General features: G+C 46.6%; 1 protein-coding gene across 1 annotated transcript; it reads left to right on the top strand.

Moving 5' to 3' along the window:
* Positions 1–24,339: 24,339 nt before the first annotated feature.
* On the top strand, positions 24,340–64,803 carry LOC306940275 (apical junction component 1 homolog; the record flags this gene model as incomplete). The annotated part of the gene is made up of 19 exons (XM_079525297.1): positions 24,340–24,536; positions 26,610–26,773; positions 27,147–27,557; positions 27,652–27,869; positions 29,778–29,982; positions 31,675–31,895; positions 32,677–32,850; positions 33,268–33,422; positions 34,925–34,997; positions 36,434–36,904; positions 43,850–44,131; positions 45,451–45,774; positions 46,095–46,252; positions 47,197–47,436; positions 59,395–59,611; positions 60,315–60,433; positions 62,192–62,378; positions 63,344–63,499; positions 64,561–64,803. 19 exons carry the CDS (start codon positions 24,340–24,342, stop codon positions 64,801–64,803), a joined length of 4,215 nt encoding a protein of 1,404 aa, XP_079381423.1.
* Between the last annotated feature and the right edge of the window lie 7,286 nt (positions 64,804–72,089).

The following is a 72,089-nucleotide window of genomic DNA, read 5'->3' as shown; positions in this document are numbered from 1 at the left end:
ATGGACAAATGCGTATGTGGTACCACAGCTTGTGTTCAGTCTCTTCTCATCCAGAGTGTTCAGAGAATGAAGCTGACTTGTGGACATCATGTGTTTGCAGGAATCCACCATGGGGTCTCTTAGGAATCGTATCTTGACGGCTCTGAATGATCTGCGTCGTGAGGAGTTGAAGCGCTTCAAGTGGCGGCTGGGCGAGCCTGAAAATGTTGCCGGTTGCGATGCGCTGACGAAGAGAGCGCTGGAGGATGCTGACACCAACGAGAAGGTCGTCAACCTGATCGCAGAAAACTTTCCCGGTAAAGAATGTGAAATCATGACCACCATCCTGTCGATGGTCAGCAGGAGAGACCTCGCGAAGATGTTTGGAAACACTCCACCAGGTAAGGAGAGAGGTTAGGTCATGTTTACAACCTAAAGGACCACTTCACCACTTTTCAACCTACCTTCATATAGCCTACATTTTGTTCATGATAAAATAGCAAAAAACATCTACTCGGTCTGTGTCTCATAGGAGGGCTGTGGGCGTTTCAGAAACCAGTCTGTGTCTCAAAGGGAGGGCTGTGGGCGGTTCAGAAACCAGTCTGTGTCTCATAGGAGGGCTGTGGGCAGTTCAGAAACCCGCCTGTGTCTCATAGGAGGGCTGTGGGCAGTTCAGAAACCAGTCTGTGTCTCATAGGGCAGTTCAGAAACCAGTCAATGTCTCATAGGAGGGCTGTGGGCAGTTCAGAAACCAGTCTGTGTCTCATAGGAGGGCTGTGGGCAGTTCAGAAACCAGTCTGTGGCTGTGGGCAGTTCAGAAACCAGTCTGTGTCGGCTGTGGTCGGTTCAGAAACCAGTCTGTGGCTGTGGGCGGTTCAGAAACCAGTCTGTGTCTCATAGGAGGGCTGTGGGCGGTTCAGAAACCAGTCTGTGTCTCAAAGGCGGGCTGTGGACGTTTCAGAAATCAGTCTGTGTCTCATAGGAGGGCTGTGGGCGGTTCAGAAACCAGTCTGTGTCTCATAGGAGGGCTGTGGGCGGTTCAGAAACCAGTCTGTGTCTCATAGGAGGGCTGTGGGCGGTTCAGAAACCAGTCTGAGGGCTGTTGGTAGTTCAAAAACCAGTCTGTGTCTCATAGGAGGGCTGTGGGCAGTTCAGTAACCAGTCTGTGTCTCATAGGAGGGCTGTGGGCGGTTCAGAAACCAGTCTGTGTCTCATAGGAGGGCTGTGGGCGGTTCAGAAACCAGTCTGTGTCTCATAGGAGGGCTGTGGGCGGTTCAGAAACCAGTCTGAGGGCTGTTGGTAGTTCAAAAACCAGTCTGTGTCTCATAGGAGGGCTGTGGCCGGTTCAGAAATCAGTCTGTATCTCATAGGAGGGCTGTGGGCGGTTCAGAAACCAGTCTGTGTCTCATAGGAGGGCTGTGGGCAGTTCAGTAACCAGTCTGTGTCTCATAGGAGGGCTGTGGGCAGTTCAGAAACCAGTCTGTGTCGGCTGTGGGCGGTTCAGAAACCAGTCTGTGTCTAGGAGGGCTGTGGGCGGTTCAGAAACCAGTCTGGAGGGCTGTGGGCGGTTCAGAAACCAGTCTGTAGGGCTGTGGGCGGTTCAGAAACCAGTCTGTGTCTGGAGGGCTGTGGGCGGTTCAGAAACCAGTCTGTGTCTCATAGGAGGGCTGTGGGCGGTTCCGAAACCAGTCTGTGTCTCAGCTGTGGGCGGTTCAGAAACCAGTCTGTGTCTCATAGGAGGGCTGTGGGCGGTTCAGAAACCAGTCTGTGTCTCATAGGAGGGCTGTGGGCGGTTCAGAAACCAGTCTGTGTCTCAAAGGCGGGCTGTGGGCTCTATGCTCGTTGGGTAGTGTCATGGCCGCCCCAATGCATTTCCAATGGAGGTCACATGGTTTGACACAACATTGTGTTGTGTGAGGGGGAGGGGCGCAGTCGAAACACAGCTGAAAGCCATACAACAGACCATGTGACCTCCATTGGAAATGCATTGGGGGCGGCCATGACACTCACAACAAAAATCAGTGTTGCGTCCGTGTGAGCTCAGCCTTGAGCTCACACGGTTAATGCAGTGTGAGCATAGAGCATTGCATTAACCGTGTGAGCTCAGCCAGAGAGAGAGAGAGAGAGAGAGAGAGAGAGAGAGAGAGAGAGAGAGAGAGAGAGTGTGTCTATTTTAGAGTGTCTATTTTAAAGTGTCTATTTTATGCAGATGACCTAGTCATACTGTCCCCAACTAGAGAAGGTCTTCAGCAAAGACTGGACATTCTTCATCAGTACTGTCAGACCTGGGCCCTAACAGTAAATATGACCAAAGTTATGACCTTCCAAAAGCGATCACGGTTACAGAGGAATCAACCAGTGTTCAAAATAGGTGGGACCCAAATAGAACGGACAAATACCTATACATACCTAGGTTTACAAATTACTTCCACTGGGAATTTCTGTCCAGCTGTGAAGGAACTCAAAGACAAGGCAAAAAGGGCTTTTTATGCCATCAAGCGTTCAATTCAAATCCAAATTCCAATTAGGACATGGCTCAAAATATTTAAATCAGTTTTAGAATCCATTGCATTGTATGGCAGTGAGGTATGGGGTCCCTTATTACAAAGTGATTGGGCAAAATGGGACAAAAATCCAGTTGAGATCCTGCATGCAGAGTTCTGCAAAACTATTATCAGGGTACAAAGAAAATGCCCAAACTCAGCATGCAGGGCTGAATTAGGCCAATATCCTTTACTTCTAAATATACAGAAAAGATCTATTAAATTCTGGAGCCATATTAAAAAGAGTGACCCTGCCTGTTACCATTATAAAGTCCTTGCCTGCCAAGAGTTGAACATCCAAAGGAGCCCCCTCGGTCAGCTGGTTCTGAAACTAGCTGACCTCTCACCTTCTGACATCACAACTAGCTGACCTCTCACCTTCTGACATCACAAACCCCAGACAGCCTCAGTGCAGCTACACTATCACTCAGAAGATTAGACCTAACCAAATTATAACTAAAGAAAAAGATAAATACATCACATATTGGAACGAACTCACACAATCACAACACAAACTAGAAACATATTTGGCTCTAAACAGACAGTATACTGTGGCAGACTACCTAACCACAGTAACTGATAAAAACCTGAGAAAGACTTTGACAATGTACAGACTGAGTGATCATAGTCTGGCAATAGAAGGGCAGACACAGACAGACAGGCTGCCCAGAGAGGAGAGGCTGTGCTGTCACTGTGATGACGGAGCTATAGAGAAAGAGTTACACTTCTTAACACAATGTAAAAACTACACAAATATTAGAGAGGCGTTCTTCCCAAAATTTGAAACAAATTTCCCAGAATTCCGAAGTATGACAGAAAGGGAAAATTACCACTCCTTCTGGGGGAACAGAAAGAATGTGCAGTTTTGGCTGCAAAATATGTAAATTCCTGTCACAAGAAAAGGGACAACCAGTAGGACACACATACAGTATGCCATGTTTTATTTTCTGCACCACCTGCTTTATTTTATTTGTATTTATTTTTTCATGTCATTGATATTATGTTGTTATGTTGTTGTTTGTCATATCTGTGATTGTGCTTTGGCAACACTTGTAAAATGTCAGGCCAATAAAGCCTGTTGAATTGAATTGAGAGAGAGAGAGAGAGAGAGAGAGAGAGAGAGAGAGAGAGAGAGAGAGAGAGAGAGAGAGAGAGAGAGAGAGAGAGAGAGAGAGAGAGAGAGAGAGTACTATGGGTTTACTCTATAGAGTACTAAGGGTTTACTCTATAGAGTACTATGGGTCGAGACAGAGAGAGAGAGAGAGAGAGAGAGAGAGAGAGAGAGAGAGAGAGAGAGAGAGAGTACTATGGGTTTACTCTATAGAGTACTATGGGTTTACTCTATAGAGTACTATGGGTCGAGACAGAGAGAGAGAGAGAGAGAGAGAGAGAGACAGACAGACAGACAGACAGACAGACAGACAGACAGACAGACAGACAGACAGACAGACAGACAGACAGACAGACAGACAGAGAGAGAGAGAGAGAGACAGACAGACAGACAGACAGACAGACAGACAGACAGACAGACAGAGAGAGAGACGTAAACAAGCAGACATACAACCTACTGCCGCTACACACACACAAACACACACACACACACCGAACGGATAACGGCGCGGTCTTGATACCGGAAAGTTCCTAGTTCGAATCAGCCGTCCGACACGTTAAAATTACCACCGCTGAAGTGCCCTTGAACAAGGCATTGAACCACTACGATGAAATGTGTTCTATGAGCAGGGCCTGGCTGGAAACAAGTTCTTGAGCTTAGCCCAGATACCCTGGGTAAATATAGATTTAATTTCATTTCATTTCATTTCATTTCATTTCATTTCACACACGCGCGCTGGCGTGTGTGCTGAGACGAGAGACGAGAGACTGTAAAGTTTTGTTGTGACGTAGAAACGTGCGCGCGCGTGTCAGTCCATTTCATCATGTGTGTTTTACTGTGTTTCCTCCAACAGATTCCTCTCCTCTGTCGTTGGATCCAAACACAGCGAACAGAAGACTCCTCCTGTCAGAGAACAACAGGAAGGTGACTTGGACAGCTGTAGACCAACATTATGCAGATCATCCTCTAAGATTCACCCGTAGGTCTAATGTGTTGAGTAAAGAATGTATATCTGAACGGAGTTACTATGAAGTGGAATGTAGTGGAGAGGGTGTTGGTATAGCAGTCTGTCAGGATGACGTCAACAGAAAGGATGAGGATCTATCATGCTTTGGACGGACTCCTCAGTCATGGATGTTACTGTACTCTGATAGTTATAAACGCTACCTGTTCGTTCACAACAACATTCCGACTGCAGTGTCAGGACCTGTTTCCTCCACAGGGGGGAGCCACAGGGTGGGGGTGTATGTAGATCCCCCAGCAGGTGTTCTGTGTTTCTTTGATGTGTGTGGAAACACAGTGGCCACAGTTACATGCACAAAATGTATTCAGAATGAATGACTTCATTCCGAACAGAGATTCATACTCAACTGTTTACATGGAACTTGAATAAAGGTATTCCTCATTCCTCATGTGTTTACATGCATGCTCATTCCGAATAACTTTGGACATGCGCAGTAAGTGGTTTGGGGTGTAACCTGCTCAAGACAAGTTTGACATTTGAGTTGACAGGGAAGTGAAGTGAATGTAGATGGACGCACGACAGCGTATCCTGGCTACTGCCATTTGTATTGACATTTTGTTTTTAGTTAAGCAGCAATTTGAACAGCAATTTTTTTTACTTCAGGCTAAAAAAAAGAGTCGGGTGAAACGTCACCAGTTATTGCGTTTAGCCGCGACAAACTTTCCCCGGCAAGTTGCGCCTCTTCCCCCACCGCCAAGAAAGAGCAGGAGAGAATGGATGAAAGTCCGAAGCCAAGACTGGTGGGAGCGTATAGTTCTTTTAGAATATACAGACGCCGAATGGAAAAATGACTTTCGGATGAAACGTGCGTCTTTTGTCAGACTCTGCACACTAATGGAGAGATATATGGCCCCTGACGAGGTTACGGTCAGAGCGCCCATTCCTCTAATGATGCGAGTGGCCACTGGCCATAGTGCTTTATAAATTAGGGAGCTGTGGGGAATACAGGCTAGTAGCAAATCAATTCGGCATACACAAAAGCACAGTCCATAAATTCACATACATGTTTTGCAAGGGGATTGGGTGGGCCGATTCGACAACTTGTCCGTGTCCCAAATGAGGAGGAGGCCATGGCAATAGCGGAGCGGTTCCAGGCAGCACACCGCATTCCCCAAATTATGGGGATTATAGATGGGACACACATCCCTATCCTCCCTCCCTCAGATGGGTACAAGCTGTGGTTGATGACAGGTGCTGGTAGGTAACCTCTCATAATCATTTAATAGGCTATAGGCCCAAAATAATTTGGAATGAAACTAACTATATACTGTATGTACCATGACGTTACACACAATAGCCTATAGGCTCTAAATATAACCAATGATATAATAGCCTATACATTTCCATCCCAACAACACATTCCCATATAGCCTAACATTTACAGCAGCAGTCAGTTGTCACAGCGGCCTGGCCGTCAGAACACTAAAATACATTAGCAGCATTTGGAAAATAAAATATAACTGCGGTGACCGCAGTCCATCTCAGAACATACAGATAGCTGTCACCCTCGTAATCTTCCTCCTCCTCAACAACCTCGTCAACGCTATAGTAGCCTAGGCTAGGCCTACTACTAAATGATGTAGGCTGGCCTATTCTTTTTATTTTATTTGATTTGTGCCCACCAAAGAAATGAGATATTCGTTTCTGCTATAAACAACCTGCAGTTGACAGAATCGAATGGGCATTGCTCCCCGTGCGTAATTCGCGCTCCGCAGCACCCTTATTTCCCGCAAACACGCATATAAATTAGATGTGTGTGTGTGTGTGTGTGTGTGTGTGTGTGTGTGTGTGTGTGTGTGTGTGCACGTGCGTGCGCGCGTGCGTGCGTGCATAGTAAGCAAGCGTGTGTGTGTGTGTGCGTCCGTCCGTCCGTCTGTTACCAGCTATGATTAATGCTATGATGTTAAAGCAGGACAATGTAACTTTCCTCTTCTACCCCGGATTTGAACCTGGTTTCCTGCGCAAGTGCAGAAATGTTACTAGTTATGTGTCCACACACATTTTGTTTAAACTAAACATTATTCTGGAAATTTGGATTGAACAATGAGAATTGTCCTCTCTGTTCGATCCTCCAGTGCTCCAGTCCAGTGTCAGCTTGTATTATTGTGCCCATGTGCTGCTGTTTCTCTTCCTGTTTATGTTTAACGTCACAGCATGGACATGCGCAAAATAATTCATGTATTCCAAACGGGGAAGCGTTCGGAATAAGGTGTTTATATTTTAGTTTAGTTTAGTTTATTTGATCATCTTCACAGTAACAAAACAACTTATTCGTTAACACACGGTTACATAACCAAAAAGAACTGGAGGTGATCAAAAGGAATAGGCTGAAGCTGAAAGCTTATAAATGCCTATCCTACGAACATCAAAATAAAATAAAAATCCTCACGTATCCTCACATACCCCACCCACCCCCGTGTCACCATAGAGATTATATATATGGTAGCTCTATACCGATGCAAACGGTATATACCACCCCTTCAGACCCGAATGAAAATTCATTCGGAATGGGATATTCTATTCCAATTGAGGTGTTTACATGAGCATTTTTATTCTCATGACTGGAATGAATCCATTCATTCCGAATGAATGTCTGCATGTAAATGTGGCCAATGAGTCTCCTTCACACAGTGAGGACGACCTTCACACGCCCTCTGTATCACCGTCTCCACACCATAGCGCAAAACTTTCTTAAGCTGCGCACTTCTTAAGCTGCGCGCAGCTTAAAGCTTGAGTTTTTAGACAGCTGGTGGATGGAAATTAAGCTCCACCTCCGCGGAAGACTTGAGCGGAGGAGAGCGTTTCCGGGAATCTGGCCGTCGCGCAAGTATTCGGCGGAGGTGGAGCTTAATTTCCATCCACCAGCTGTCTAAAAACTCAAGCTTTAAGCTACGCGCAGCCGAGAACGTGCGCAGCTCTTTTGATGGTGTGGCAGCGGCTTATCACCGTCTCCACACCTGAGCGCAAAACTTTCTTAAGCTGCGCACTTCTTAAGCTGCGCGCAGCTTAAATTCCGAGTTTTTAGACAGCTGGTGGATGGAAATTAAGCTCCACCTCCGCCGAAGACTTGAGCGGAGGAGAGCGTTTCCGGGAATCTGGCCGTCGCGCAAGTATTCGGCGGAGGTGGAGCTTAATTTCCATCCACCAGCTGTCTAAAAACTCAGAATTTAAGCTGCGCGCAGCTTAAGAAGTGCGCAGCTTAAGAATGTTTTGCGCTATGGTGTGGAGACGGTGTATGCAGGGATACGGGTTTATGAAGCTACTACAGCAGAGGTCTGTGAGATCTGGTGAACATTAACCTGTTAAACCCTCTATACAGCTGACCCCCCCCCCCCCCCTTCTCTACACCAATTAATCTCTTCACCAGAAATAACACCTTATTTCACTGAGGAAAACAGACTAAAAACTATATGATGACTAAAACTACGACTAAATTAAATATGTTGACATCAACAAATACAAACTAGACTAAAACGTCAGGGAGGCACTAGGAGATCAGAGATCTAAAAGAGAAGTCATTATGTTTAGCTGCAGTGCAACGCATTGTGAGCTTGTAGATCTGCTATTTTCAGAGTGCAGCCAAGTGTTAAATTAGGCATTAAGACGCCATGAAGGCAACGCCAGAATACATTTTAGTCGACTAAATCAGCTGTAGAATCAGTCTATTCAAATGATATTATAGTCGATACTTTATGAATCAATGTGTTTATGAATACATAACTTCAATAGATTAACTTCATTAATTACTTCTCATTATAAACACCAGCAGATAAATAGTTCAAATATTAATAACTGTCATTTTGTTCTGCAAGTAAATCACTGTTGATGTTCTGTGTGATTGTCCGTTGTCACCACAAGGTGGCAGCAAAGCCTACATGAAGTCTATTCTGTCCACAGTTCCATGATGTATTGATGTTGGTGATGTGTTTACAATACATTATATTATTTACTTGAATCAATGTGTTTACAATACATATTAGATTATATATTATATAGGAATAAAAAATCGGTTGTAGAATTAATTCAGATTAGTTTTTTGTTTTTATTAGTTTCAGATTGTTTTTATTTTATTTTATTATACATTTAGTAATGTCTCAGGTATGAGATTCAACAAGCATAAATAAATAAATAAAATAATTAAATGAAATGTCAGATCAGCCTCGTTTGACATCTTTTCTTCTGTGTGCTTAAATGTTGAAACATAAATAATGTATTTAAGGTTTAGCATTATTAACTGATTTTTATAACAACATATAGGCTAGGCTACTATTGTTATTACTATCATCAGTTTCGTTATCGTTATCATTGTCGTTGTTGTTGTTATTATTATCATAATCATGATTCATCATAATGTATATTATTCATTATTCATTGATTTATCATGAAGATAAAACAATAGATACTCAAGCTTATATAATAGCTTGAGATCAGGATACAGTTAAACCCAGTAAACTTGGTACTGGGCTTAGATTCTGATTCTGAATGAAGGAATAGCCCGACACGACGCACGGCTTACAATCCTACAATAATGAATATAATGAATGAATTGCATTTTTATAGCGCTTTTCCAAGTGCTCAAAGCGCTTTACAATGGTTCATTCATTCATACATTGGGAACAATAATGTTTAGATGAGGAATAGGACCCCCTGACATGAACAATAATGTTTAGATGAGGAATAGGACCCCCTGACATGAACAATAATGTTTAGATGAGGAATAGGACCCCCTGACATGAACAATAATGTTTAGATGAGGAATAGGAACCCCTGACATGAACAATAATGTTTAGATGAGGAATAGGAACCCCTGACATGAACAATAATGTTTAGATGAGGAATAGGACCCCCTGACATGAACAATAATGTTTAGATGAGGAATAGGACCCCCTGACATGAACAATAATGTTTAGATGAGGAATAGGAACCCCTGACATGAACAATAATGTTTAGATGAGGAATAGGACCCCCTGACATGAACAATAATGTTTAGATGAGGAATAGGACCCCCTGACATGAACAATAATGTTTAGATGAGGAATAGGAACCCCTGACATGAACAATAATGTTTAGATGAGGAATAGGAACCCCTGACATGAACAATAATGTTTAGATGAGGAATAGGAACCCCTGACATGAACAATAATGTTTAGATGAGGAATAGGAACCCCTGACATGAACAATAATGTTTAGATGAGGAATAGGACCCCCTGACATGAACAATAATGTTTAGATGAGGAATAGGAACCCCTGACATGAACAATAATGTTTAGATGAGGAATAGGAACCCCTGACATGAACAATAATGTTTAGATGAGGAATAGGAACCCCTGACATGAACAATAATGTTTAGATGAGGAATAGGACCCCCTGACATGAACAATAATGTTTAGATGAGGAATAGGACCCCCTGACATGAAATGATAGTATGAAAAACTCATGTCAATTCTGCCAATGGGGAGAATATGATGATTACTATATTTACCCAGGGTATCTGGGCTAAGCTCAAGAACTTGTTTCCAGCCAGGCCCTGCTCATAGAACACATTTCATTGTAGTGGTTCAATGCCTTGTTCAAGGGCACTTCAGCGGTGGTAATTTTAACGTGTCGGACAGCTGATTCGAACTGGCGACCTTCCGGTATCAAGACCGCTCCGCTATCCGTTCGGCCACCGCTGCCACAGAGGTTAAGAGGTCCTCTAGCTGACTTTGTTAGAGATTGGTTTTTGATTGATTGATTGATTGATTGAAATATTTATTAACAGTTTGCAGAATTACAGTACATTTCAAGCACAAACTCAATACAAAGACTGTTAACTGTGAGTGGACGACCCAATTAAGCATTACACTTGTTTACAAGAGGGTCCACCTTGTTCAATTCATCAAAAAATGAATCACCTATGGTCACCTATGGCAGGGGTTCTCAACGTTTTTGGCCGGGGACCCCCGGAAATGCTTTGGCAATGTCTCGGGACCCCCGCCCCGCCCCCTCCCGACCCCCAATATAAATTGACTGCTACAATAACCTTAAACCATTTTGGGCGGGAACCCCTTTTGGTGTTTTAAGCATTGTTATAATTTAGCTATTGAAAAATAGCAGATCTACAAGCTCATAGCGCGCCACCGAGTGGCGCGCTACGAGCTTGTAGGTCTGCTATTTTTGAAAAATCGTGAAAATAAAATTTAAAAAAATATATTATTATTATTTATTTTTTTTAAATAATTTGGGGACCCCCTAAAATAATTTGGCGACCCCCCGAGGGGTCGCGACCCACGGGTTGAGAACCCCTGACCTATGGCAAGATATTAAAAAGAAGAATGGAAAAGAGTAATGCGTATGGGTGTGACAACTGTATGAGAATAAGTTAAACTGTATGATGGGAGTAGAACACGTGACTGTTATACTTTTTCTGTATTACTATTTGATGGCATGTTGTTATTTTTTGTCTTTTTTTTCCTTTTCTTTTTTTTGTACGTCTTTTTTGTACGTTTTTGTACGTTTTGCATGTTTATAATTTTGTGAAAAAAACAATACAAATATTGAAAGAGGAGAATATAATAGCTTGTAGATCGGCTATTTTGTGAGCTTGTAGATCGAGCATAGCTGCAGTGATGTCTGTAAGCTCATATTAGCTCAGAGAAGAGGTTCCGTATCAGGACTTCCCTGCATCGCTATAGAACGGAGGTTGATCGGTCCACATACAGTGGATTAAACCCTTTTCTCAGTATCGTTTCCCAAAAGTAAAGGTATCAGAACCGAGATACAGTTGATAAACTTAACACGGGAACGTAACATTTTAAGACGGGGGTGAAACAACCGCTTACAAAGCTTATGAAGACAGACAGTACCATGTTTTCACAATGCAATCTTACGGAAGAAGCACTGCGCATGCGGACGAGAGGTTGACTGGACTACACTTTTATTTATGTCTGATTTAAGCGCTTGTTTCACCCCTTACTTAATATTTTACATTCCTGTGTGAGGTTTATCAACTCTATCTCTGTTCTGATATGTTTTCTTTTAGATAACGATAGGGTTTAATCCACTGTTTTAGGACCGCTCAACGGAGCCTCTTCTGAGCTAAAGCATATAGGTTCCAAACGATGCTAGCACGCACACACACACACACACACACACACACACACACACACACACACACACACACACACACACACACACACACACACACACACACACACACACGCACACGCGCACGCACACACGCACGCCGGCTCTGCTGCTGCAGAGTTGCACCACCACGTACGTCATGACGATACATGCTGAAGTGCGCGCGGCACCGCGGTACGCGCGCCCGCAACGCCGTATGATGACGTCATAGTAGGAACTCGTCTCATTGCTGCTGCTGCTGCTGCGCGCGCACGCGCACGCACGCACCGAGGCAGCAATATGGATGCTGAGAGCCTGTATCGGTCATGGAGGAGATAGGAGGGATGCGGTAAGTAGACACATCTATATAACATATATCTATACATATCTATATCCATATATATACCTATATATCTATATATCTTTATATCTATATATCTATATGTCTATATATATATAGTCTGGCTGGCAGGGAGGAGATAGGAGGGATGCAGTAAGTAGCCTATACACACATCTATATAATAGCTATACATATTTATACATATCTATATCCATCTATACATCTATATATATATAGCCTATATCTACTCTATGGCTGGTATAGGAGATATAGGAGATATAGGAGATAGCAGTGATGCAGTAAGTAGCTCCATACATCCCTACACATATTATATATCTATATTATATTATATATCTATATCATCTATCTAACCTATATCTATGGCTGCAAGGGAGATATAGGAACGATGCACTATAGCTCCATACATACTAATGTATATATCTATGTAGTCTCTCTCTCTCTCTCTCTCTCTCTCTCTCTCTCTCTCTCTCTCTCTCTCTCTCTCTCTCTCTCTCTCTCTCTCTCTCTCTCTCTCTCTCTCTCTCTCTCTCTCTCTCTTTCTCTCTATATATATATATATACGGTATATATTCTATCTATCTATCTATCTATCTATCCATCTATCCATCTATCCATCCATCCATCCATCCATCCATCCATCCATCCATCCATCCATCCATCCATCCATCCATCTCTGACCTGTCCTCCTTTATTTCGCCTCTGTGTGTGTGTGTGCGTGTGTGCGTGCATGCGTGCGTGCGTGCGTGCGTGCGTGCGTGCGTGCGTGCGTGCGTGCGTATATGTATGTATGGCATTACAATCTGCTTGCTTTAACCTATACGGTTGGAGACTATAATTAACTGCTTGATGAGAATTATAGTAGACTATAGGTCATTAATTATAGTAGACTATAGGTCATTAATTGGTAATCAATATACTCTTTAGATGATGAGGTAATGTATTGAACACCCAGTATCATATTATAGACTATAGACCGAAGTCTGATGTCAATATCGCTAGAGGGCGCTAAACAGAATCCAGTTGTAATGAAGTGTACTGGGATACAGATCGCTGCAATGTGAAAGCATTGAATACAGTTGAATGAAGTGTACTAGGATATGGATCGATGCAATGTGGAAGCATTGAATACAGTTGAATGAAGTGTACTAGGATATGGATCACTGCAATGTGAAAGCATTGAATACAGTTGAATGAAGTGTACTAGGATATGGATCACTGCAATGTGAAAGCATTGAATACAGTAGAATGAAGTGTACTAGGATATGGATCACTGCAATGTGAAAGCACTGAATACAGTTGTAATGAAGTGTACTGGGATAAGGATCGATGCAATGTGAACGCATTGAATACAGTTGAATGAAGTGTACTAGGATATGGATCGATGCAATGTGAAAGCATTGAATCCAGTTGTAATGAAGTGTACTGGGATACGGATCGATGCAATGTGAAAGCATTGAATACAGTTGAATGAAGTGTACTAGGTGTACTGACCAGTACAACCACAGTCTGATAATGTTGTACTGACCGGTACAACCACAGTCTGATAATGTTGTACTGACCGGTACAACCACAGTCTGATAATGTTGTACTGACCAGTACAACCACAGTCTGATACTGTTGTACTGACCAGTACAACCACAGTCTGATACTGTTGGCCACTAAGCAGCTCCACTGGAGCAGTTGGGGGTTCAGTGCCTTGCTCAAGGGCACTTCAGCGGTGTTGGGTGAGTTATGACCAATCACTTCCCCACCCAGATTTTCCCTGCCCGTCCGGGTAATCGAACCGGCAACCTTTCGGCAATAAGGGCGATCCTCTAACCCTTAGGCTGAGCTCACACCTTTAATGCAATGCTCTGTGCTCGTTGGATCAATGCTGTGTTGTGTCATGGCCGCCCAATGCATTTCCAATGGAGGTCACATGGTTTGACACAACATTGTGTTGTATGAGGGGGAGGGGCGCAGTCGAATGCGCCCCAATGGCCGCCCCAATGCATTTCCAATGGGAGTCACATGGTTTGACACAACATTGTGTTGTGTGAGGGGGAGGGGCACAGTCGAAACACAGCTGAAAGCCATACAACAGACCATGTGACCTCCATTGGAAATGCATTGGGGGCGGCCATGACACTCACAACAAAAATCACTGCATTAACCGTGTGAGTTCAGCCTTAGGCCACCGCTGCCCCACAAAATGAATGAATGAATGAATGAATGAATGAGAGCTGACTGTCCAGGACAACACCAAGGTTCCTGGCTGTTGGGACAGACGTTACCAGGGCGTTGTCTACGGAGATAGTTAGCTCCCGCATAGGGCAGGACTTAGCTGGGAAGAAGAGAAGCTCAGACTTGTCTATATAGGTCTAGGAGAATCAGGACTGCAGAGTGGGAAGCAGCCTGGGCAGCATGTAGTGCTCTGTGACTTCCAGCAGGGCAGTTTCCGTGGAGTGGGCCTTCTTGAATCCTGACTGGTTGGGATCCAGCAGGTTGTTCTGTGAGAGATGGAGACAGAGCTGGTTGGAGACAACACGTTCAAGACTTTTAGAAAGAAAGGAAAGGAGTGTAGTTCTTGACATCATGAGGGATCCAGGGTTGGTTTCTTGAGGAGTGGCGTTACTCTGGCTGGGACGCAGCCTGAGGTTACCGAGGTGTTGATGATGGAGGTGGTAAAGGGGAGCAGATTGCTATTATTTGAATTGAAATCCTGATTGTTGTTGTTGTTGAAAGTAACTTAATTTCAAATGCATTTAGTTATAGGTTACTTATGTTATGATCTTGAATGCAAATACATTGGACATGTAAACCTACCCTAATAATAGTTACCAGGTATTTGTATGCTATGTTTGTCCTGTATGTCAGTCCTGTTTGTATTGTTTGATGTTTGATGTCTGGGGACTGCAGATGGAAATTAGCATGTTTTGCTAAATCTGGTATATTTACACTGCATTCTTAATGTAATGTTCATCAATATACACTGTCCCGACTAAATAAACGAATAAAGTAAAAGACAATAACATTTTAATACTCATTCAGCTGCTAAAATAGACTGAAGTACTTAAAGCTGGTCATGTTTGCATGTTTGGAATTGTAACAGCTATACTATAGTTCCACCCTCACTCCAGAGGACCACTATAGTTCCACACTCACTCCAGATGACCACTAGAGTCCAGGGGCCACTAGAGTTCCACACTCACTCCAGAGAGCCACTATAGTTCCACCCTCACTCCAGAGGGCCACTATAGTTCCACACTCACTCCAGAGGACCACTATAGTTCCACACTCACTCCAGAGGACCACTATAGTTCCACACTCACTCCAGAGAGCCTCTATAGTTCCACACTCACTCCAGAGAGCCACTATAGTTCCACACTCACTCCAGAGGACCACTATAGTTCCACCCTCACTCCAGAGGGCCACTATAGTTCCACCCTCACTCCAGAGGACCACTATAGTTCCACACTCACTCCAGAGGGCCACTATAGTTCCACGCTCACTCCAGAGGGCCACTATAGTTCCACGCTCACTCCAGAGGGCCACTATAGTTCCACACTCACTCCAGAGGGCCACTATAGTTCCACCCTCACTCCAGAGGACCACTATAGAGCACCGAAGTCTGACGTCACTTTCAGTAGAGGGCGCCAGTACACAGGTTCATGTATTTAAAAAAATAAAATAAACCGACCACCCCGGCCTTTCTGTCAGGGGAGTGGCTGTGCGTCGTTAATGATGTCCATTCATATTTGATAGAGCCAGTTTCTGGAGAAAATGGAATTAATGTGGCCGCAAAAGCCTTGAAACTACATATGAAGGCAATGTCGCTGCTAATATACGTCATGCCCAGCTGTCAACACATTGCGTTCCTGAGATTCCTCGTTGACGTAAGCTCAACTGGTGGTGACTCGACTCGTACTAACCACGAAACATTAAATATCAATAAAATTAAAATTAAAATAAATAACATTCGGTTTCTGTTGTGCGACGGGCAGATGCAGCCATCCTGCCTACCCGGAAATGTAGTCTCTGGGTTGTTTCACTCGTTTCTAACGCGTATTTTGTTACTCTTTGGGTATATTTGTACAGTTCCACCTTCAGTCGATGCTTCATATCCATATGAGTGAAAAGGCCGGGGTGATCGGTTTATTTTTCAAACACAGTTCTTATATGAGGCGATCTAAAATCCCCCTATGGAGATTACAATGCAAATAAAAAGTACACAAACCTGGGGACTGACGCCCTCTACTGACAGTGACGTCAGGACTTTGGTGCTCTATAGTTCCACACTCACTCCAGGGGCCACTATAGTTCCACACTCACTCCAGAGGGCCACTATAGTTCCACACTCACTCCAGAGGGCCACTATAGTTCCACACTCACTCCAGAGGGCCACTATAGTTCCACACTCACTCCAGAGGGCCACTATAGTTCCACACTCACTCCAGAGGGCCACTAGAGTTCCACCCTCACTTCAGAGGGCCACTAGAGTTCCACCCTCACTTCAGAGGGCCACTATAGTTCCACACTCACTCCAGAGGGCCACTATAGTTCCACACTCACTCCAGAGGGCCACTATAGTTCCACACTCACTCCAGAGGGCCACAATACTGTCGTATCTAAAATAGCACATCTGATTGACGCGTATTTTAACTTTATGAGCTAAATACAAATACATTGGACCTAAAAAAAAGTAATTAAAGCGGCTCATGTTTGCATGTTTAGAATAATGTAAACAGCTGAAATCAATACTATATCAGTATTCCGATAATAACTTGTGACCCGCATTAAGTGAAGGTGGGGGCCACATGCAGCCCGGGGGCCTCATGCAGCCCGGGGGCCACATGTGGCCCCCGGGCTGCCAGTGGCCCATGTATGATCGCGTGTGTGCGTGCGATCTAGTGTTTAAGAGTGTGTGTGTGTGTGTGTGTGTGTGTGTGTGTGTGTGTGTGTGTGTGTGTGTGTGTGTGTGTGTGTGTGTGTGTGTGCTCAGTAGAGCGTGAGAAAACAGTGAGTTGCTGCATCACCGCAAATGCATCTTCTGTCTTTTCTCTCTGAATGTGCATCACACACACACACACACACACACACACACACACACACACACACACACACACAGACACACAGACACACAGACACACACACACACACACACACACACACACACACACACACACACAAGAGGCCGGAGTGAACATTCACAGTTCGCTGCACGTGGACAACAGCCGCGCTGCGCCGCGCTGCGCCGCGCTGCGCCGCGGGCCGTTTCTTTTCACGCTGCGCGACAAAGACTGAAAGGAGGCTCTGGTGCGTCCCGAGATCGGCCCTCAACCGCTTCTGACAGACAGTCCATACGAGGGGTTAATAAGCCTACATACGAGGGGTTAATAGGCCCGCATGCCTCCAGCAAGCCCAACCCAGTAGTCACACTGAGTAGCACCGCACGAAGCCATGGGTGGACATCATCACACTGAGTAGCACCGCACGAAGCCACGGGTGGACATCATCACACTGGGTAGCACCGCACGACGCCACGGGTGGACATCATGTACTTGTATGTCAGACATATACTATTACTAACCCTGACCTGTCTTAACCCATTCTGGGCGGAAACCCCTTTTGGTACTTTAGCTATTGAAAAATAGCAGATCTAGTGCCGCGCTACGAGCTTGTAGATCTGCTATTTTTTTAAATCGTGAAAATGTGGCACATCAATCTTTGAATATATATCTTTTCAAAGCAACGTTTGTAACTCTGGAGAAGCCTTGCTTCTGGAGGGTCCCTGGAACAACATATTTTCAGATGTGGGTCGCCAGCCAATTACAGATATTTTTTGGGGGTCTTTGACATGAAAATGTTTGAGAAACACTGACATAGAAACATGGGTTTTTCAGAAAACTGTCAGGATTTAGACGGTATTTGTAGAATCTTTCCCAGATCAAAATGGGTTAACCGGCCATGTATGTCAGACTCCATCGTATCATTCATTAGAAGGACAATATCAGCCACCAGAAGCAGAGACGTGTGTTTTCAACCAGTCTAACGTTCATTAGAAGGACAATATCAGCCACCAGAAGCAGAGACGTGTGTTTTCAACCAGTCTAACGTTCATTAGAAGGACAATATCAGCCACCAGAAGCAGAGACGTGTGTTTTCAACCAGTCTAACGTTCATTAGAAGGACAATATCAGCCACCAGAAGCAGAGACGTGTGTTTTCAACCAGTCTAACATTCATTAGAAGGACAATATCAGCCACCAGAAGCAGAGACGTGTGTTTTCAACCAGTCTAACATTCATTAGAAGGACAATATCAGCCACCAGAAGCAGAGACGTGTGTTTTCAACCAGTCTAACATTCATTAGAAGGACAATATCAGCCACCAGAAGCAGAGACGTGTGTTTTCAACCAGTCTAACATTCATTAGAAGGACAATATCAGCCACCAGAAGCAGAGACGTGTGTTTTCAACCAGTCTAACATTCATTAGAAGGACAATATCAGTCACCAGAAGCAGAGACGTGTGTTTTCAACCAGTCTAACATTCATTAGAAGGACAATATCAGCCACCAGAAGCAGAGACGTGTGTTTTCAACCAGTCTAACGTTCATTAGAAGGACAATATCAGCCACCAGAAGCAGAGACGTGTGTTTTCAACCAGTCTAACATTCATTAGAAGGACAATATCAGCCACCAGAAGCAGAGACGTGTGTTTTCAACCAGTCTAACGTTCATTAGAAGGACAATATCAGCCACCAGAAGCAGAGACGTGTGTTTTCAACCAGTCTAACATTCATTAGAAGGACAATATCAGCCACCAGAAGCAGAGACGTGTGTTTTCAACCAGTCTAACATTCATTAGAAGGACAATATCAGCCACCAGAAGCAGAGACGTGTGTTTTCAACCAGTCTAACGTTCATTAGAAGGACAATATCAGCCACCAGAAGCAGAGACGTGTGTTTTCAACCAGTCTAACGTTCATTAGAAGGACAATATCAGCCACCAGAAGCAGAGACGTGTGTTTTCAACCAGTCTAACATTCATTAGAAGGACAATATAAGTCCCCAGAAGCAGAGACGTGTGTTTTCAACCAGTCTAACATTCATTAGAAGGACAATATCAGTCTCCAGAAGCAGAGACGTGTGTTTTCAACCAGTCTAACATTCATTAGAAGGACAATATCAGCCACCAGAAGCAGAGACGTGTGTTTTCAACCAGTCTAACATTCATTAGAAGGACAATATCAGCCACCAGAAGCAGAGACGTGTGTTTTCAACCAGTCTAACATTCATTAGAAGGACAATATCAGTCACCAGAAGCAGAGACGTGTGTTTTCAACCAGTCTAACGTTCATTAGAAGGACAATATCAGTCACCAGAAGCAGAGACGTGTGTTTTCAACCAGTCTAACGTTCATTAGAAGGACAATATCAGCCACCAGAAGCAGAGACGTGTGTTTTCAACCAGTCTAACATTCATTAGAAGGACAATATCAGTCACCAGAAGCAGAGACGTGTGTTTTCAACCAGTCTAACATTCATTAGAAGGACAATATCAGTCACCAGAAGCAGAGACGTGTGTTTTCAACAAGTCTAACATTCATTAGAAGGACAATATGTGACCAGATTTGACTGAGAGACTGCCATCGCGCAAATTCCAGCTTTTCACCAGAGAAGAAAATCTTTTTTTCTTTTTTTTTCAAAATGAGTTTATAGCACAGGCAGACTCTTCACATACTAGAGCATGTTTGAAATAAGTTTCAGAGCTGAAATCGACATCTAAATATGAAATAAATGCTTAAACATGTAAGTAGGTGTAATGTTAGAGACCACAGAAGTGAACCTTTCAAGCCTGTTTTCTCAACTCGCAGTTTTCTGCAAGTCATCACTCTATAAGCCATATCTCCAAAACTGGTGGGCCAAACTGAACAACCAATATGTCAATTTGAAGCTATGATTCCCTGCTTTCATATGACATGAACAAATGAAAATTCAAAAAAATCCAATGGCAGTCCCTCAGTCAAATTTAGTCACATATCAGTCACCAGAAGCAGAGACGTGTGTTTTCAACCAGTCTAACGTTCATTAGAAGGACAATATCAGTCACCAGAAGCAGAGACGTGTGTTTTCAACCAGTCTAACATTCATTAGAAGGACAATATCAGCCACCAGAAGCAGAGACGTGTGTTTTCAACCAGTCTAACATTCATTAGAAGGACAATATCAGTCACCAGAAGCAGAGACGTGTGTTTTCAACCAGTCTAACATTCATTAGAAGGACAATATCAGCCACCAGAAGCAGAGACGTGTGTTTTCAACCAGTCTAACGTTCATTAGAAGGACAATATCAGTCACCAGAAGCAGAGACGTGTGTTTTCAACCAGTCTAACATTCATTAGAAGGACAATATCAGCCACCAGAAGCAGAGACGTGTGTTTTCAACCAGTCTAACATTCATTAGAAGGACAATATCAGTCACCAGAAGCAGAGACGTGTGTTTTCAACCAGTCTAACATTCATTAGAAGGACAATATCAGTCACCTGAAGCAGAGACGTGTGTTTTCAACCAGTCTAACATTCATTAGAAGGACAATATCAGCCACCAGAAGCAGAGACGTGTGTTTTCAACCAGTCTAACATTCATTAGAAGGACAATATCAGTCACCAGAAGCAGAGACGTGTGTTTTCAACCAGTCTAACGTTCATTAGAAGGACAATATCAGTCACCAGAAGCAGAGACGTGTGTTTTCAACCAGTCTAACGTTCATTAGAAGGACAATATCAGTCTCCAGAAGCAGAGACGTGTGTTCCACTTCCTTCCTGGACTACATGTTGTCTCAGTAAGACAGCCGGCCCCCTCTCCACAAGGAGGGGAAGTGCAGCAAAGCATTCTGGTCATTGTAGTAATCCAGCAATCCAGTCAAACCCTATAGTCAAACACACAAACACACTACATAGCTGGCTATAGAGTGCACATTTCAAATTGTTCTACTGTTGTCTACTACAAATACTATTAAAGGGAATGTGACATTTAAAAAAAGGTTTTTGTAACTTTCTTTCGGTTTTCTGAGCTCATGAATTGCACTAAAGAAAACGTGAACTTTTAACGTTCTGTGGTCTGGGGGTTTAACATTCAGTAGATGTTCTGTGGTCTGGGGGTTTTAACATCCAGTAGATGTTCTGTGGTCTGGGGGTTTTAACATTCAGTAGATTGATTGATTGATTGAAAAATGTATTAACAGTTTGCAGAATTACAGTACATTTCAAGCACAAACTCAATACAAAGGCTGTTAACTGTGAGTGGACGACCCAATTAAGCATTACACTTGTTTCCAATAGGGTCCACAATGTTCAATTCATATGTTCTGTGGTCTGGGGGTTTTAACATTCAGTAGATGTTCTGTGGTCTGGGGGGTTTAACATTCAGTAGATGTTCTGTGGTCTGGGGGTTTAACATTCAGTAGATGTTCTGTGGTCTGGGGGGTTTAACATTCAGTAGATGTTCTGTGGTCTGGGGGGTTTAACATTCAGTAGATGTTCTGTGGTCTGGGGTTTTAACATTCAGTAGATGTTCTGTGGTCTGGGGGTTTAACATTCAGTAGATGTTCTGTGGTCTGGGGGTTTAACATTCAGTAGATGTTCTGTGGTCTGGGGGTTTAACATTCAGTAGATGTTCTGTGGTCTGGGGGTTTAACATTCAGTAGATGTTCTGTGGTCTGGGGGTTTTAACATTCAGTAGATGTTCTGTGGTCTGGGGGTTTAACATTCAGTAGATGTTCTGTGGTCTGCGGGTTTAACATTCAGTAGATGTTCTGTAGTCTGGGGGGTTTAACATTCAGTAGATGTTCTGTAGTCTGGGGGGTTTAACATTCAGTAGATGTTCTGTGGTCTGGGGGTTTAACATTCAGTAGATGTTCTGTGGTCTGCGGGTTTAACATTCAGTAGATGTTCTGTAGTCTGGGGGGTTTAACATTCAGTAGATGTTCTGTAGTCTGGGGGGTTTAACATTCAGTAGATGTTCTGTAGTCTGGGGGGTTTAACATTCAGTAGATGTTCTGTAGTCTGGGGGGTTTAACATTCAGTAGATGTTCTGTGGTCTGCGGGTTTAACATTCAGTAGATGTTCTGTAGTCTGGGGGGTTTAACATTCAGTAGATGTTCTGTGGTCTGGGGGTTTAACATTCAGTAGATGTTCTGTAGTCTGGGGGTTTTAACATTCAGTAGATGTTCTGTGGTCTGGGGGTTTAACATTCAGTAGATGTGCTGTGGTCTGGGGGTTTAACATTCAGTAGATGTTCTGTAGTCTGGGGGGTTTAACATTCAGTAGATGTTCTGTGGTCTGGGGTTTTAACATTCAGTAGATGTTCTGTGGTCTGGGGGTTTAACATTCAGTAGATGTTCTGTGGTCTGGGGGTTTAACATTCAGTAGATGTTCTGTAGTCTGGGGGGTTTAACATTCAGTAGATGTTCTGTGGTCTGGGGTTTTAACATTCAGTAGATGTTCTGCGGTCTGGGGGGTTTAACATTCAGTAGATGTTCTGTGGTCTGGGGGTTTAACATTCAGTAGATGTTCTGTGGTCTGGGGGGTTTAACATTCAGTAGATGTTCTGAGGTCTGGGGGTTTTAACATTCAGTAGATGTTCTGTGGTCTGGGGGTTTTAACATTCAGTAGATGTTCTGTGGTCTGGGGGGTTTAACATTCAGTAGATGTTCTGAGGTCTGGGGGTTTTAACATTCAGTAGATGTTCTGTGGTCTGGGGGTTTTAACATTCAGTAGATGTTCTGTGGTCTGGGGGGTTTAACATTCAGTAGATGTTCTGTGGTCTGGGGGTTTAACATTCAGTAGATGTTCTGTAGTCTGGGGGGTTTAACATTCAGTAGATGTTCTGTGGTCTGGGGGTTTAACATTCAGTAGATGTTCTGTGGTCTGGGGGTTTAACATTCAGTAGATGTTCTGTGGTCTGGGGGTTTTAACATTCAGTAGATGTTCTGTGGTCTGGGGGTTTAACATTCAGTAGATGTTCTGAGGTCTGGGGGTTTTAACATTCAGTAGATGTTCTGTGGTCTGGGGGGTTTAACATTCAGTAGATGTTCTGTGGTCTGGGGGTTTTAACATTCAGTAGATGTTCTGTGGTCTGGGGGTTTAACATTCAGTAGATGTTCTGTGGTCTGGGGGTTTAACATTCAGTAGATGTTCTGTGGTCTGGGGGTTTAACATTCAGTAGATGTTCTGTGGTCTGGGGGGGTTTAACATTCAGTAGATGTTCTGTGGTCTGGGGGGTTTAACATTCAGTAGATGTTCTCTGGTCTGGGGGTTTAACATTCAGTAGATGTTCTGTAGTCTGGGGGTTTAACATTCAGTAGATGTTCTGTGGTCTGGGGTTTTAACATTCAGTAGATGTTCTGTGGTCTGGGGGTTTTAACATTCAGTAGATGTTCTGTAGTCTGGGGGTTTAACATTCAGTAGATGTTCTGTGGTCTGGGGGTTTAACATTCAGTAGATGTTCTGTGGTCTGGGGGGTTTTCTGGCTCAAACAAGTGCTCTGATTTTCCTGCTGATTGTGATGTCACAGCCTGCAAATCCCATTATATGTCAACGGCACTTGCCAGCAGATGTCACTGTTTTCACTGTTCTGCCTGCTTTCATTGCAGCTCAAAAAGGCTTCCACACCCCAGAGAAAACCCCCAGACCACAGTTTATTGGGGGGTGTAATTGAGGTCATGAAACCTAAAATAAAAAATAATAAAATTAAAATAAATGAAAATTAATGTCATGAAACCTACCCATTCTGGACGGGAACCCCTTCTGGTGTTTTAAGCATTATGTTATACTTTAGCTGTTGAAATATAGCAGATCTACAAGCTTGTAGATCTGCTATTTTTGAAAAATCGTAAAAAATCTTTAAATACATCTTCTATCAGAGCGAACGTTTTTAACTTCTGAGGGGTTCCTGGAATAACATATTTTCAGATGGGGGTCGGTGGCCAATCACATATCATTTTTGGGGGTCCTTGACATGACATATTGAGCACCACTGATACAGAAACATGAGTTATTTCAGAAAACTATCAGCATTTAGAAGACTTTTTTTTTTAAATTTCGACATCAGGCCAAAATGGTCTAACATTGAGTGACTGCAGTTTCTTCCAGCAGGTGAAATGGCCCTTTAAGATGACACGTACGCGCCCGTCGTCCCTTTAAGATGACACGTACGCGCCCGTCGTCCCTTTAAGATGACACGTACAAACCTGCCGGACTTACTGCGATCGACCGTGACCCACGACGACCTCATCTCCTCCGCCGGCCAATCAGCTCCCTTCAAAGAGGCCCCGCCCCGCCGCGGACCATGTGACCCCGCCCCCCCGCCGCAGGAGGATCAACCGACGAGGAAGAACTGCCGCCCGGAGAACATGGAGGGCTCCCCCTACAGGTTAGGAGCAGGGCTGTTTTATGGAGGGCTCCCCCTACAGGTTAGGAGCAGGGTTGTTTTATGGAGGGCTCCCCCTACAGGTTAGGAGCAGGGTTGTTTTATGGAGGGCTCCCCCTACAGGTTAGGAGCAGGGCTGTTTTATGGAGGGCTCCCCCTACAGGTTAGGAGGAGGGTTGTTTTATGGAGGGCTCCCCCTACAGGTTAGGAGGAGGGTTGTTTTATAGAGGGCTCCCCCTACAGGTTAGGAACAGGGTTGTTTTATGGAGGGCTCCCCCTACAGGTTAGGAACAGGGTTGTTTTATGGATGGCTCCCCCTACAGGTTAGGAGGAGGGTTGTTTTATGGAGGGCTCCCCCTACAGGTTAGGAGCAGGGTTGTTTTATGGAGGGCTCCCCCTACAGGTTAGGAGCAGGGCTGTTTTATGGAGGGCTCCCCCTACAGGTTAGGAGGAGGGCTGTTTTATGGATGGCTCCCCCTACAGGTTAGGAGGAGGGTTGTTTTATGGAGGGCTCCCCCTACAGGTTAGGAGCAGGGCTGTTTTATGGATGGCTCCCCCTACAGGTTAGGAGCAGGGTTGTTTTATGGAGGGCTCCCCCTACAGGTTAGGAGGAGGGTTGTTTTATGGAGGGCTCCCCCTACAGGTTAGGAGCAGGGCTGTTTTATGGATGGCTCCCCCTACAGGTTAGGAGCAGGGTTGTTTTATGGAGGGCTCCCCCTACAGGTTAGGAGGAGGGTTGTTTTATGGAGGGCTCCCCCTACAGGTTAGGAGGAGGGTTGTTTTATGGAGGGCTCCCCCTACAGGTTAGGAGGAGGGTTGTTTTATGGAGGGCTCCCCCTACAGGTTAGGAGGAGGGTTGTTTTATGGAGGGCTCCCCCTACAGGTTAGGAGGAGGGTTGTTTTATGGAGGGCTCCCCCTACAGGTTAGGAGGAGGGTTGTTTTATGGAGGGCTCCCCCTACAGGTTAGGAGGAGGGTTGTTTTATGGAGGGCTCCCCCTACAGGTTAGGAGGAGGGTTGTTTTATGGATGGCTCCCCCTACAGGTTAGGAGCAGGGTTGTTTTATGGAGGGCTCCCCCTACAGGTTAGGAGGAGGGTTTTTTATGGAGGGCTCCCCCTACAGGTTAGGAGGAGGGTTGTTTTATGGAGGGCTCCCCCTACAGGTTAGGAGGAGGGTTGTTTTATGGAGGGCTCCCCCTACAGGTTAGGAGCAGGGTTGTTTTATGGAGGGCTCCCCCTACAGGTTAGGAGCAGGGTTGTTTTAGCTCCCCCTACAGGTTAGGAGCAGGGTTGTTTTAGCTCCCCCTACAGGTTAGGAGGAGGGTTGTTTTAGCTCCCCCTCAGGTTAGGAGGAGGGTTGTTTTAGCTCCCCCTACAGGTTAGGAGCAGGGTTGTTTTAGCTCCCCCTACAGGTTAGGAGCAGGGTTGTTTTAGCTCCCCCTACAGGTTAGGAGTAGGGTTGTTTTTGTCGACTGAGACTATGACGAAAAAAAATTCAACTGACGAAAACTAAATGGAAAAAAAACTAAATAAAAACTAAGCTATGGAAATTGGCAATTTCGTCAACAAATAAAAACTAGACTAAAATGTTAGGAAGGGACTAGTGGATAAGACATCCAGTATGAGTCATTTTACACTTGGTTGCATGCTGAAAATAGCCGAGCTACAAGCTCACAAGGCGTCGCGTTGCGACGCCTTGTGAGCTTGTAGATCGGCTATTTTCAGCAAGTGTAAATTCAGTCATTACGACGCCAAAATATTTTTAGTATTCTGTACTAACTGTAATGACCGTGTTCATCGTTATGTCGTCAGTATTCTGTACTAACTGTAATGACCGTATCGTTATGTCGTCAGTATTCTGTACAAACTGTAATGACCGTGTTCATCGTTATGTCGTCAGTATTCTGTACAAACTGTAATGACCGTGTTCATCGTTATGTCGTCAGTATTCTGTACTAACTGTAATGACCGTGTTCATCGTTATGTCATCAGTATTCTGTACAAACTGTAATGACCGTGTTCATCGTTATGTCATCAGTATTCTGTACAAACTGTAATGACCATGTTCGTCCTGTAGGCGGCAGGCCGATGTGCCGTGGAACTCGCCGGGCCGCCAGGCGAGACAACGCTTCTCGGCGCCCGACATCTTCAGCCAGCGACTGATGAGCGCTCAGCCGCTGGCCGCCAGTGACCTGCTGGTGGGTATTGGTACTGCACCTTATGACCTGGTGGTGGGTATGGGTACTGCACCCTTACGACCTGGTGGTGGGTATGGGTACTGCACCTCACCATATAGACCTGGTGGTGGGTATGGGTACTGCACCCTTACGACCTGGTGGTGGGTATGGGTACTGCACCTTATGACCTGGTGGTGGGTATGGGTACTGCACCCTTACGACCTGGTGGTGGGTATGGGTACTGCACCCTTACGACCTGGTGGTGGGTATGGGTACTGCACCTTATGACCTGGTGGTGGGTGTGGGTACTGCACCTTATGACCTGGTGGTGGGTATGGGTACTGCACCTCACCATATAGACCTGGTGGTGGGTATGGGTACTGCACCTCACCATATAGACCTGGTGGTGGGTGTGGGTACTGCACCTCACCATATAGACCTGGTGGTGGGTATGGGTACTGCACCTCACCATATAGACCTGGTGGTGGGTATGGGTACTGCACCTTATGACCTGGTGGTGGGTATGGGTACTGCACCTCACCATATAGACCTGGTGGTGGGTATTGGTACTGCACCTTATGACCTGGTGGTGGGTATGGGTACTGCACCTCACCATATAGACCTGGTGGTGGGTATGGGTACTGCACCTTATGACCTGGTGGTGGGTATGGGTACTGCACCTCACCATATAGACCTGGTGGTGGGTATTGGTACTGCACCTCACCATATAGACCTGGTGGTGGGTATGGGTACTGCACCTTATGACCTGGTGGTGGGTATGGGTACTGCACCTTATGACCTGGTGGTGGGTATGGGTACTGCACCTTACGACCTGGTGGTGGGTATGGGTACTGCACCTCACCATATAGACCTGGTGGTGGGTATTGGTACTGCACCCTTACGACCTGGTGGTGGGTATGGGTACTGCACCTCACCATATAGACCTGGTGGTGGGTATGGGTACTGCACCTTATGACCTGGTGGTGGGTATGGGTACTGCACCTCACCATATAGACCTGGTGGTGGGTATTGGTACTGCACCTCACCATATAGACCTGGTGGTGGGTATGGGTACTGCACCTTATGACCTGGTGGTGGGTATGGGTACTGCACCTTATGACCTGGTGGTGGGTATGGGTACTGCACCTTACGACCTGGTGGTGGGTATGGGTACTGCACCTCACCATATAGACCTGGTGGTGGGTATTGGTACTGCACCCTTACGACCTGGTGGTGGGTATGGGTACTGCACCTCACCATATAGACCTGGTGGTGGGTGTGGGTACTGCACCCTCATCATACATTAGAGCCCAAAGTGGGGTCCGGGGACCCCCAGGGGTCCTTGAGGGAGTTCCAGGGGGTCCCCAGCTAAATGATAGTTTGGAACCAAATGGACTAACCACATGTATGGGTCTGTAACTCTGAGAGTGTACAAATGGAACCATTTGGTTCAGAGCTATAAATTAACATTGATTTTAAAATATAAATTGGGCGTCCCAGAGATAGACATGCCATTAAATGGGGGTCCGTAGACTAATGCATGTCAAACTGGGGGTCCTTGAAATTAAACGGGTTGAGAATCACTGCTAGAGCCATAAAGATCTTCTCTCACGGGGGTCCCTGGCATATCTTTTCTAATGGGGGTCCGCGGGGCTGATTAGTGTCAATGTGGGGGTCCTTGACATGAAAAGGTTTGGGAAACCACTGCATTAGATACTAAAGGTGTAAGGATCCATTTTAACAGCGATACGTACTGACGTTGTCTTGGTTGGATTTGAATTGACAGAATGCTCCATCAAAGGAAGCTAAGTTGTTAATCGAACCCAGCACTAGGCGCTTAGATTGAAAACCCACCTGTTCACAATCGCATTTCCAAGCTCATGTGTTTTTAAAACTTGTTATATGCATTGTTTTATTGTTTTTTTCTATTAAAGTTGTCTTTTCTCTTGTTCCCCCCCTGGCCCCAACACATGTAAAGCGTCTTTGAGTGTTAAGAAAAGCGCTATATAAATCCCAGATATTATTGAGTGGTGTAAACCACTCCTACAACTGGCTTTTGTGTGCAGAAAAAAATGAGCATGGTTGCTATGTTCAAAATAATTTCTGACGTAATTAAATCACACCCGGGTGAACTGGATGACCGTAGCAACCATGGTCATTTTCTCTGCACAGAAAAAGCCAGTTGTGAAATCACATCCGGGTGTGATTTCATTACGTCAGATCAGAGCTGATCAGGCTACATAATACCTTACCTTATTTCATTACGTCAGACCACAGCTGATCATGCTATATAAAACCTTACACCACTCAGTTCACACGGGTGTGATTTTTATTATTATTATTAGATGGCTCCTTAGATATGCACTTTTGTATACAGACTTATAGCATGTTATGTAGACAGAACTAGAATTGCATTGTATGTAGTCATAGCACTTTATAGTATATACTATGCTATATGTATAGTATAGTATAGTATAGTATAGTATAGTATAGTATAGTATAGTATAGTATAGTATAGTATAGTTTCATTATATAGAGATTCCACTGTTAAGTTCTTAGCTTAAACATGTTTCATGAATACTACTTGTTATGTATGCGACATGTTGCCACACTTTATAGTATATACTATACTATATGTATAGTATAGTATAGTATGTATAGTTTATATACTACTTTATGTGACGTGTTGCCATGCATTTGGTTCCTGCTTAATGTAAATCACTCTGGATTAAGAGATTGGGGCGACTGTGGCTCAAGAGGTAGAGCAGGTCATCCAATGATCCATGGGTCGGCGGTTCGAATCCCGGCTCCTCCTGTCTACATGTCGAAGTGTCCTTGGGCAAGACACTGAACCCCAAATTGCTCCCGATGTGCTGGTTGGTACCTTGCATGGCTTCCACCGCAATCGGTGTATGAATGTGTGAATGTAATGCACATCTATGTAAAGCGCCTTGGATAAAGGCGCTATATAAATGCACCATTTACCATTTAAGAGAGTCTCTAAATGCCTAAATTGTAAATTGTAATTGTAGGCGGACAGATAAGTTGTTACTTGAACCCACCACTAGGCGGACATGGCCGAACCGAAGAGGAGGACGCGGTCCAAGAGCGCGCCGCGCGTCCAGACCAGCCTGCTGACCATGGCCTTCGAGGGGTCCTCGCCGGGGCCCGGCAGGCGCAGCAGGGACACCCAAAGGACCGCCACCGCCGCTCCTCTCAGCGGCGCCCCCTGGAGGCCAGACGTGTCCCCGCGGAGGCAGTCGTCCTACCAAGGTTAGAAGAGAGAGGAACATTAAAACCCGTTCTGGGCGGGAACCCCTTTTGGTGTTTTAAGCATTATGTTGTACTTTAGCTGTTGAAAACATCTTTGAATATACATACATGTACATGTACTTTCAGAGCGAAAGTTTTTAACTCATATCTTTGTTTCTGGAAGGTCCCTGATTTTCAGATGGGGGTCGGCGGACAAATACATATAATTTAGGGGGTCCTTGACCCACTGATGAGGTTTTTCAGAAAACTGTCAGGATTTAGAAGACATTTTGTAGAATCTGTCTCGGTCGAAATGGGTTAACACTAACATGACTGCAGTAAGGCCAGGTACCACAAGCTGACTGCAGGTCAGGACTGCAGTAAGGCCAGGTACCACAAGCTGACTTCAGGTCAGGACTGCAGTAAGGCCAGGTACCACAAGCTGACTTCAGGTCATGACTGCAGTAAGGCCAGGTACCACAAGCTGACTTCAGGTCATGACTGCAGTAAGGCCAGGTACCACAAGCTGACTTCAGGTCAGGACTGCAGTAAGGCCAGGTACCACAAGCTGACTTCAGGTCAGGACTGCAGTAAGGCCAGGTACCACAAGCTGACTTCAGGTCAGGACTGTAGTAAGGCCAGGTACCACAAGCGGACTTCAGGTCATGACTGCAGTAAGGCCAGGTACCACCAGCTGACTTCAGGTCAGGACTGCAGTAAGGCCAGGTACCACAAGCTGACTTCAGGTCATGACTGCAGTAAGGCCAGGTACCACAAGCTGACTTCAGGTCATGACTGCAGTAAGGCCAGGTACCACAAGCTGACTTCAGGTCATGACTGCAGTAAGGCCAGGTACCACCAACTGACTTCAGGTCATGACTGCAGTAAGGCCAGGTACCACAAGCTGACTTCAGGTCAGGACTGTAGTAAGGCCAGGTACCACAAACTGACTTCAGGTCATGACTGCAGTAAGGCCAGGTACCACACAGGCGTGGCTCAGGGTTAGAGTGACCGGATGGTAACCGCAAGGTTGCTAGTTCGATCCCAGGCTCCCCCAGAGTTAGTGTCAAAGTGTCCTTGAGCAAGACACTGAACCCCTGATTGCTCCTGATGTGCTGGTTGGTGCCTTGCATGGTTTCTGCCGCCATCGGTGTATAAATGTGTGTGTGAATGGGTGAATGTAATGCACAATCTATGTAAAGGTGTGTGAATGTGTGTGTGAATGTGTGAATGTAATGCACAATCTATGTAAAGGTGTGTGAATGTGTGTGTGAATGGGTGAATGTAATGCACAATCTATGTAAAGGTGTGTGAATGTGTGTGTGAATGTGTGAATGTAATGCACAATCTATGTAAAGGTGTGTGAATGTGTGTGTGAATGTGTGAATGTAATGCACAATCTATGTAAAGGTGTGTGAATGTGTGTGTGAATGTGTGAATGTAATGCACAATCTATGTAAAGCACCTTGGATGAAGGCGCTATATAAATGCACCATTTACCATTTACACAAGATGACTTCAGGTCAAAAAGACCTTTTCATTCTGCGATGTTATCATATTTCAGTTACTTATCGTGCATGTATTGTTTTTATTTTAGTTCTTATTTAGTTCAGTCGACGGAAAGGTTTTTTTTGGTAATTCCGTTAGTTCTTGTTAACTCTTTCCTCTCTCATTCCGTTAGTTCCCGTTAACTCTTTCCTGTCTCCTGCACAGCGACGCGGGCTCTGCTGCACGATGTGCATCCCAGCAGGCTGCAGCCGCCCGACGCAGCCGGCTGCGCAGGCCGCTACTCGCCCTGCTACGGCGAGGAGGAGGGGGCAAGGCCGGAGAAGGGCGGGGCCACCAGCCCTCACGTCCGCTGTCGGGTCGACATCAAGCCCGACGCCATGGCGGCGGCGGCGGCCGCCAAACACCAGAGGCAGCACGGGGGAGGGGTGAGTTATACTGTACGGGGGAGGGGTGAGTTATACTGTAAGGGGGAGGGGTGAGTTATACTGTAAGGGGGAGGGGTGAGTTATACTGTAAGGGGGAGGGGTGAGTTATACTGTAAGGGGGAGGGGTGAGTTATACTGTACGGGGGAGGGGTGAGTTATACTATAAGGGGGAGGGGTGAGTTATACTGTAAGGGGGAGGGGTGAGTTATACTGTACGGGGGAGGGGTGAGTTATACTATAAGGGGGAGGGGTGAGTTATACTGTAAGGGGGAGGGGTTCCAGGCTACTTGGACCCTGACTCTGGGCCTGACGGTCTATTGTTTTAACCCGCAGCCTGACGGCCTATTGTTTTGACCCGCAGCCTGACAGCCTATTGTTTTAACCCGCAGCCTGACGGCCTATTGTTTTAACCCGCAGCCTGACGGCCTATTGTTTTAACCCGCAGCCTGACGGCCTATTGTTTTAACCCGCAGCCTGACGGCCTATATTTTTAACCCGCAGCCTGACGGTCTATTGTTTTAACCCGCAGCCTGACGGCCTATTGTTTTAACCCGCAGCCTGACGGCCTATTGTTTTAACCCGCAGCCTGACGGCCTATTGTTTTAACCCGCAGCCTGACGGCCTATTGTTTTAACCCGCAGCCTGACGGCCTATTGTTTTAACCCGCAGCCTGACGGCCTATTGTTTTAACCCGCAGCCTGACGGCCTATTGTTTTAACCCGCAGCCTGACGGCCTATTGTTTTAACCCGCAGCCTGACGGCCTATTGTTTTAACCCGCAGCACGGGGGCAGCGCTCGCAGCCTGACGGTCCCTCGCCACTTCTCCTACTCCTCCCGGGCGACGCCCACGGCCACGCCCACAGACTCGCTGGGCCGCGAGTACCGCCGGGCGGCGGCGGCCACCGGGGGGCGCTACTCGTCCCGCAGCATGCCCAACACCTCCTACCTGCAGCAGGTGTGTGGCAGCCTTGATTTCCTCGACTAAAATTACGACGTCGCCGACTGCCTTTTTTTCACTGACGATAAAACTAAATGGAAACTAAATTAAAACTAAGCTTAGATGACTTAAACTGAGACTAAATGTACTGACAAGTTCGTCGACAAATTAAAAACTTGACCAAAATGTTAGGGTAGTGGACAAGAGATCCAGTGTAAGTCATTTTACACTTGGTTGCACGCTGAAAATAGCCGATCTACAAGCTCAAAAGGCGTCGCAGCGCGACGCGTTGTGAGCTTGTAGATCGGCTATTTTCAGCAAATGTAAAATGAGCCATTATGAAGGCATCAATAAGGCCCGACTAGACTAAGACTAAATGAAAACTATTCAAAAGACTAAAATCTAAATTTTTCCGTTGCAACCTCAACGCTGCAGCAGGTCGCCGCGGAGGTCGCTGGCAGCGTGCAACGGATGGCTTCGCCCGGCGACTACTACGACTTCACCGCCGGGGAACGCCCGACCACGCCCGGCGAATACTTTTACACCGAGGAGTCGCCCAGATACGTGAGCGCCGCCCCTCCTCCTCCCAGGTTAGACCCCTCCCCCTTCCAGGGATAGACCCCTCCCCCTTCCAGGGATAGACCCCTCCCCCTACCAGGTTAGACCCCTCCTCCTCCCAGGTTAGGCCCCTCCTCCTCCCAGGTTAGACCCCTCCTCCTCCCAGGTTAGGCCCCTCCTCATCCCAGGATTAGACCCCTCCTCCTCCCAGGTTAGACCCCTCCCCCTTCCAGGGTTAGACCCCTCCTCCCAGGTTAGGCCCCTCCTCCTCTCAGGGTTAGACCCCTCCTCCTCCTAGGTTAGACCCCTCCCCCTTCCAGTGTTAGACCCCTCCCCCTTCCAGGGTTAGACCCCTCCCCCTTCCAGGGTTAAACCCCTCCTTCCAGGTTAGAACCCTCCTCCTCCCAGGTTAGACCCCTCCCCCTTCCAGGGTTAGACCCCTCCCCCTTCCAGGGTTAGAACCATAGAGTATATAAAGGATAGAGACCGAACTGGAGCGTTAGCCCCGCCCCCCCGCTATTCGTTCAGTGGAAGTTGCTCAGTGGCGTTTTGAGCACCCGGAAGACTTCCGGAAGTATAATGATAACTCAATGGCTCGAGCGAGCGGAAGTTTAGCCTAGCCCCGGACCTCAATTTTGAGGTCCGGGCTTTTCACGTGACGTCATGAACGTCCGTCCACTTCCATTAAGTGCTGCAATTCCACATTTCGCCAGTAGGTAGTGGCATCTTCAACGTTGGAGTGCCTCACTGGCCCCTTGGTTAGAACCCTCCCCCTTCCAGGGTTAGACCCCTCCCCTTCCAGGGTTAGACCCCTCCTCCTCCCAGGTTAGACCCCTCCTCCTCCCAAGTTAGACCCCTCCCCCTACAAGGTTAGACCCCTCCCCCTACCAGGTTAGGCCCCTCCCCATTCTAGGGTTAGACCCATCCTCCTCCCAGGTTAGGCCCCTCCCCCTTCCCGGGTTAGACCGCTCCCCCTTCCAGGGTTAGGCCCCTCCTCCTCCCAGGTTAGACATAGTTTGGGATTTTTCGTTTCGAGTTTAGTTTTAGTTAGTTTTGACTTATTTATTTTTCTAATTCAGTTAGTTTTAGGTAGTTTTTAGAGCGGCCTTGCTAGTTTTTATTTATTTTTGTGACAACGCTTAGTTTGGGTTTAGTTTTCATTAGTTTTACTTTAAGTTTTTTGGGCCCATTTCAATCCAGGCGGATAAGTCAGGTTCAGGGTTGAAAAGGACCAGAGTGAGTATCGTGTAATAAAAAGAAAAGATAGCATTTCAAATGAAGGATATCACAGTTACAGATGAAGCCTATAAATATAGTTAGTGGTTAGCTCAACCGTCTGGAAGGCTAGGCTGCTAAGCCACCCTAGCTTTTGTCTATAGTTTCAGTTAGTTTTGTGATCACACACTATCGTCTTTCTTTTCATTTTCTGGTTTTTATTTAGTTTTTATTAACGGAAATGTTTTAAAATTTTCAATTTTATTTTTTTGTTTTTTTTCTCGTTAGTTTTAGTTATAATAACATGTCCTCCTTCCAGGCCGAGCTCGTACTTCCCAGAGGAATGCTTCATGGCCGGACAGAACTTCACTCCCAAAGTATGCTACGTGCAGGTAAGGTTAGAACCGCCTACACCCCTCGTATGAGACGCAGACAGGTTTCTGAACTGCCTACACCCCTCGTATGAGACACAGACAGGTTTCTGAACCGCCTACACCCCTCGTATGAGACGCAGACAGGTTTCTGAACCGCCTACACCCCTCGTATGAGACACAGACAGGTTTCTGAACTGCCTACACCCCTCGTATGAGACGCAGACAGGTTTCTGAACCGCCTACACCCCTCGTATGAGACACAGACAGGTTTCTGAACCGCCTACACCCCTTGTATGAGACACAGACAGGTTTCTGAACCGCCTACACCCCTCGTATGAGACACAGACAGGTTTCTGAACCGCCTACACCCCTCGTATGAGACACAGACAGGTTTCTGAACCGCCTACACCCCTCGTATGAGACACAGACAGGTTTCTGAACTGCCTACACCCCTCGTATGAGACGCAGACAGGTTTCTGAACTGCCTACACCCCTCGTATGAGACACAGACAGGTTTCTGAACTGCCTACACCCCTCGTATGAGACGCAGACAGGTTTCTGAACTGCCTACACCCCTCGTATGAGACACAGACAGGTTTCTGAACCGCCTACACCCCTCGTATGAGACGCAGACAGGTTTCTGAACCGCCTACACCCCTCGTATGAGACACAGACAGGTTTCTGAACCGCCCACACCCCTCGTATGAGACACAGACAGGTTTCTGAACCGCCTACACCCCTCGTATGAGACACAGACAGGTTTCTGAACCGCCTACACCGGCGCCTGCCCGCTAACCCTAACCCTAAACCTCTTTTTTTTCAGGAAATGAAAAATATATGTTAAAATTAATAAAACATTATATTTTTAAAACAATTTGCAATACTGCCTCATCAAAGTTGGTGTTGTGACTTTAGATATTGTCAATTACATCCATGAGAGGGAGAGAGGGGGTGGAGTTAGCTGCTTTAGCAGACAGTTTGAGGGTCCAATGGAGTTGAGAGGTTTTGTCCAATGCGTTTTTTACTACTTTCCATTGGTTCAACATTTTCGAAACAACACACAAAGGGTGTTCAATAGCACTGATTTATGAAACATCACACAGACGTAAAGGGTGTTCAATAGCACTGATTTATGAAACATCACACAGACGTAAAGGGTGTTCAATAGCACTGATTTATGAAACATCACACAGACGTAAAGGGTGTTCAATAGCACTGATTTATGAAACAACACACAGACGTAAAGGGTGTTCAATAGCACTGATTTATGAAACAACACACAGACGTAAAGGGTGTTCAATAGAACTGATTTATGGAAGAAAATCAAAAACTTCAAAAATGGAGTTATGAGGTTTCCTCCCAATTATATTATATTTCATTGCATTGCATTGTATTATATATTATATTATATTAATTATATTATATATTTGGATATCGCCCACCGATGCGTTCAGGACCCACGGACGCGCGCGGTGCACGCCGTGCCCAGCGTGGTTGGGATGGGGTCAATGGGGTCGCCCTACTTCGCCGAGATGGAGCCGCCCTGCTTCCACCCGCTGTACCCGCCCCCCTCCGCCGCCTACGGCAAACCGCCGGGAGGCGAATCCTCGGGCTTCGCGCCGTCCTCCTACATCGTCCAGACGCCGCCCGGGCCGACCGCCAGGACGTTCTTCGGAGGGGACGACCCGCGGACCTATCAGATCCAGACGGCTCCGCCCAGGCTGTACTACCAACACCCCCCCGCGGGGGGCGGGGCCGACGCCTACGGCCGCGCCCTCCCGCCCGAGCACCACTTCCCGGCGCGGGCGTACTACACGGAGGGGCGGAGACACGCCCGCGTGGTCCAACCGCAGAGCGACGAGTGGTACGGCTCAGAGGCGGGGTCGGGCTACTCCACAAATCCCCCGGCTTCCTACGTGTCCCAGGTAACTATAGGGTTAACGATGTGATGATGAGAGACCCAGGTAACTATAGGGTTAACGATGTGATGATGAGAGACCCAGGTAACTATAGGGTTAACGATGTGATGATGGGAGACCCAGGTAACTATAGGGTTAACGATGTGATGATGAGAGACCCAGGTAACTATAGGGTTAACGATGTGATGATAGGAGACCCAGGTAACTATAGGGTTAACGATGTGATGATGGGAGACCCAGGTAACTATAGGGTTAACGATGTGATGATGGGAGACCCAGGTAACTATAGGGTTAACGATGTGATGATGAGAGACCCAGGTAACTATAGGGTTAACGATGTGATGATGAGAGACCCAGGTAACTATAGGGTTAACGATGTGATGATGAGAGACCCAGGTAACTATAGGGTTAACGATGTGATGATGAGAGACCCAGGTAACTATAGGGTTAACGATGTGATGATGAGAGACCCAGGTAACTATAGGGTTAACGATGTGATGATGAGAGACCCAGGTAACTATAGGGTTAACGATGTGATGATAGGAGACCCAGGTAACTATAGGGTTAACGATGTGATGATGAGAGACCCAGGTAACTATAGGGTTAACGATGTGATGATAGGAGACCCAGGTAACTATAGGGTTAACGATGTGATGATGAGAGACCCAGGTAACTATAGGGTTAACGATGTGATGATGGGAGACCCAGGTAACTATAGGGTTAACGATGTGATGATAGGAGACCCAGGTAACTATAGGGTTAACGATGTGATGATGAGAGACCCAGGTAACTATAGGGTTAACGATGTGATGATAGGAGACCCAGGTAACTATAGGGTTAACGATGTGATGATGGGAGACCCAGGTAACTATAGGGTTAACGATGTGATGATGAGAGACCCAGGTAACTATAGGGTTAACGATGTGATGATGAGAGACCCAGGTAACTATAGGGTTAACGATGTGATGATGGGAGACCCAGGTAACTATAGGGTTAACGATGTGATGATAGGAGACCCAGGTAACTATAGGGTTAACGATGTGATGATAGGAGACCCAGGTAACAATAGGGTTAACGATGTGATGATGAGAGACCCAGGTAACTATAGGGTTAACGATGTGATGATGAGAGACCCAGGTAACTATAGGGTTAACGATGTGATGATAGGAGACCCAGGTAACTATAGGGTTAACGATGTGATGATGGGAGACCCAGGTAACTATAGGGTTAACGATGTGATGATGAGAGACCCAGGTAACTATAGGGTTAACGATGTGATGAAGGGAGACCCAGGTAACTATAGGGTTAACGATGTGATGATGGGAGACCCAGGTAACTATAGGGTTAACGATGTGATGATGAGAGACCCAGGTAACAATAGGGTTAAAGATGTGATGATGAGAGACCCAGGTAACTATAGGGTTAACGATGTGATGAAGGGAGACCCAGGTAACTATAGGGTTAACGATGTGATGATAGGAGACCCAGGTAACTATAGGGTTAACGATGTGATGATGAGAGACCCAGGTAACTATAGGGTTAACGATGTGATGATGAGAGACCCAGGTAACTATAGGGTTAACGATGTGATGATAGGAGACCCAGGTAACTATAGGGTTAACGATGTGATGATAGGAGACCCAGGTAACTATAGGGTTAACGATGTGATGATGAGAGACCCAGGTAACAATAGGGTTAAAGATGTGATGATGAGAGACCCAGGTAACTATAGGGTTAACGATGTGATGATGGGAGACCCAGGTAACTATAGGGTTAACGATGTGATGATGGGAGACCCAGGTAACTATAGGGTTAACGATGTGATGATGAGAGACCCAGGTAACTATAGGGTTAACGATGTGATGATGGGAGACCCAGGTAACTATAGGGTTAACGATGTGATGATAGGAGACCCAGGTAACTATAGGGTTAACGATGTGATGATGAGAGACCCAGGTAACTATAGGGTTAACGATGTGATGATGGGAGACCCAGGTAACTATAGGGTTAACGATGTGATGATGGGGGACCCAGGTAACTATAGGGTTAACGATGTGATGATGGGAGACCCAGGTAACTATAGGGTTAACGATGTGATGATAGGAGACCCAGGTAACTATAGGGTTAACGATGTGATGAAGGGAGACCCAGGTAACTATAGGGTTAACGATGTGATGATAGGAGACCCAGGTAACTATAGGGTTAACGATGTGATGATGAGAGACCCAGGTAACAATAGGGTTAAAGATGTGATGATGAGAGACCCAGGTAACAATAGGGTTAAAGATGTGATGATGAGAGACCCAGGTAACTATAGGGTTAACGATGTGATGATGAGAGACCCAGGTAACTATAGGGTTAACGATGTGATGATGGGAGACCCAGGTAACTATAGGGTTAACGATGTGATGATGGGAGACCCAGGTAACTATAGGGTTAAAGATGTGATGATAGGAGACCCAGGTAACTATAGGGTTAACGATGTGATGAAGGGAGACCCAGGTAACTATAGGGTTAACGATGTGATGATGAGAGACCCAGGTAACTATAGGGTTAACGATGTGATGATGGGAGACCCAGGTAACTATAGGGTTAACGATGTGATGATGGGAGACCCAGGTAACTATAGGGTTAACGATGTGATGATGGGAGACCCAGGTAACTATAGGGTTAACGATGTGATGATGGGAGACCCAGGTAACTATAGGGTTAACGATGTGATGAAGGGAGACCCAGGTAACTATAGGGTTAACGATGTGATGATAGGAGACCCAGGTAACTATAGGGTTAACGATGTGATGATGAGAGACCCAGGTAACTATAGGGTTAACGATGTGATGATGGGAGACCCAGGTAACTATAGGGTTAACGATGTGATGATGGGAGACCCAGGTAACTATAGGGTTAACGATGTGATGATGAGAGACCCAGGTAACTATAGGGTTAACGATGTGATGATGAGAGACCCAGGTAACTATAGGGTTAACGATGTGATGAAGGGAGACCCAGGTAACTATAGGGTTAAAGATGTGATGATGGGAGACCCAGGTAACTATAGGGTTAACGATGTGATGATGGGAGACCCAGGTAACTATAGGGTTAACGATGTGATGATGAGAGACCCAGGTAACTATAGGGTTAACGATGTGATGATGGGAGACCCAGGTAACTATAGGGTTAACGATGTGATGATAGGAGACCCAGGTAACTATAGGGTTAACGATGTGATGATAGGAGACCCAGGTAACTATAGGGTTAACGATGTGATGATGGGAGACCCAGGTAACTATAGGGTTAACGATGTGATGATGAGAGACCCAGGTAACTATAGGGTTAACGATGTGATGATGAGAGACCCAGGTAACAATAGGGTTAAAGATGTGATGATGAGAGACCCAGGTAACTATAGGGTTAACGATGTGATGAAGGGAGACCCAGGTAACTATAGGGTTAACGATGTGATGATAGGAGACCCAGGTAACTATAGGGTTAACGATGTGATGATGAGAGACCCAGGTAACAATAGGGTTAAAGATGTGATGATGAGAGACCCAGGTAACTATAGGGTTAACGATGTGATGATGGGAGACCCAGGTAACTATAGGGTTAACGATGTGATGATAGGAGACCCAGGTAACTATAGGGTTAACGATGTGATGATGAGAGACCCAGGTAACAATAGGGTTAAAGATGTGATGATGAGAGACCCAGGTAACTATAGGGTTAACGATGTGATGATGGGAGACCCAGGTAACTATAGGGTTAACGATGTGATGATGAGAGACCCAGGTAACAATAGGGTTAAAGATGTGATGATGAGAGACCCAGGTAACTATAGGGTTAACGATGTGATGATGGGAGACCCAGGTAACTATAGGGTTAACGATGTGATGATGGGAGACCCAGGTAACTATAGGGTTAACGATGTGATGATGAGAGACCCAGGTAACTATAGGGTTAACGATGTGATGATGGGAGACCCAGGTAACTATAGGGTTAACGATGTGATGATGAGAGACCCAGGTAACAATAGGGTTAAAGATGTGATGATAGGAGACCCAGGTAACTATAGGGTTAACGATGTGATGATGAGAGACCCAGGTAACTATAGGGTTAACGATGTGATGATGAGAGACCCAGGTAACTATAGGGTTAACGATGTGATGATGAGAGACCCAGGTAACTATAGGGTTAACGATGTGATGATGAGAGACCCAGGTAACTATAGGGTTAACGATGTGATGAAGGGAGACCCAGGTAACTATAGGGTTAACGATGTGATGATGGGAGACCCAGGTAACTATAGGGTTAACGATGTGATGAAGGGAGACCCAGGTAACTATAGGGTTAACGATGTGATGATGAGAGACCCAGGTAACTATAGGGTTAACGATGTGATGATAGGAGACCCAGGTAACTATAGGGTTAACGATGTGATGAAGGGAGACCCAGGTAACTATAGGGTTAACGATGTGATGATGGGAGACCCAGGTAACTATAGGGTTAACGATGTGATGATGGGAGACCCAGGTAACTATAGGGTTAACGATGTGATGATGGGAGACCCAGGTAACTATAGGGTTAACGATGTGATGATGGGAGACCCAGGTAACTATAGGGTTAACGATGTGATGATGAGAGACCCAGGTAACTATAGGGTTAACGATGTGATGATGGGAGACCCAGGTAACTATAGGGTTAACGATGTGATGATAGGAGACCCAGGTAACTATAGGGTTAACGATGTGATGATGAGAGACCCAGGTAACTATAGGGTTAACGATGTGATGATGAGAGACCCAGGTAACAATAGGGTTAACGATGTGATGATGGGAGACCCAGGTAACTATAGGGTTAACGATGTGATGATGGGAGACCCAGGTAACTATAGGGTTAACGATGTGATGATGGGAGACCCAGGTAACAATAGGGTTAACGATGTGATGATGGGAGACCCAGGTAACTATAGGGTTAACGATGTGATGATGGGAGACCCAGGTAACTATAGGGTTAACGATGTGATGATGGGAGACCCAGGTAACTATAGGGTTAACGATGTGATGATAGGAGACCCAGGTAACTATAGGGTTAACGATGTGATGATGGGAGACCCAGGTAACTATAGGGTTAACGATGTGATGATGGGAGACCCAGGTAACTATAGGGTTAACGATGTGATGATGGGAGACCCAGGTAACAATAGGGTTAACGATGTGATGATGGGAGACCCAGGTAACTATAGGGTTAACGATGTGATGATGGGAGACCCAGGTAACTATAGGGTTAACGATGTGATGATGAGAGACCCAGGTAACTATAGGGTTAAAGATGTGATGATAGGAGACCCAGGTAACTATAGGGTTAACGATGTGATGATAGGAGACCCAGGTAACTATAGGGTTAAAGATGTGATGATAGGAGACCCAGGTAACTATAGGGTTAACGATGTGATGATGGGAGACCCAGGTAACTATAGGGTTAACGATGTGATGATGAGAGACCCAGGTAACTATAGGGTTAACGATGTGATGATGGGAGACCCAGGTAACTATAGGGTTAACGATGTGATGATGAGAGACCCAGGTAACTATAGGGTTAACGATGTGATGATGAGAGACCCAGGTAACTATAGGGTTAACGATGTGATGATGGGAGACCCAGGTAACTATAGGGTTAACGATGTGATGATGGGAGACCCAGGTAACTATAGGGTTAACGATGTGATGATGAGAGACCCAGGTAACTATAGGGTTAACGATGTGATGATGAGAGACCCAGGTAACTATAGGGTTAACGATGTGATGATGGGAGACCCAGGTAACTATAGGGTTAACGATGTGATGATAGGAGACCCAGGTAACTATAGGGTTAACGATGTGATGATGAGAGACCCAGGTAACTATAGGGTTAACGATGTGATGATAGGAGACCCAGGTAACAATAGGGTTAACGATGTGATGATGAGAGACCCAGGTAACTATAGGGTTAACGATGTGATGATAGGAGACCCAGGTAACTATAGGGTTAACGATGTGATGATAGGAGACCCAGGTAACTATAGGGTTAACGATGTGATGATGGGAGACCCAGGTAACTATAGGGTTAACGATGTGATGATGAGAGACCCAGGTAACTATAGGGTTAACGATGTGATGATGAGAGACCCAGGTAACTATAGGGTTAACGATGTGATGATGAGAGACCCAGGTAACTATAGGGTTAACGATGTGATGATAGGAGACCCAGGTAACTATAGGGTTAACGATGTGATGATAGGAGACCCAGGTAACTATAGGGTTAACGATGTGATGATGAGAGACCCAGGTAACTATAGGGTTAACGATGTGATGATGAGAGACCCAGGTAACTATAGGGTTAACGATGTGATGATGGGGGACCCAGGTAACTATAGGGTTAACGATGTGATGATGGGAGACCCAGATAACTATAGGGTTAACGATGTGATGATGAGAGACCCAGGTAACTATAGGGTTAACGATGTGATGAAGGGAGACAGTCATTGGATTATTATTCAAGTTCGTTTTTTCATGTCATGTGAAAAGCAACAAAATTGACACTTTTGTCGACCACTTGCACCTCAGCATCCATATTTGGAGGGGGAGCCAAATATCACCAGTCAACCAATCGACGTCATGCATTTCCTCACCTGTCACAGGCCACTCCCACCAGAGTCAACCAATCGACGTCATGCACTTCCTCCCCTGTCACAAGCCACTCCCACCAGAGTCAACAAATCAACGTCATGCATTTCCTCCCCTGTCACAGGCCACTCCCACCAGAGTCAACAAATCAACGTCATGCATTTCCTCCCCTGTCACAGGCCACTCCCACCAGAGTCAACAAATCGACGTCATGCATTTCCTCCCCTGTCACAAGCCACTCCCACCAGAGTCAACCAATAAACGTCATGTATTTCCTCCCCTGTCACAGGCCACTCCCACCAGAGTGACGCACTGGAGCGCCGTCCCGTGCGCTGAAGCTCCTCCCCCTCCACGGATGGGCGTCGACGCCAAGTCCTACTCGCGGTCGTGGGACGACATCCTGTCGTCGCACGCCGAGAGGGCTGGGGCGGGGCCACACCGCGGGGGGGCGGAGCCACACCGTGGCCAGAGCTACGACAACCTTCTGGACCCCAGGAACAACCTCCTGGACCCCAGGAAGGCTGCGGCGGCCGCCGATCTTCACCCCGCGGACGACGGCGACCACAAGCCTGTAAATGAGATAAGAGCCCCTACGGCTGTGCCGTTTGTAGATTAGCTAAGAGAGACCATACGAGGGTGCTGTGTGCGTGCGTGCGTGCGTGTGTGTGTGCGCACGTGTGCGTGTGTGTATGTGTGTGTGTGCGTGTGTGCGCGTGTGTGTGTGTTTGTGTGTATGTGTGTGTGTGCTTGTGTGTGTGCGTGCGTGTATGCGTGTGTGTGCGCACGTGTGCGTGTGTGTGTGTGTGCGCGCGCGCGTGTGCGTGTGTGTGTTTGCGTGTGTGTGTGCGTGTGTGCGTGTGTGCGTGTGTGTGTGTTTGTGTGTATGTGTGTGTGTGCTTGTGTGTGTGTGCGCGTGTGTGTGCGTGCGTGTGTGCGTGTGTGTGTGTGTGTGTGCGTGTGTGTGTGTGTGCGTGTGTGTGTGTGTGTGTGTGTGTGCGCGCAACAAGCTTCAATTTTTCTTATTTATTTCTTGCGTTGATCTCCTACCCCCCCCCCCCCCCCCTCCTCCTCCTTCCCTTTCTTTATTCCTTATAAATAAATAACACAATGGGATCAACTGCACAAAACATTATTTCACACACCTGTTTTGTCTTACTTGTAAGAACAGGGATGGGTATCGCTAGGAATAGATGTGAAAATAAAGATTAATGTGACTGTGATTGTGAATCTGAAGGGTGCATGCTTTTGGTTAGACATACCATTGGTCCGATATCTCAAACCCTCACCCTAACCTCCCACGGGGGCAGCACACCTAAACCTAACCATAACCCTCTCCCAACCCTTAACGCAACCCTCAGCAGCCTTAATCCGGTCGTTTTAACGCACCCCTCACCAACCTTAATCCGGTCGTTTTAACGCACCCCTCACCAACCTTAATCCGGTCGTTTTAACGCACCCCTCACCTACCTTAATCCGGTCGTTTTAACGCACCCCTCACCAACCTTAATCCGGTCGTTTTAACGCACCCCTAACCAACCTTATTCCGGTCCTCTTAACGCACCCCTCACCAACCTTAATCCGGTCGTTTTAACGCACCCCTCATCAACCTTAATCCGGTCGTTTTAACGCACCCCTCACCGACCTTAATCCAGTCGTCGTAACGCACCCCTCACCAACCTTAATCCGGTCGTTTTAACGCACCCCTCACCAACCTTAATCCGGTCGTCCTAACGCACCCCTCACCAACCTTAATCCGGTCGTTTTAACGCACCCCTCACCAACCTTAATCCGGTCGTTTTAACGCACCCCTCACCAACCTTAATGCAGTCGGACCAATGCTATGTGTAACCAATGCTATGTCTAACCAAAGTATGCGTCCCGACTCACCAGCGCCACCAGCGCCAGCGTCCGGTGGTGGTCAACCTCTCCAGCTCTCCCAGACGCTACGCGGCTCTCTCCATGTCCGACAACTCTCTGATCGACAAGAGCCCCACGTCGTCCGAGACGGCCAGGAGCGTGTCCGGCCGCCACTGGTTCGTCACGCCGGAGATAACCATCACGGACAACGACCTCCGGCCCGCGGGGGGGGCGCGGTCCTCCGAGCCGGAACGCTCGGCCAGCTGGGACGTCCTGGACTCGCGGCGCGACGCCGAACAGCGCGGTGGCGGAATGTCCTGCTTTGCCTCCGCCTCGCCATGCAGAGACAAGACGCAGGTCAGTGGTTCCCAAAGTCTGGTCTGGGGACCCCCAGGGGTCTTTGAGGGAGTTCCAGGGGGTCCCCAGCCAAATGATAGTTATAGGAACCAAGTGGACACTTATGGGTCTGTAACTCTGAGTCTAACAACATGTTACACTAACTGAGTCTCTATTGGTCCAGGACAACATGTTAGACTAACTGAGTCTCTATTGGTCCAGGACAACATGTTAGACTAACCCTATCCATATTGGTCCAGGACAACATGTTTTAGACTAACCCTAACCCTATTGGTCCAGGAGAACGCCTCGTTAGACTAACCCTAACCCTATTGGTCCAGGAGAACGCGTCGTCGTTACAGCAGAGTCTAGAGCAGCTGGATGAGCTGCTGGCCGACCTGGTGACCGACTACAAGCCTCCGAGTCGACGCGCCAGCGAAGACATCCTGGACCAGCTGAAGAAACTCATCGACGAGGAGGAGGCGGCCTCCATGTCCAGGTAACCCTGAACCCTAAACCCTTATGCCCTAAAGTTTAGGGCATAAGGGTTTAGGGCCTAACCCCTTATACCCTAAACCCTTATGCCCTAAACCCTTATACCCTAAACCCCTATGCCCTAAACCCTTATGCCCTGAACCCTAAACCCTTATACCCTAAACCCTTATGCCCTAAGCCCTTATGCCCTAAACCCTTATACCCTAAACCCTTATGCCCTAAGCCCTAAACCCTTATACCCTAAACCCTTGTGCCCTAAACCCTTATACTCTAAACCCTTATGCCCTAAACCCTTAGGCCCTAAACCCTTATACCCCAAACCCTTATGCCCTAAACCCTTATACCCTAAACCCTTATGCCCTAAAACCTTATACCCTAAACCCTTATACCCTAAGCCCTTATACCCTAAGCCCTTATGCCCTTATACCCTTATTGGAATCAAATGGACCCTTATGGGTCTGTAACTCTGAGAGTGTACGAACCATTTGTACACTCTCAGAGTTACATTAACATTGATTTTACAATATAAATTGTGGGTCCCAGAGATAGAAATGCCATTAAATGGGGGTGCCTCAGGAGGCCCGAGGTCTGCAGGCACGATGCCTCAGGAGGCCCGAGGTCTGCAGGCACGATGCCTCAGGAGGCCCGAGGTCTGCAGGCACGATGCCTCTGGAGGCCCGAGGTCTGCAGGCGATGCCTCTGGAGGCCCGAGGTCTGCAGGCACGATGCCTCAGGAGGCCCGAGGTCTGCAGGCACGATGCCTCAGGAGGCCCGAGGTCTGCAGGCACGATGCCTCAGGAGGCCCGAGGTAATAATACTAATAATCCCATTGGTCCTTGTCCAGGAATGCGGAGCCTCTAATAATAACACTAATAATCCCATTGGTCCTTGTCCAGGAAGGCGGAGCCTCTCATAATAACACTAATAATCCCAATGGTCCTTGTCCAGGAAGGCGGAGCCTCTTCCGCTGGACAAGCAGCCGACGTCCATCCGGAGGATGAACCCTGAAGCGTTCCGAGACGACGCAGACTCCGCCTCCATCGGGGGAGGGGGCGTGGCCTACCCTGACTCCGCCTCCATCGGGGGAGGAGGGGGCGTGGCCTCGAGCGACGGCCTGAAGAGCGCCGACGAGTGTTCGCCGGACCAGAGCCCTGACGAGGACGACACCATGATGTGCTCCAACAACCGGTCAGTACGCTACCGCTAACACTACCGCTACCGCTAACACTACCGCTAACACTAATGCTACCGCTGACACTACCGCTAACACTAACACTACCACTACCGCTAACACTACCGCTAAGACTAACACTACCGCTACCGCTAAGACTAATGCTACCGCTGACACTACCGCTAACACTAACACTACCACTACCGCTAACACTACCGCTAAGACTAACACTAACACTACCGCTAACACTAATGCTACCGCTAACACTACCGCTAAGACTAACACTACCGCTACCGCTAAGACTAATGCTACCGCTGACACTACCGCTAACACTAACACTAACACTACCGCTAACACTACCGCTAAGACTAACACTAACACTACCGCTAACACTAATGCTACCGCTGACACTACCGCTAACACTAACACTACCACTACCGCTAACACTACCGCTAAGACTAACACTACCGCTAACACTAATGCTACCACTAACACTAACACTACCACTACCGCTAACACTAACACTACCACTACCGCTAACACTACCGCTAACACTACCGCTAACACTAACACTACCACTACCGCTAACACTACCGCTAACACTACCGCTACCGCTAACACTACCGCTAACACTACCGCTACCGCTGACACTACCGCTAACACTACCGCTAACACTACCGCTAACACTACCGCTACCGCTAACACTACCGCTAACACTACCGCTAACACTACCGCCAACACTACCACTACCGCTAACACTACCGCTAACACTACCGCTAACACTACCGCTAACACTAACACTACCGCTAAGACTAACACTACCGCTAAGACTAACACTACCACTAACACTACCGCTAAGACTAACACTACCGCTACCGCTAACACTACTGCTAACACTAATGCTACCGCTGACACTACCGCTAACACTAACACTACCGCTAACACTAACACTACCGCTAAGACTAACACTACCGCTACCGCTAACACTACCGCTAACACTAATGCTACCGCTGACACTACCGCTAACACTAACACTACCGCTAACACTAACACTACCGCTAAGACTAACACTACCGCTAACACTACCGCTAACACTAATGCTACCGCTGACACTACCGCTAACACTAACACTACCGCTAACACTAACACTACCGCTAACACTAACACTACCGCTAAGACTAACACTACCACTACCGCTAACACTACCGCTAAGACTAACACTACCGCTACCGCTAACACTACCGCTAAGACTAATGCTACCGCTGACACTACCGCTAACACTAACACTACCACTACCGCTAACACTACCGCTAAGACTAACACTACCGCTACCGCTAAGACTAATGCTACCGCTGACACTACCGCTAACACTAACACTACCACTACCGCTAACACTACCGCTAAGACTAACACTAACACTACCGCTAACACTAATGCTACCGCTAACACTACCGCTAAGACTAACACTACCGCTACCGCTAAGACTAATGCTACCGCTGACACTACCGCTAACACTAACACTACCACTACCGCTAACACTACCGCTAAGACTAACACTAACACTACCGCTAACACTAATGCTACCGCTAACACTACCGCTAAGACTAACACTACCGCTACCGCTAAGACTAATGCTACCGCTAACACTACCGCTAAGACTAACACTAACACTACCGCTAACACTAATGCTACCGCTGACACTACCGCTAACACTAACACTACCACTACCGCTAAGACTAACACTACCGCTAACACTAATGCTACCACTAACACTAACACTACCACTACCGCTAACACTAACACTACCACTACCGCTAACACTACCGCTAACACTACCGCTAACACTAACACTACCACTACCGCTAACACTACCGCTAACACTACCGCTACCGCTAACACTACCGCTAACACTACCGCTACCGCTGACACTACCGCTAACACTACCGCTAACACTACCGCTAACACTACCGCTACCGCTAACACTACCGCTACCGCTAACACTACCGCTAACACTACCGCTAACACTACCGCCAACACTACCACTACCGCTAACACTACCGCTACCGCTAACACTACCGCTAACACTACCGCTAACACTAACACTACCGCTAAGACTAACACTACCGCTAAGACTAACACTACCACTAACACTACCGCTAAGACTAACACTACCGCTACCGCTAACACTACTGCTAACACTAATGCTACCGCTGACACTACCGCTAACACTAACACTACCGCTAACACTAACACTACCGCTAAGACTAACACTACCGCTACCGCTAACACTACCGCTAACACTAATGCTACCGCTGACACTACCGCTAACACTAACACTACCGCTAACACTAACACTACCGCTAAGACTAACACTACCGCTAACACTACCGCTAACACTAATGCTACCGCTGACACTACCGCTAACACTAACACTACCGCTAACACTAACACTACCGCTAACACTAACACTACCGCTAAGACTAACACTACCACTACCGCTAACACTACCGCTAAGACTAACACTACCGCTACCGCTAACACTACCGCTAAGACTAATGCTACCGCTGACACTACCGCTAACACTAACACTACCGCTAACACTAACACTACCGCTAAGACTAACACTACCGCTACCGCTAACACTACCGCTAACTCTAATGCTACCGCTGACACTACCGCTAACACTAACACTACCGCTAACACTAACACTACCGCTAAGACTAACACTACCGCTACCGCTAACACTACCGCTAACACTAATGCTACCGCTGACACTACCGCTAACACTAACACTACCGCTAACACTAACACTACCGCTAAGACTAACACTACCGCTACCGCTAACACTATCGCTAACACTAATGCTACCGCTGACACTACCGCTAACACTACCACTACCGCTGACACTACCGCTAACACTAACACTACCACTACCGCTAACACTACCGCTAAGACTAACACTACCGCTACCGCTAACACTACCGCTAACACTAATGCTACCGCTGACACTACCGCTAACACTAACACTACCACTACCGCTAACACTACCGCTAACACTAACACTACCGCTAACACTACCGCTAAGACTAACACTACCGCTACCGCTAACACTACCGCTAACACTAATGCTACCGCTGACACTACCGCTAACACTAATGCTACCGCTGACACTACCGCTAACACTAATGCTACCGCTGACACTACCGCTAACACTAACGCTACCGCTGACACTAATGCTACCACTACCGCTAACACTACCGCTAACACTAACACTACCGCTAACACTAAAACTAACGCTAACACTAACACTACCGCTAAGACTAACACTACCACTACCGCTAACACTACCGCTAAGACTAACACTACCGCTAACACTAACACTACCGCTAAGACTAACACTACCACTACCGCTAACACTACCGCTAAGACTAACACTACCGCTACAGTTACCGCTAACGCTACCGCTAACACTACCGCTAACACTAATGCTACCGCTAACACTACCGCTAACACTAATGCTACCGCTGACACTACCGCTAACACTAATGCTACCGCAGACACTAATGCTACCGCAGACACTAATGCTACCACTACCGCTAACACTACCGCTAACACTAACACTACCACTACCGCTAACACTACCGCTACCACTACCGCTAACACTAACACTACCACTAACACTAACACTACCGCTAACACTACCGCTGACACTACCGCTAACACTAACACTACCACTAACACTAACACTACCGCTAAGACTACCGCTACCACTACCGCTAACACTAACACTACCACTAACACTAACACTACCGCTAACACTACCGCTACCACTACCGCTAACACTAACACTACCACTAACACTAACACTACCGCTAACACTACCGCTGACACTACCGCTAACACTAATGCTACAACTACCGCTAACACTACCGCTAACACTAACACTACCGCTAACACTACCGCTAACACTACCGCTGACACTAACACTACCACTACCGCTAACACTACCGCTGACACTAACACTACCACTACCGCTAACACTACCGCTGACACTAACACTACCACTACCGCTAACACTACCGCTAACACTAACACTACCGCTAACACTAATGCTACCGCTGACACTACCGCTAATGCTACCGCTACCGCTGACACTACCACTAACACTACCGCTACAGTTACCGCTAACGCTACCGCTAACACTACCGCTAACACTAATGCTACCACTAACACTACCGCTACAGTTACCGCTAACGCTACCGCTAACACTACCGCTAACACTAATGCTACCGCTGACACTACCGCTGAAGATACCGCTACCGCTGACACTACCACTAACACTACCGCTACAGTTACCGCTAACGCTACCGCTAACACTACCGCTACCGCTGACACTACCGCTAACACTACCGCTACAGTTACCGCTAACGCTACCGCTAACACTACCGCTACCGCTGACACTACCGCTAACACTACCGCTACAGTTACCGCTAACGCTACCGCTAACACTACCGCTACCGCTGACACTACCGCTAATGCTACCGCTAACACTAACGCTACCGCTGACACTACCGCTAATGCTACCGCTAACACTAACGCTACCGCTGACACTACCGCTAATTCTACCGCTAACGCTAACACTACCGCTAACACTAACGCTACCGCTGACACTACCGCTAATGCTACCGCTAACCCGATGAGGACGACACCATGATGTGCTCCAACAACCAGTCAGTCTCATTTCATCAAAACAACAACCGGTCAGTCTAATTTCATCCAATCAACAACCGGTCAGTCTCATTTCATCTAATCAGCAACCGGTCAGGCTCACCGTATACTACCAATTCTGTACTGTACTCATGTTGTACTGTACTGTACTGTACTAATGTTGTACTTTACTGTGCTGTACTGAACTCATGCTGTACTGTACTGATGCCATGCTGTACTGTACTGTACTGTACTCATGCTGTACTGTACTGTACTGAACTCATGCTGTACTGTACTGATGCCATGCTGTACTGTACTGTACTGTACTGTACTGTACTGTACTGTACTGTACTGTACTGTACTGTACTCATGCTGTACTGTACTGTACTGAACTCATGCTGTACTGTACTGATGCCATGCTGTACTGTACTGTACTGTACTGTACTGTACTGTACTGTACTGTACTGTACTGTACTGTACTGTACTGTACTTTACTTTACTGAACTCATGCTGTACTGTACTGTACTGATGCCATGCTGTACTGTACTGTACTCATGCTGTACTGTACTCATGATGTACTGTACTGTACTGAACTCATGCTGTACTGTACTGTACTGATGCCATGCTGTACTGTACTCATGCTGTACTGTACTGTGCTGTACTCATGCTGTACTGTACTCATGCTGTACTGTACTGTACTGTACTGTACTGTACTGTGCTGTGCTGTACTCATGCTGTACTGTACTATGCTGTACTGTACTCATGCTCTCATGCTGTACTGTACTGTGCTGTACTGTGCTGTACTGTACTCATGCTGTACTGTACTGTACTGTACTGTACTGTACTGTACTGTACTGTACTGTACTCATGCTGTACTGTACTGTGCTGTGCTGTACTGTGCTGTACTGTACTCATGCTGTACTGTACTGTACTGTACTGTGCTGTACTGTGCTGTACTGTACTCATGCGGTACTGTACTGTGCTGTACTGTACTCATGCTGTACTGTACTCATGCTGTACTGTACTGTGCTGTACTCATGCTGTACTGTACTGTGCTGTACTCATGCTGTACTGTACTGTACTGTGCTGTACTGTGCTGTACTGTACTCATGCTGTACTGTACTGTGCTGTACTGTACTCATGCTGTACTGTACTCATGCTGTACTGTACTGTGCTGTACTCATGCTGTACTGTACTGTGCTGTACTGTACTCATGCTGTACTGCACTGTACTCATGCTGTACTGTACTGTACTGTACTGTACTGTACTGTACTGTACTGTACTGTACTGTACTGTACTGTGCTGTACTGTACTGTGCTATACTCATGCTGTACTGTACTGTACTCATGCTGTACTGTACTCATGCTGTACTGTACTGTACTGGGCTGTACTGTACTGTACTCATGCTGTACTGTACTCATGCTGTACTGTACTGTGCTGTACTCATGCTGTACTGTACTCATGATGTACTGTACTGTACTGAACTCATGCTGTACTGTACTGTACTGATGCCATGCTGTACTGTACTCATGCTGTACTGTACTGTGCTGTACTCATGCTGTACTGTACTCATGCTGTACTGTACTGTACTGTACTGTACTGTACTGTACTGTGCTGTGCTGTACTCATGCTGTACTGTACTATGCTGTACTGTACTCATGCTCTCATGCTGTACTGTACTGTGCTGTACTGTGCTGTACTGTACTCATGCTGTACTGTACTGTACTGTACTGTACTGTACTGTACTGTACTGTACTGTACTGTACTGTACTGTACTGTACTGTACTGTACTCATGCTGTACTGTACTGTGCTGTGCTGTACTGTGCTGTACTGTACTCATGCTGTACTGTACTGTACTGTGCTGTACTGTGCTGTACTGTACTCATGCGGTACTGTACTGTGCTGTACTGTACTCATGCTGTACTGTACTCATGCTGTACTGTACTGTGCTGTACTCATGCTGTACTGTACTGTGCTGTACTCATGCTGTACTGTACTGTACTGTGCTGTACTGTGCTGTACTGTACTCATGCTGTACTGTACTGTGCTGTACTGTACTCATGCTGTACTGTACTGTGCTGTACTCATGCTGTACTGTACTGTGCTGTACTGTACTCATGCTGTACTGCACTGTACTCATGCTGTACTGTACTGTACTGTACTGTACTGTACTGTACTGTACTGTACTGTACTGTACTGTACTGTACTGTGCTGTACTGTACTGTGCTATACTCATGCTGTACTGTACTGTACTCATGCTGTACTGTACTCATGCTGTACTGTACTGTACTGGGCTGTACTGTACTGTACTCATGCTGTACTGTACTCATGCTGTACTGTACTGTGCTGTACTCATGCTGTACTGTACTCATGCTGTGCTGTACTGTACTCATGCTGTACTGTACTGTACTGTACTCATGCTGTACTGTACTCATGCTGTACTGTACTCATGATGTACTCATGCTGTCTACTCATGCTGTATTGTACTGTACTGTACTCATGCTGTACTGTACTGTACTGTACTGTACTCATGCTGTACTGTACTCATGCTGTACTGTACTGTGCTGTACTCATGCTGTACTCTACTGTACTCATGCTGTACTGTACTCATGCTGTACTGTACTGTACTGTACTGTACTGTGCTGTACTCATGCTGTACTGTACTCATACTGTACTCATGCTGTACTGTACTGTACTGTACTGTACTGTACTGTACTGTACTGTACTGTACTGTACTGTACTGTACTGTACTGTACTGTACTGTACTGTACTCATGCTGTACTGTACTGTACTGTACTGTACTCATGCTGTACTGTACTCATGCTGTACTGTACTGTGCTGTACTCATGCTGTACTGTACTGTACTCATGCTGTACTGTACTCATGCTGTACTGTACTGTACTGTACTGTACTGTACTGTACTGTACTGTACTGTACTGTACTGTGCTGTACTCATGCTGTACTGTACTCATGCTGTACTGTGCTCATGCTGTACTGTACTCGTGCTGTACTGTACTCATGCTGTACTGTACTGTACTGTACTCATGCTGTACTGTACTCATGCTGTACTGTACTCATGCTGTACTGTACTGTACTCATGCTGTACTGTACTGTACTGTACTCATGCTGTACTGTACTCATGCTGTACTGTACTGTACTGTACTCATGCTGTACTGTACTGTACTGTACTCATGCTGTACTGTGCTCATGCTGTACTGTACTCGTGCTGTACTGTACTCATGCTGTACTGTACTGTACTGTGCTCATGCTGTACTGTACTCATGCTGTACTGTACTCATGCTGTACTGTACTGTACTCATGATGTACTGTACTGTGCTGTACTCATGCTGTACTGTACTCATGCTGTACTGTACTGTACTGTACTGTGCTGTGCTGTACTCATGCTGTACTGTACTATGCTGTACTGTACTCATGCTGTCATGCTGTACTGTACTGTACTGTACTGTGCTGTACTGTGCTGTACTGTACTCATGCTGTACTGTACTGTACTGTACTGTACTGTACTGTACTGTACTGTACTGTACTGTACTGTACTGTTCTCATGCTGTACTGTACTGTGCTGTACTCATGCTGTACTGTGCTGTACTGTACTCATGCTGTACTGTACTGTGCTGTGCTGTACTGTGCTGTACTGTACTCATGATGTACTGTACTGTGCTGTACTGTGCTGTACTATACTCATGCTGTACTGTACTGTACTCATGCGGTACTGTACTGTGCTGTACTCATGCTGTACTATACTCATGCTGTACTGTACTGTACTGTACTGTGCTGTACTGTGCTGTACTATACTCATGCTGTACTGTACTGTACTGTACTGTACTGTACTGTACTGTACTGTACTCATGCTGTACTGTACTGTGCTGTACTCATGCTGTACTATACTCATGCTGTACTGTACTGTACTGTACTGTACTGTACTCATGCTGTACTGTACTGTGCTGTACTGTACTCATGCTGTACTGTAATGTGCTGTACTGTACTCATGCTGTACTGCACTGTACTCATGCTGTACTGTACAGTACTGTACTGTACTGTACTGTACTGTACTGTACTGTACTGTACTGTACTGTACTGTACTGTACTGTACTGTACTGTACTGTACTGTGCTGAACTGTACTGTGCTGTACTCATGCTGTACTGTACTGTACTCATGCTGTACTGTACTCATGCTGTACTGTACTGTACTGGGCTGTACTGTACTGTACTCATGCTGTGCTGTACTCATGCTGTACTGTACTCATGCTGTGCTGTACTTTACTCATGCTGTACTGTACTCATGCTGTACTGTACTCATGCTGTGCTGTACTGTACTCATGCTGTACTGTACTGTACTCATGCTGTACTGTACTGTACTCATGCTGTACTGTACTGTACTGTACTGTACTGTACTGTACTGTACTGTACTGTACTGTACTGTACTGTACTCATGCTGTACTGTACTGTACTGTACTCATGCTGTACTGTACTGTGCTGTACTCATGCTGTACTGTACTGTACTGTACTGTACTGTACTGTACTGTACTGTACTGTACTGTACTGTACTCATGCTGTACTGTACTGTGCTGTACTCATGCTGTACTGTACTGTACTGTACTGTACTGTACTGTACTGTACTGTACTGTACTGTACTGTACTGTACTGTACTGTACTCATGCTGTACTGTACTGTGCTGTACTCATGCTGTACTGTACTGTACTGTATTGTACTGTACTGTACTGTACTGTACTGTACTCATGCTGTACTGTACTGTGCTGTACTCATGCTGTACTGTACTGTACTGTACTGTACTGTACTGTACTCATGCTGTACTCATGCTGTACTGTACTGTACTGTACTGTACTGTACTGTACTGTACTGTACTGTACTGTACTCATGCTGTACTGTACTGTGCTGTACTCATGCTGTACTCTACTGTACTCATGCTGTACTGTACTCATGCTGTACTGTACTGTACTGTACTGTACTGTACTGTACTGTACTGTACTGTACTCATGCTGTACTGTACTCATGCTGTACTGTACTGTGCTGTACTCATGCTGTACTGTACTGTACTGTACTGTGCTGTACTGTACTGTACTCATGCTGTACTGTACTCATGCTGTACTGTACTGTACTGTACTCATGCTGTACTGTACTGTACTGTACTGTACTGTACTGTACTGTACTGTACTGTACTGTACTCATGCTGTACTGTACTGTACTGTACTCATGCTGTACTGTACTCATGCTGTACTGTACTGTACTGTACTCATGCTGTACTGTACTCATGCTGTACTGTACTGTGCTGTACTCATGCTGTACTGTACTGTACTGTACTGTACTGTACTCATGCTGTACTGTACTGTACTGTACTGTACTGTACTGTACTGTACTGTACTGTACTGTACTGTACTGTACTCATGCTGTACTGTACTCATGCTGAACTGTACTGTACTGTACTGTACTCATGCTGTACTGTACTCATGCTGTACTGTACTGTACTGTACTGTACTGTACTGTACTCATGCTGTACTGTACTCATGCTGTACTGTACTGTACTGTACTGTACTGTACTGTACTCATGCTGTACTGTACTGTACTGTACTCATGCTGTACTGTACTCATGCTGTACTGTACTGTACTCATGCTGTACTGTACTGTACTGTACTGTACTGTACTGTACTGTACTGTACTGTACTGTACTGTACTCATGCTGTACTGTACTCATGCTGTACTGTACTGTACTGTACTGTACTGTACTGTACTCATGCTGTACTGTACTGTACTCATGCTGTACTGTACTGTACTGTGCTGTACTCATGCTGTACTGTACTGTACTCATGCTGTACTCTACTGTACTCATGCTGTACTGTACTGATGCTGTACTCATGCTTTACTGTACTGTGCTGTACTCATGCTGTACTGTACTGTACTGTACTGTACTGTACTGTACTGTACTGTACTGTACTGTACTGTACTGTACTGTACTCATGCTGTACTGTACTGTGCTGTACTCATGCTGTACTCTACTGTACTCATGCTGTACTGTACTGTGCTGTACTCATGCTGTACTCTACTGTACTCATGCTGTACTGTACTCATGCTGTACTGTACTGTGCTGTACTGATGCTGTACTGTACTGTGCTGTACTCATGCTGTACTGTACTGTAATGTACTGTACTGTACTGTACTGTACTGTACTGTACTGTACTGTACTGTACTCATGCTGTACTGTACTGTGCTGTACTCATGCTGTACTCTACTGTACTCATGCTGTATTGTACTCATGCTGTACTGTACTGTGCTGTACTCATGCTGTACTGTACTGTACTGTACTGTACTGTGCTGTACTCATGCTGTACTGTACTGTACTCATGCTGTACTGTACTGTGCTGTACTCATGCTGTACTCTACTGTACTCATGCTGTACTGTACTGTACTGTGCTGTACTCATGCTTTACTGTACTCATGCTGTACTGTACTCATACTGTACTCATGCTGTACTGTACTGTACTGTACTGTACTGTACTGTACTGTACTGTACTGTACTGTACTGTACTGTACTCATGCTGTACTGTACTGTACTGTACTGTACTGTACTGTACTGTACTGTACTGTACTGTACTCATGCTGTAATGTACTCATGCTGTACTGTGCTGTACTCATGCTGTACTGTACTTTACTGTACTCATGCTGTACTGTACTGTACTGTACTGTACTGTACTGTACTGTACTGCACTGTACTGTACTGTACTGTACTGTACTGTACTGTACTGTACTGTACTGTACTGTGCTGTACTCATGCTGTACTGTACTCATGCTGTACTGTGCTGTACTGTACTCGTGCTGTACTGTACTGTACTCATGCTGTACTGTACTGTACTGTACTCGTGCTGTACTGTACTCATGCTGTACTGTATTGTATTGTACTGTACTCATGCTGTACTGTACTCATGCTGTACTGTGCTGTACTGTACTCATGCTGTACTGTACTGTACTAATGCTGTACTGTACTGTACTCATGCTGTACTGTACTCATGCTGTACTGTACTGTGCTGTACTGTACTCATGCTGTACTGTACTGTACTGTACTGTACTCATGCTGTACTGTACTGTACTGTACTCATGCTGTACTGTACTGTACTAATGCTGTACTGTACTGTACTCATGCTGTACTGTACTCATGCTGTACTGTACTGTGCTGTACTGTACTCATGCTGTACTGTACTGTACTGTACTGTACTCATGCTGTACTGTACTGCAGGTGTCGTCGTACAGAGACTGTGTTCAACGCCTGCTTGTACTTCAAGTCGTGCCACAGCTGCTATACCTACTACTGCTCGCGGGGCTGCCGGCGCAGTGACTGGGACGTCCACAAGGGGAGCTGTCTGTACGGCCGCGTGGGGTCCGTCTGCAGACACGTGATACGACACTGCAGGGAGACCCCTGACGTTCACAAGGCCTTCTCTAGGCTCGCTAAGGTAGGGGGGAGGGGAGGGAGGGGTGTGGTGAGGGAGCGGGGAGGGGGGGTGGGGGGAGACCCCTGATGTTCACAAGGCCTTCTCTAGGCTCGCTAAGGTAGGGGAGGGGGGGAGGGGTGTGGGGAGGGAGGGGGGGGGGGGGGGGGTGGGGGGAGACCCCTGACGTTCACAAGGCCTTCTCTAGGCTCGCTAAGGTAGGGGGAGGGGGGGAGGGGTGTGGGGAGGGAGGGGGTGATGGTGGGAGACCCCTGACGTTCACATGGCCTTCTCTAGGCTCGCTGGGGTAGGGGGAGGGGGGGAGGGGCGTGGGGAGGGAGGGGGGGGGGGGGGTTGGGGGGAGACCCCTGATGTTCACAAGGCCTTCTCTAGGCTCGCTAAGGTCGGAAGGAGGGGGGGGGGGGGGTGTGGGGGGGAGGGAGGGGGGAGACCCCTGACGTTCACAAGGCCTTCTCTAGGCTCACTAAGGTAACTAACTCCAGTCTGGTTGTACTGTGGGGTAGAAACCACCTAACTCCAGTCTGGTTGTACTGTGGGGTAGAAACCACCTAACTCCAGTCTGGTTGTACTGTGGGGTAGAAACCACCTAACTCCAGTCTGGTTGTACTGTGGGGTAGAAACCACCTAACTCCAGTCTGGTTGTACTGTTAGGTAACTTGAAAAGTTATTTTCCATAACCTTCCATCCCCACCTCCCCCCCCCACAGGTGGGCTTCCTGTCTCGAGGGCGTGGCGTTCTCTTCCTGGGCTTCCCCAACCCTTCAGCATCGGGCGTGTTTCTGCAGCGAGGCCTGGAGGGGCTGGCCACGCCCCCTACGTACCTGAGGTAATACCCCTTAATACCCCGGTACCCTGAGGTACCTGAGGTACCCTGAGGTACCTGAGGTACCTGGAGGGGCTGGCCATGTCCCCTACGTACCTGAGGTAATACCCCTTAATACCCCTGGAGGGGCTGGCCATGTCCCCTACGTACCTGAGGTAATACCCCTTAATACCCCTGGAGGGGCTGGCCATGTCCCCTACGTACCTGAGGTAATACCCCTTAATACCCCTGGAGGGGCTGGCCATGTCCCCTACGTACCTGAGGTAATACCCCTTAATATCCCTGGAGGGGCTGGCCATGTCCCCTACGTACCTGAGGTAATACCCCTTAATACCCCTGGAGGGGCTGGCCATGTCCCCTACGTACCTGAGGTAATACCCCTTAATACCCTGGTACCCTGAGGTACCTTTAGTACCTCACCTAGCTGAGGTACCTTTAGTACCTCACCTAGCTGAGGTACCTTTAGTACCCCACCTAGCTGAGGTACCTTTAGTACCCCACCTAGCTGAGGTACCTTTAGTACCTCACCTAGCTGAGGTACCTTTAGTACCTCACCTAGCTGAGGTACCTTTAGTACCTCACCTAGCTGAGGTACCTTTAGTACCTCACCTAGCTGAGGTACCTTTAGTACCTCACCTAGCTGAGGTACCTTTAGTACCTCACCTAGCTGAGGTACCTTTAGTACCCCACCTAGCTGAGGTACCTTTAGTACCTCACCTAGCTGAGGTACCTTTAGTACCTCACCTAGCTGAGGTACCTTTAGTACCCCACCTAGCTGAGGTACCTTTAGTACCTCACCTAGCTGAGGTACCTTTAGTACCTCACCTAGCTGAGGTACCTTTAGTACCTCACCTAGCTGAGGTACCTTTAGTACCTCACCTAGCTGAGGTACCTTTAGTACCCCACCTAGCTGAGGTACCTTTAGTACCTCACCTAGCTGAGGTACCTTTAGTACCTCACCTAGCTGAGGTACCGGAGGTCTTTATAAACCGTTGCTGTCCGGAGGAAACCACCTAACTCCATTATTGAGGTTTTCAGTTATTGTTCCATAAATCAGTGCTATTGAACACCCTTTACGTCTGTGTGTGGGTCTATAAATCAGAGCTATTGAACACCCTTTACGTCTGTGTGTGGGTCTATAAATCAGAGCTATTGAACACCCTTTACGTCTGTGTGTGGGTCTATGAATCAGAGCTATTGAACACCCTTTACGACTGTGTGTGGGTCTATAAATCAGAGCTATTGAACACCCTTTACGTCTGTGTGTGGGTCTATAAATCAGAGCTATTGAACACCCTTTACGTCTGTGTGTGGGTCTATAAATCAGAGCTGTTGAACACCCTTTACGTCTGTGTGTGGGTCTATGAATCAGAGCTGTTGAACACCCTTTACGTCTGTGTGTGGGTCTATGAATCAGAGCTATTGAACACCCTTTACGTCTGTGTGTGGGTCTATAAATCAGAGCTATTGAACACCCTTTACGTCTGTGTGTGGGTCTATAAATCAGAGCTGTTGAACACCCTTTACGTCTGTGTGTGGGTCTATAAATCAGTGCTGTTGAACACCCTTTACGTCTGTGTGTGGGTCTATAAATCAGTGCTGTTGAACACCCTTTACGTCTGTGTGTGGGTCTATAAATCAGAGCTATTGAACACCCTTTACGTCTGTGTGTTGTTTCGAACATTATGTATAATAATAATAATGTTATTTCTAGCCTGCGTGAACTGAACAGTTTATAATAATAATAATGTTATTTTCTAGCCTGCGTGAACTGGACAGCTTCAAGGACAACCTGGGCGAGTACTGCGGCGAGCTGCGCGACGCGGGCGGAGAGTACGACCCCAACGAGTGCTTCCTGCTCAACGTTAGCATCGCCGTGGGAGAGGCCACGCCCCCCGGGGGGGCGGCACCGCGAAGCCACACCCCCACCGTCCGGAAGTACGCCAAGGTCAGTGAACCGAGTACAACTACTCAACTACATTACATTTACTCACTTCATCAGTGGTTCCCAAAGTGGGGTCCGGGGACCCCCAGGGGTCCTTGAGGGAGTTCCAGGGGGTCCGGGGACCCCCAGGGGTCCTTGAGGGGGTTCCAGGGGGTCCGGGGACCCCCAGGGGTCCTTGAGGGAGTTCCAGGGGGTCCGGGGACCCCCAGGGGTCCTTGAGGGAGTTCCAGGGCGTCTCCAGCTAAATGATAGTTTGGAACCAAATGTACTCTCAGAGTTACATTACGTTTCTAGTCTGAAAACCCACCTCTTCAGACTCCATCTTAGCCCGTAGCACTTGCCCTCATAGATATTTAAAAAAATAGATGCCTCATTGGCTGCTGCAGTTCGTTGGAGCCACCTCATTGGCTGCTGCGGTTCGTTGGAGCGACCTCATTGGCTGCTGCAGTTCGTTGGAGCCACCTCATTGGCTGCTGCGGTTCGTTGGAGCGACCTCATTGGCTGCTGCAGTTCGTTGGAGCCATGTGTGTCGACGGGAGGGCGGAAGAATTTACGCTGGTACGCCGGAAGAGTGGACGGCACAAACTACGTCACGCTGCCACTCAAGTGACTACTGGCCAATCACAACGCATCTTTTCCGGGACTTCAGGCCCGAACATGCGCGCTCTGTGACGCACGCTCATGCTTCCGTGGGGGGCGGGGCTTCGCAAGGAATCTCGGGATTTTGTTGCCCTCCCTTGAGCACATTCGCTCCAGAGGCGAACGGGGGCGTCTACCTTTATATGTCTATGCTTGCCCTAGCCTCGACCTTACAGGCGAATGCAAAGGCTCAACTTATGGAACTTAGACAGCATTTTATGTAAACATAGCACTCTATATAGTGTATACTCATATAGTTTATTATATAGATATATTCCACTGTCCCACAGTGTCTGCTACATGCCTAAATTGTAAATTGTGGCCTAAAGGTGGCGCTGGCCTCCTTCAGCCCGGAGAGGAAGGTTCACCGGGAGGAGGAGGAGGGGGGGGGAGGGGGCGTCGACATGGAGACCCTCATCCTGACCCCGCCTCCCGGGACCGCCGACATCGACCGCGAGGGAGAGGAGGGGCGCAGGGCGAGAGAGGTAAGAGACAATACGATGAGAGAGAGAGTTACTGTTGAGGCCTGTTTGGCTGTTTTCATTGCAGCTCAAAACGCTTCACAGAGACAGAGAAAACCAGAAAATCCACTGAATGTTCTGGCTGTGTCATAGGTAATAAAACCTAAAAGAAAAATGAATAAAGATGAAAAAATAAAATAATATTATATATATATATGCAACCTTTATGACCATGTGTTTCTCACTGTTAACCCCAGGTTAGGGTCAAACCTAGGGTGCAACCTTTATAACCATGTGTTTCTCACTGTTAACCCCAGGTTAGGGTCAAACCTAGGGTGCAACCTTTATGACCATGTGTTTCTCACTGTGAACCCCAGGTTAGGGTCAAACCTAGGGTACAACCTTTATGACCATGTGTTTCTCACTGTGAACCCCAGGTTAGGGTCAAACCTAGGGTGCAACCTTTATGACCATGTGTTTCTCACTGTTAACCCCAGGTTAGGGTCAAACCTAGGGTGCAACCTTTATGACCATGTGTTTCTCACTGTGAACCCCAGGTTAGGGTCAAACCTAGGGTGCAACCTTTATGACCATGTGTTTCTCACTGTGAACCCCAGGTTAGGGTCAAACCTAGGGTGCAACCTTTATGACCATGTGTTTCTCACTGTGAACCCCAGGTTAGGGTCAAACCTAGGGTGCAACCTTTATAACCATGTGTTTCTCACTGTTAACCCCAGGTTAGGGTCAAACCTAGGGTGCAACCTTTATGACCATGTGTTTCTCACTGTGAACCCCAGGTTAGGGTCAAACCTAGGGTGCAACCTTTATGACCATGTGTTTCTCACTGTTAACCCCAGGTTAGGGTCAAACCTAGGGTGCAACCTTTATAACCATGCGTTTCTCACTGTGAACCCCAGGTTAGGGTCAAACCTAGGGTGCAACCTTTATAACCATGTGTTTCTCACTGTGAACCCCAGGTTAGGGTCAAACCTAGGGTGCAACCTTTATGACCATGTGTTTCTCACTGTGAACCCCAGGTTAGGGTCAAACCTAGGGTGCAACCTTTATGACCATGTGTTTCTCAGGTGTGCTTCATCAACATCCAGCGCGAGCTGCGGCTCCGCGGCGTGTCTCTGCGCCACGAGTACCCGGCGGTCTACCGGCGGCTCTGCGACTTCGTGGAGCGGAACCGGCGCTTCACGCCCACCACCGTCTACCCCACGGACCGCCGCACGGGAAAGCAGTTCATGTGCATGATCATGGCCGCCTCCGAGCCGCGCACGCTGGACTGGGTGGGCACGCCGCACCTCCTAGACGATATAATTTAGAACCGGGTGGGAACACCTCCTGACTCCGCCAGATGGTGGCAGCAGTGAGTTCCTCCTCCTGCTTCTATCTGGTCTCTCTCGGACAGAGACGACGAAAAAACTCTGATCTGATCGGAGCGGTACACAGCCGTACGCGTCCGCTAGAGGCGGGATCAACGCCAGACTGGTAGCGTATTGAAGCACTGCCTCAGTGCACATGTAAACACAAGGTAACAGACTGGTAGCGTATTGAAGCGCTGCCACAGTGCACATACAAACACAAGCTAACAGACTGGTAGCGTATTGAAGCACTGCCACAGTGCACATACAAACACAAGCTAACAGACTGGTAGCGTATTGAAGCGCTGCCACAGTGCACATACAAACACAAGCTAACAGACTGGTAGCGTATTGAAGCACTGCCACAGTGCACATGTAAACACAAGCTAACAGACTGGTGGCGTATTGAAGCGCTGCCTCAGTGCACATGTAAACACAAGCTAACAGACTGGTAGCGTATTGAAGCACTGCCACAGTGCACATGTAAACACAAGCTAACAGACTGGTGGCGTATTGAAGCGCTGCCTCAGTGCACATGTAAACACAAGCTAACAGACTGGTGTCGTATTGAAGCGCTGCCTCAGTGCACATGTAAACACAAGCTAACAGACTGGTGTCGTATTGAAGCGCTGCCTCAGTGCACATGTAAACACAAGCTAACAGACTGGTGGCGTATTGAAGCGCTGCCTCAGTGCACATGTAAACACAAGCTAACAGACTGGTGGCGTATTGAAGCGCTGCCTCAGTGCACATGTAAACACAAGCTAACAGACTGGTGTCGTATTGAAGCGCTGCCTCAGTGCACATGTAAACACAAGCTAACAGACTGGTGGCGTATTGAAGCGCTGCCTCAGTGCACATGTAAACACAAGCTAACAGACTGGTGGCGTATTGAAGCGCTGCCTCAGTGCACATGTAAACACAAGCTAACAGACTGGTGGCGTATTGAAGCGCTGCCTCAGTGCACATGTAAACACAAGCTAACAGACTGGTGGCGTATTGAAGCGCTGCCTCAGTGCACATGTAAACACAAGCTAACAGACTGGTGGCGTATTGAAGCGCTGCCTCAGTGCACATGTAAACACAAGCTAACAGACTGGTGGCGTATTGAAGCGCTGCCTCAGTGCACATGTAAACACAAGCTAACAGACTGGTGGCGTATTGAAGCGCTGCCTCAGTGCACATGTAAACACAAGCTAACAGACTGGTGGCGTATTGAAGCGCTGCCACAGTGCACATGTAAACACAAGCTAACAGACTGGTGGCGTATTGAAGCGCTGCCTTACATTATTATGGAGCTATCATCATTGTTGTCCCACTGCTTCCTGTTCATCGTTTCTGCTTGAGAGACCAGATTGAGGTAGGAGGAGGGAACTGTTGAACTCAATACTGCCACCATCTGGCCGAGTCAGGTTAGGTATAGGAATGCCGCATCAAAAACATTTTTTTAATAGTTAAAATAGCCGATCTACAAGCTCGCAACGTGTCGATTTACATCGACTAGTTGAACTATTCAACAATAGTAAAAAAAAAAGAAAAAAAAGAAAAAAAGTTTATGGATAAGGGGTTTAGCGAAAATAGAGCCCTCAGACCCAAAACTAAAGGATATTTTGTTATCGTTGGATGAGATTTTCCATGGTGTGTTGATGTTTATACCATTAGGAGAGATAAAAGCCACATTTTGATCAAAATAACAATTAGGCTTTTCTCTAATATTGTGTAGACGTCTTGTAAATTATTAAGTAATGCAGATGTTTAACTCTTGAGAGCGTAAAACGAAACCAAATGGACCCGTGTACGGGTCCATTTGGTTTTATTTTACAGTCTCAAGAGCTAAGGATCTAATAAGGGTCCATTTGGTCACCAACTCTCCATCATTTAGCTGCATGGGGACCACCTGGAACCCCCTCAAGGAACCCTGGTGGTCCCCGGACCACCTGGAACCCCCTCAAGGACCCCTGGTGGTCCCCGGACCACCTGGATCCCCCTCAAGGACCCCTGGTGGTCCCCAGACCACCTGGAACCCCCTCAAGGACCCCTGGTGGACCCCGGACCACCTGGAACCCCCTCAAGGACCCCTGGTGGTCCGCGGACCACCTGGAACCCCCTCAAGGACCCCTGGTGGTCCCCGGACCACCAGGAACCCCCTCAAGGACCCATGGGGGTCCCCGGACCACCTGGATCCCCCTCAAGGACCCCTGGTGGTCCGCGGACCACCTGAACCCCCTCAAGGACCCCTGATGGTCCCCGGACCACATGGGGACCACCTGGAACCCCCTCAAGGACCCCTGGTGGTCCCCGGACCACCTGGAACCACCTCAAGGACCCCTGGGGGTCCCCAGACCACCTGGAACCCCCTCAAGGACCCCTGGTGGTCCCCGGACCACCTGGAACCCCCTCAAGGACCCCTGGTGGTCCCCGGACCACCTGGAACCCCCTCAAGGACCAATGGTTGAGAACCACTGCCCTAGACCATATAATTTAACTCATTCGCCGCCACCAGCGCCATCTGGTGGTTGAATCGGACACTCGCAGAACGTCACCGTCCACTCCAACGTTAAGCCGTTTTATTTTTAAAGCCGTTTCTCTCGGAAAATGGAGAGACAGGAAGTGAATTATCGCTATGTAACGGGTTCCTGCGGTCGTTATGTAACCGGCGATCACATCGTTTAGAGAAATGAGGCAAATCAAGCTTGTTTTGATAAATTAAAAAAAACGCAGCGTGGAAGAAGACTCCGAGATATTAGCGTTATAAAAACTGCGTTCCCATAGACAGCATGAGCCAGCGGACAACGATTTTTTTTTCTCGGGGTGGAAGCTGTGGTCGGCCCCGGTCAAAAAAAGAAAAAAAAGACTGCTAACGGGAGGCCGGCGGGCCAACCGGGACTCACCGATGGCCGGCCACCGCGACCCCGCCTAACCCCCACCCGACAACGTGTTTACCGGCTCGGAGGACCAACCCGGCAACGGCCTGCCACACGGGGAAAACCAACGCCTTTGTTCAGTTTTTCTCACTTGTACTGTAATAAGGGCCTTCCTCTGCCCCACCCTTCTCCCATTGTTTATATTGTGTTTTGTTTCCAAGATGGCCGCAGCACCAGGGGGGGGTGGGGCGGAGGTGAGTGGGCGGGGTCGACATATGCCCTTACTGAGCTGCATTCAAGACACTTGCCTTGTGTCTGAACACAGCTTTGATGTATGTGTTCTGCCCCCCCCTCCCCCCATCAAACAACATGTTTGGACAAACCATATGGGCTTCCATTGGAAATGCATTGGAGCGGCCATTAAACAGACACAAGACAAACACAAGACAGGTGTCTTGAATGTGTGAACGCAGCCCAGTAAGGCCATATGTCGACTTCACCCGCTCACCTCCGCCCCACCCCCTCCTGGTGCTGCGGCCATCTTGGAAACTAAACACAATATAAACAATTGGAGAGGGGTGGGGCCGAGAAAGGCCCTTATATATATATATATATATATATATATATATATATGGTGGTGTTATTAGAATGTTGCCTGTCTGATGAATACAGTGTGTTTTTTATTTTCTTCATTCAAAAAAATATATTTAACAGCCGTTTTCTTCCTTTTAGAAGCCTTCTGCATTAAAGGGACTTGAGGTCTAATTTTTTAAACATGCAAATTTGTAACGAATACATCCTTTTTAAACTTCATTATTTTTCCAATGAGGTCTGCGTTATTGAGCCCATTATTATTATTACTACTAATTAATTGTCTACTACTGTTTAATTGTCTCTAAAAACACGGTTACTTTGTTTATTTTTTATTGAATATTGTCTTTGTCTAAAAACTTGGTTACTTAAATAACCACGGTTATTGCATAACCTTCAGTTACTTTCTATGCAAAAAGACAACAGACACACTGTGTCTGTGTCAGGTCTGTAATCACAGGTCTGTCTGATGTTCATCTCATCTCACTGTGTCTGTGTCAGGTCTGTCTGTTGTTCAACACATCTCACTGTGTCTGTGTCAGGTCTGTCTGTTGTTCAACACATCTCACTGTGTCTGTGTCAGGTCTGTAATCACAGGTCTGTCTGTTGTTCAACACATCTCACTGTGTCTGTGTCAGGTCTGTCTGTTGTTCAACACATCTCACTGTGTCTGTGTCAGGCACCCGTTTCGAATGGGATCAGTGTATTGAAACGGGGAAAATCAGGTGCAATCAGGCCTTTCAATAGACTGAGTAGACGTCTACCCGTCTACTCAGGTGCTCAGTAGGTTGATTCCTTCCTATTGTGTCGGTTGATCTGTGCAGTTTAATGCATCGCATGCAGCTACTGGAGCGGTGCCGTGTCGTTAGTCAGAAGGTTCCTTGTTCCGAAATTACTATCCCTATCTCTAATCCTAACCTAAACATAACCGCAAGCACGGGAGCAGTGCATCTCTAATCCTAACCTAAACATAACCGCAAGCACGGGAGCAGTGCATGTTCGATGTTACGGCTGCATTGAAAGGAATGATCACCTACTGAGCTCCAGTAGCTGCATGCGATGCATTAAACTGCACAGATCAACCGACACAATAGGAAGGAATCAACCTACTGAGCACCTGAGTAGACGGGTAGACGTCTACTCAGTCTATTGAAAGGCCTGATTGCACCTGATTTTCCCCGTTTCAATACACTGATCCCATTCGAAACGGGAGCGTCAGGTCTGTCTGATGTTCATCTCATCTCACTGTGTCTGTGTCAGGTCTGTCTGTTGTTCATCTCATCTCACTGTGTCTGGTCTGTAATCACAGGTCTGTCTGTTGTTCATCTCATCTCACTGTGTCTGTGTCAGGTCTGTATGTTGTTCAACACATCTCACTGTGTCTGTGTCAGGTCTGTATGTTGTTCAACACATCTCACTGTGTCTGTGTCAGGTCTGTCTGTTGTTCAACACATCTCACTGTGTCTGTGTCAGGTCTGTCTGATGTTCATCTCATCTCACTGTGTCTGTGTCAGGTCTGTCTGTTGTTCATCACATCTCACTGTGTCTGTGTCAGGTCTGTCTGATGTTCATCTCATCTCACTGTGTCAGGTCTGTCATCACAGGTCTGTCTGTTGTTCAACACATCTCACTGTGTCTGTGTCAGGTCTGTCATCACAGGTCTGTCTGTTGTTCATCTCATCTCGTCTCAACAGGTCTGCTGTAATTAAAGGGCCACTTCACCCCTTTTGCAACCAGATCTTATTTTAATGACGCTTAGGACACAAGAAACACTTTCCTGGGTTTGTTTTTTACGTGTGTTTTTAGATATTATAATAATCAAAGAGCCAGTGATGTCACCAGTGATGTCCCCAGAGCCAGTGATGTCACCAGTGATGTCATGGACACTGGGCTCACTTCCTTCCTGGACTACATGTTGTCTCAGTAGGGGGGGGGGGGGGGGGGGGGGGGGGGGGGTCTTTGTCCTGGAAAACATTGAAGACCCTTGGTGGTCATACATGGTTCTACATGTGTGTGTGTGTGTGTGTTTTAAAGGAAGTGGAAGTGATATTCTTTGGTTAAATTAAGTGTTAAAAAACCTCCATATTATATAGACCTATTTAACTTTGTTACTGAACACACTCTATAGCAGTGATTACTGTCACAATATAGAGCTATTTAACACTGTTACTGAACACACTCTATAGCAATGATTACTGTCACAATATAGAGCTATTTAACACTGTTACTGAACACACTCTATAGCAATGATTACTGTCACAATATAGAGCTACTTATCGGCTGATTTAACACTGTTACTGAACACACTCTATAGCAGTGATTACTGTCACAATATAGAGCTATTTAACACTGTTACTGAACACACTCTATAGCAGTGATTACTGTCACAATATAGAGCTATTTAACACTGTTACTGAACACACTCTATAGCAGTGATTACTGTCACAATATAGTGATTTAACACTGTAACAAAAAACTATTTGTTTTAACCACAACATATCACTTACCCTACCTGGAGCACAGCAGGTCTTATTGGCGTGTACTGTTCTGATACAGTACAGTACTGTATCCGTACTGTACTGTACTGTACTGTTTGAATCACTGTGAGAAATAAAACATTTACATCTACAGACAAATATAATAATAAGAAGAAGAAGATCATCCAGAAATATAACAATGAAATATTAAAATAAATACAGAAATACGATGATAAAATATTAAAATAAATTAAATAAACACAGAAATACGATAACATATTAAAATAAATTAAATAAATACAGAAATATAACTATTTTATAACTAAAATATTGAAATGAATCATTTACAGAAATATAACGACACTTCGTAACGTGAAGGTGAAAATATTATATTTTTCAGATAATATAAATCTATAATAATAGTGTTGATGATGAAAGGTGGTTCTCCTTCAGATGACGCATCGCAGCTACTGTGTACAGTAATGTACAGTAGGTACGTTACAAACAAAATCCTGCCCAGCCCTCTAGGCGGCGTCGTTGAGGACAGAGAGAGAAATGCATGAATAAACAAAGAACAGCGGAAGTGATAGCCTCCATATCTGTAGTCCATAGTCTCACTGGAGGCTGTGGACTAACATATCTGTAGTCTATAGTCTCACTGGAGGCTGTGGACTAACATATCTGTAGTTTATAGTCTCACTGGAGGCTGTGGACTAACATATCTGTAGTCTATAGTCTCACTGGAGGCTGTGGACTAACATATCTGTAGTCTATAGTCTCACTCTAGGCTGTGGACTAACATATCTGTAGTCCACAGTCTCACTCTAGGCTGTGGACTAATATATCTGTAGTCCACAGTCTCACTGGAGGCTGTGGACTAACATATCTGTAGTCCACAGTCTCACTGGAGGCTGTGGACTAACATATCTGTAGTCTATAGTCTCACTCTAGGCTGTGGACTAACATATCTGTAGTCCATAGTCTCACTGGAGGCTGTGGACTAACATATCTGTAGTCTATAGTCTCACTGGAGGCTGTGGACTAACATATCTGTAGTCCATAGTCTCACTCTAGGCTGTGGACTAACATATCTGTAGTCCATAGTCTCACTGGAGGCTGTGGACTAACATATCTGTAGTCCATAGTCTCACTGGAGGCTGTGGACTAACATATCTGTAGTCTATAGTCTCACTCTAGGCTGTGGACTAACATATCTGTAGTCTATAGTCTCACTCTAGGCTGTGGACTAACATATCTGTAGTCTATAGTCTCACTCTAGGCTGTGGACTAACATATCTGTAGTCTATAGTCTCAC

Source organism: Electrona antarctica (genome assembly GCF_951216825.1).
Source record: "Electrona antarctica genome assembly, chromosome: 16".
Lineage (NCBI taxonomy): Eukaryota > Metazoa > Chordata > Actinopteri > Myctophiformes > Myctophidae > Electrona > Electrona antarctica.
The sequence above is the reverse complement of the archived record's forward strand: the minus strand, read 5'-3'. Positions and strand labels throughout refer to the sequence as shown.